At 49.4% G+C, this 58206-nt stretch overlaps 2 protein-coding genes across 6 annotated transcripts; one reads left to right on the top strand and one right to left on the bottom strand.

Moving 5' to 3' along the window:
• Positions 1-7175: 7175 nt before the first annotated feature.
• On the top strand, positions 7176-18176 carry Agt (angiotensinogen). Of its 3 annotated transcripts, none has more exons than XM_006992811.4 (5): positions 7176-7313; positions 12711-13567; positions 15261-15528; positions 16808-16952; positions 17603-18176. In XM_006992811.4, exons 2-5 carry the CDS (start codon positions 12754-12756, stop codon positions 17792-17794), a joined length of 1419 nt encoding a protein of 472 aa, XP_006992873.3. In that variant the 5' UTR covers positions 7176-7313; positions 12711-12753; the 3' UTR covers positions 17795-18176. The 3 variants fall into 3 exon arrangements, with proteins under 3 accessions (XP_006992873.3, XP_006992874.3, XP_015841887.3); XM_006992812.4 differs by lacking the exon at positions 7176-7313 and adding an exon at positions 7404-7540; XM_015986401.3 differs by lacking the exon at positions 7176-7313 and adding an exon at positions 7572-7901.
• A 3019-nt stretch (positions 18177-21195) lies between these two features.
• Positions 21196-52360, bottom strand: Cog2 (component of oligomeric golgi complex 2). 3 transcript variants are annotated; one of them, XM_006992810.4, is made up of 18 exons: positions 52146-52360; positions 47875-48036; positions 46402-46467; positions 44464-44544; positions 43532-43635; positions 40947-41055; positions 40021-40200; positions 38110-38234; positions 36694-36820; positions 33349-33488; positions 29344-29405; positions 27935-28086; positions 26714-26887; positions 25961-26033; positions 25548-25690; positions 24260-24399; positions 22863-23043; positions 21196-21787 (listed from the first exon to the last, which is right to left on the bottom strand). In XM_006992810.4, exons 1-18 carry the CDS (start codon positions 52215-52217, stop codon positions 21686-21688), a joined length of 2193 nt encoding a protein of 730 aa, XP_006992872.2. In that variant the 5' UTR covers positions 52218-52360; the 3' UTR covers positions 21196-21685. The 3 variants fall into 3 exon arrangements, with proteins under 3 accessions (XP_006992872.2, XP_015841886.2, XP_042133784.2); XM_015986400.3 differs by having other exon boundaries at positions 46402-46551; positions 52146-52336; XM_042277850.2 differs by lacking the exon at positions 52146-52360 and adding an exon at positions 50889-51006.
• Positions 52361-58206: the final 5846 nt, after the last annotated feature.

Here is a 58206-nt window from a genome sequence, read left to right as displayed (position 1 = left end):
GAGGGCTGTAGAGATGGCTCAGTGGTTAAGAGTACTGACTGCTCTTCCAGAGGTCCTGAGTTCAATTCCCAGCACCCACACGATAGCTCACAACTGTCTGTGAATCCAGTTCTAGGTAATCCAGTCCCTTCTTCTGGCTTCTGTAAGCACTGCACACACATGATGATATATATATATATATATATACATGCAAGCAAACCACTCGTACAGATAAGGAAATAACAACCACAACAACAAGGTGTATGGCTTCAGAGGAGTACGCACTCTCTCCAAAAGCATGAGGTCCTGGTGGTTTGGCCCCGAGGCAAGTGAGCGCAAAGGATGGCTATAAATCTCCCCTCCAGACCTTACCCTCACAATGTCTCTCATCACATTAAACTCTCCATCAGGAGCTTGCAGGCTCTCAGTGGCTTGAGCAAAGCTTCCAGGCATCTTAGAAGTAGACCCAGGCATTGTCTGGCACAGCCTCTCTTCCCGGAGCAGGAAAAGGGTACCTGAGCAGCTAGCAGAGTCTGTGACAGGGTTTCCAGGTCTATGGCAGCCACTGGGAAATGCCAACTGGGTGGTTGGCTGAGATGAAGATGATCCCCAACTTCATAGTGCCCTCAAGGGACCTCATCAAACTAATTTACAAGACCTAGGGTTGAGACTATGGTTCCACCGACAGTACATGGTTGGCATGCAGGAGGCCCTGCGTTTGATTTTCGACACCATAGAAACAGGCATGGTGGTACATGATTGTAAAGCCAGCACCTGGGTGAAGGGCAGGAGCAGCGGAAGTCCAAAGTTACATAGCCTGGGTTACAGACCCTGGAGAAAGTGGGGAGGGGAGGAAGGAAGGAACGAGGAAAAAGAAATTGTATAATTTCTCCCCACCTGAACTTCAGGGTCAAGTTCCCCAGAACAAGGCCAGTCCCCCAGAAGCTTTGTTTCCACACACCAGCGATGACATTTTGATGTGCCTTAATGAGTTCTAGCAAATGAGACAGGATTCAGGGTGCAGGTAGGTGAAAATATATTGCCGAGCATGAAGATGTGCCTCACAGCCAAGGGTTGTCAGTGGGATTTCCTTCTGTGGGAATACAGTTTCATGCCGTGTGCCAACAGTATCATATGGAAACAGGGTGGTACAATAGGGTGAGGCAGGAGTAGGGCAAGGAGGTGGTCACCGAACTCTCTGCTGGAGCCCAGAGATGTGTAATGACACAGCATATGGGGGTGGCAGCATCCCACTGTGGGGGGGACTGAGCCTTTGGGTTCAGAGGACAGACGTGAGCTCATGGTGTTGGACCGGGGAGATCAGGAGACAGGTATTGTGGCTGTAAAGAGGAGGTGGGTGTCCTGAATGGGATTGCACACTGACTGGGAAAGCAGCCTTGGGAAAGTAGCTCCCTGGGAGGGCTTGAACAGAAGTTTGAACAGAAAAACTCACTTCTGGTGGTGGTGTAGATGTGGGAGTCATGAGAGCAGCCGACCAACAGGGGGCGCTGTTGGAACTAGACTTGAACTCAAGCCCAGCTCCCTGGCTGGAAACTTCCACAGCATTAGGTAAGGCTCTGGTTACCAGGGAACCAGATAATGCAGGAGCCTGGCTGCAAAGAACCACCCAGCAGAAAGGAGCCCATCACTCACAAGACTTCACCCAGAGGCAAGGCAAGCTTCCCATCCTCCTGCTGGAGGCCTTGGTGTCTTGGAGTAGATACTCCCAAAGTCAAGTCTTGCTTCCCACAGAGACCCAGAACTGTGGCCTGTGTCCCTCTATCTGTGTCCCCAGAGATGGTCCAGGACCCTAGCGAACATTCCTGGTTCCTGCAACTGGCTAAGCTTGCCCGGTCCTTGAAGAAAATTTCCATAACCACAGGAGAAAGTCCCCATAATGACAGGCTGCACACGGTCGCCCCCCATGAAAGGGGAAGTGGACTCTTCTTCTGTCTTCAGTAGGATTAAACCTCTCTTTTTACCTAGTACTTGTTAGCATTCACTAGGGGTTAATGTCACTGCCTGGAGCTGGGGGAGGGTGACAGGAGGCTATGGTCCCCAGGCTGTGGTCTGGCTGCCTGTGGATAAAAGCAGAGGTGTGGGGTAGCAAAGGGCACAGTGGAGGAAGGTTACGTCAGGCACAGGATCAGGTCACCTTCACTCTTTAAAACACACACACACACATACACGCACACACACACACTAAAACACACACTTACTTGTTTAGTGTGTGTGCGCGCACACGCATGCATACTCACATGTGCTCACAAGTTTCATAGGACAATTTACGGAAATCAGTTCTCTTTCTACCATGTGGATCCCAGGGACTGAAGTCAGGTTATAAGGTTTGGATCCGGGTGTTTTGTCTGTGGAGCCGTCTAGCTTACCCACCTTTGTCCTCCCACGCGGTGAGCCTAACAGTTATAGACTATGCGGACATGCCTGATGACAGATACATCTCCCATGAGTAAGACAGGCCACATACAGCCAGATTACTCCAAACTCTCCTCTCTATTACCTCTCCTTTTCTTCCAACTCTTTGTGTGTGAGAGGGGGTGCATGTGTGTAGGGTGGTGTGTGTGCACATTTGAGGTCAGGTTGAACTATAATGGTGCCATTTCTTAGCACTATCTTTCATTTATTTATTTATTTTTTGCTTTTGTTTTTGTTTTTTGAGACAGGGTTTCTCTGTGTAACAGCCCTGGCTGTCCTGGAACTCACTTTGTAGACCCTTGAACTCACTGAAATCCACCTGCCTCTGCCTCCCGAGTGCTGGGATTACAGGTGTGCTCCACCACCGCCTGGGGACCACCATCTTTTTTTTTTTTTTTTTCAACAGGGTCTCTCACTGGCCCGCAACTGATAAGAGGGGCCATTCAGTGAGCCCCAGGGATACAACTGTCTCTACCTCCCCAGTATTGGGATGACAAGCATGCATCACCATATTCACTCTTCCTTCTTTCCTTCCTTCCTTCCTTCCTTCTTCCTTTCTTCCTTCCTTCCTTCCTTCCTTCCTTCCTTCCTTCCTTCCTTCCTTCCTTCCTTCCTTCCTTCCCCCCTCTCTCTTTTTCTTTCCCTCCCCCCCCCAAACTCAGGTCCTTATGCTTGTGAGGCACACACCCTTGTTTTAAACACTGTGTATGTTAATCAGGTGGCACTCTCTCTCACCAGGTCCCTCAGTGCAGCATCCCTAGCCACACAGCTGGACCATGTGCCTCGGACTGTGCACAAGGCCACTGTTAATTCTCATCACTCAGATGAGCCCAGTAGCCATTGTGGCTTCTTCTCACATGAATGTCCAGGCAGTGTGAGCTGCCCGGCTCTGTACAGGGGCTGGAATCACGACTTAGTGGCAGCTAAGGATCCCCAGGAACCACCCTGTTCCCTGGCCGTCTTCCAGGGATGCCCTTCGATCCACCTTCTTGGTTTTTGTTTGTTTGTTTTTTTCTTGGACATAGAATCTTACTCTGTAGCCCAGGCTGGCCTTGAACTTGAGGGGATCCTCCTGGCTCTGTTTCCAAGTATTGGAATCGCGGGCTTGTACCACCATGCCCTGCATCCACTCTGCATGCCCCCTCTCTTCCTTGTCTGCAGCGGAAAGACTCTAGTGTTTGTGTTTCCAAATGTCTTTGCTGTGTTTTCCATAGAAGAATTGACCATTAAGTAAATATTATTTCCAGAGCTGAGTTTTCGCAAGAGACAGCCAGGCCCGTAGGACAGATCTTCTCTCATCGCTTGGAGCTCTGGTGGAAAGAGGGTGATGACATTTTTCCGTAGGAAGGGCCACGTCTTATCTGAACTCACTGAGCCGGGGCAGAAGCACCCTCCCATGGGCTTTCCCAGCGTCTGCGCCAATGCAAACATGGAGTTCGGACCAGCAACATGAGGCTGTGGCTGTGGCGCATGAACGCTAGTGAGCCAGCGTGGAGAAAGGGATTAGGAAACAGCACTTTCTGTCTGCTGCTGTGGCCTCATTCTGCTGTGATGGAAACAGTGCTTTGTGTGCCAAAGGACCCATAGTGCACCCCGAGGACACCCCCAGAATCGGCCACTTTAACTATGAAGACTTGGTTTAGATGTATGTGACTGCCGAGACACACTTCCTTTCTACTGGGGTCTGCCTGAGAGCAGCTCAGTGGGTAGAGTACTTGCCTAGCGTACACGAAGCCCTGAGTTCAATCCTCAGTAGCCCATAAACCAGACACAGTGGTGCATTTCTGAACTCCCAGCACTTGGGAAGTGGAGGAAGGAGAATCAGGAGTTCGAGTCGTCCTTGGCTACATAGTGAGTTTGAGGCCAGCCTGGGCTACACGAGATGCTGTCTTAAAAATAAAGAAAGCCACTGAAGTGACTTTATTCCTTAAATCAGTTTATATATTTGAACAGTATTTTTCTAAATTAATAAAGCACTCTCCATTTTTATTTCTCAAGAGCATTTTCTACCAGGATGAATTCTCTTTCATGTCAAGTCTATGGTGGGAGCTGGAAGGCTGGCATAGTGGCATAGAGTTTACCCACATCCACCGCAAACACCATAAACAAACAAACAAACAAAAACAAAAACAGAACAAGCAAGAGAAACAAAGATACAATACAGCCCTGACTCTCAAACTCCTAGTAGCACCTATCCTCACCATATACAAACATGTATGCATGCATAAACCACGCACACGTAAACCACACAGATATACATATATGCACAAACCACAAAAGGTAGGCACAAGCCGCACAGACATGAAAATCACAGAAGTACATGCATGCACCAATCATGCACATGTGCTTGTGGGTACAAACCACATACATATACACACAGGCACACACATACATGCACAGCTTGTCTTGAAGACAAAAAGGCGCATTTGATTCGCTGCTAGTGCAAGTCTCTCAACTGTCCATGCACTGACCTTGGGGTGCGGGAAGCTCCAACACCTGAGAGCAGGAATGTGTGTGATGTGCCCGTGTGTGCTCGGAGAGTGGGCCTGTGGTTTCATGAGCTTTGTAAACCATAGTGAGACCCCGGAGCTGGGAGAACTGCAGTACCTGGCAGGCATGGTGTGCAGCAGATGGCTGACAGCCGCGAGGTGAGAAGTGAGAAACACAGGCCAAGGGATAATGCTATGCCTGGATGCAAGGCTTAGAGAAATTCCTGGTCATGAAGAGGTCTGGGAACACACCATGGAGGGATGGGAGGGACACTTGGTGTGAGCTGGCACGTGCTTCTGTGGTGAGGGAAGCTGAGTGAAACCAGCCATGAAGGTCCTAGGACGCAGACGGGGGCGGGGGGTGGGGGGGCTCTGTACCCTCTTACCCTGTGTCCTAGAGAGTGCAGGAACAGGGGACCATGGGGCCTGCAGGCCACTCAGTAACCCCTCAGAGCAGACAGAAAGTGTCTACACAGCAAGCTTAGCCCAGGAACCCTGCTGTCTAACTTGCCATCCCAGGAGCAGATGCTTCAGCCGGGGTGAAATGCACCTGTTATCTGTGTTAACTGGAGTGGAGGCCCAGAGATGTGTGCCCCGAAGGCCGCTCACTCTCAGAGAGCCTTAGTAGCAAGGGCTGCCGTACAGCTTGGCTGCACATCAGGCTTGTCCCTGACCTCCTCACGCTCCACAGTGGGCTGGAAATGCTCCAGGGACTCACTTTGCCTCTGTTGGCCGGTTTATTATGAGACACACAGAAATAGCCGGATAATGGGGTTCGGAGGGCAAGAGGGAGAACGGTTGATAGCACAGGACCTTGTCACACTGGGAAACATCCTCATTTGTGCTCTTCAGTTTGGAAGTTCTCCAGACCCCAGGGCATAGGGTTTCTTTCCTCTGCATACAGGACTGGTGACATCCTTACCGTCACTGGTCAACTCCATCTCAGCCTCTCTCTCTTTGCAGGGGGCTGAGGCTGGAAATTCCTTTGGATTGCATGGCCAGACTCTCTGGTCACTAGCCCTATCCTGAAGTGATCTTGAGGCTTCCAGCTTCCCAGACATCTCATGAAAAGATGCCCGATGATCTGAAGATCCAGTCTTCTAGGGTCAGGAAGTGAGAAGAAAGATCTTTCCATCCCTACATGGTTCAGGAACTTTACTCTTGTGTTCCCAGCCCAGGTCTCCCTGCTAAGCTCCGAAGCTGCTAAGACATTCATCCACTCCTCAGGAAAATCTGCCTACAGCAGACTCCCTGCATATCCCCCTAGGCTGCTGGAATTTGCTGCTTTAGTCCTGGGACAGCAGGCATTCATGGCAGGTGGTCTGCAACTGAGACCTTCTTGTAGTTACTTTACCTCCATATCTAGCGAAGGTCACACTCCAGCCCCCAGCTCAGACCCTATCAATCCCTGTATTGTGCATCTGTTTCCTTCTGAGCCAAGGACTGCTCCGCTCACCCTCTCTTTCTGCCTTCTCTTTCCTATTTCTCATCTGGGTGGAGGTAGGTTGTGCCTGTGTCCACTCCATGGCCAAGAGATAGCTTGAGGTTCTGAGTTGTTTGGACAATGCAAGCTTGTCACCATCTATGGTGGACTGCATGGAGAGACCTCTGGCAGGCCTCCCCCCGCCCCGGGACTATTATGTCCTCATCTGTCCCCACACTCCCACCTTCCTTGGTGTCCCACCAGCCTCATCCTCTAAAACCTCGTCTTCAAAACCATGCTCTACACTCACCAAGAGCAACACTCCCAAACCTCCACCCTCCCAAACAGGCAGCTCCTGTCCACAAGCCCAGAGCATTTTGTTTCAATATGGCTGCACCATAGCTGGCATTTCCCAGCCTTCTCAGATGTGCTAGAAGTTTCTAGAAAGTACTTCCTACTGGTGGTGTGCATCCACAGCCCATTAGAAGCCCTTGTGCAGAACAGGCAACTAACGCAATTACAGCTGTTCAAGGTTGTACCTCCTGAGAGCAGCTGGTGACGTGAGGCTCATTCCCCGGCAGGAAGGCCCCTTCCTGGCAGGTCCTGAGAGGTTTACCAGTGTATCACGAGGGGCTTGAGTCCCAAGGCCTGTATGGTTGGCTTCAGGCTGTCACAACCCAGCCAGTCCTGTGACTATAGCCCCGACTCCAGGGGACTGGGGTAAATGTGTAACTGGACTCAACGCCAGCCCATTTTGCATGGCGCTCATCTGTCACCAGGGCTTCCTGGAAGGGGCCCAGAGGAACATCGCCCTGGCCTTGGTCCATCTTGGCTAAGCCTGGATTCCCATGGCCTCCCGACCTGGATCCTCCCCCAGCCTCTCTCTGTACAGAGTAGCCTGGGAATAGATCCACCTCCACCCCTCCAGTATAAATAAGCCTGTGCAGCTCACCAGGGAATAGCTGTGCTTGTTTGGGCTGAAGTTAAAGGTAAGTGGAGCCCTCTTGTTTCCTTTCTGGTCCTTCATGGCGTCCTGCTGGGCAGTCGCTGAGCTGTGGGTGGGAAGAGGAGGCAGGACTTGGGCAGAGACACTGAAAAGGGCTGGCTGGCATTCGTTCTGGAGTGAGGAGCCAGAGGTCTGTGGTGGCGGGTGCTTCAGGAGACATGACCACTGACCATTGACCACTTCTCCTCTCCTGAAGGGCTCGATATCCAGGTAGGCTGTCCTCTGTTGCTCACCACTCTGGGCTCACTGGGAATAGCTTGTCTTCAGTCAGGCAGGATAGCCAGGCTGCCTGCCTCCTGTGAGCCCAGCTGGGTCCTCAAAGGCAGAGGGATTTGCACAGGATCAGCACTGGGGTGGCCAAGTCCATGGGACCCAGTCCAGCTTGAGGGGAGAACAAGACTTCATTGTTCAGGCTGCAAGGAGGGGCAAGTCCCACGGCCATCTCCAGTGGCGTTGCTATCCAGGCTCACTGCGGAGGTCTGTGTCATCTGGTTCCTCGCCATGTCCTGTGGAGCCTCAACTTGCCCTCTGTAACAGGCTGCCCCATGGCTCAAAGGTTCTCTGAGGCTGGGTATGTTAGCAGGGCCCAGTAATGTGGAAATACTTTGATAATGTCAGACTAAGCAAAAAGGTAGCTCCTTTATTTTTAGTGTGTGGTGCATGTGTGTGTGTGTGTGTGTGTGTGTGTGTGTGTGTGTGTGTATTTGTGTGTGTGTGATATGTGTATGTATGTGTGGTGTGCATGTATTTATGTGTATATATGTGTGTGTATTTGTGTGTATATATGTGTGTGTGTGTGTGTGATGTATGTGTATGTATGTGTGGTGTGCATGTATTTATGTGGTGTGTGTGTATATTTGTGTGTATATATGTGTGTGTGATGAATGTGTATGTATGTGTGGTGTGCATGTATTTATGTGGTGTGTGTGTGTGTGTGTTTGTGTGTGTACTGTGTAGTGTATGTGTATTTTGTTTTATTTTTTGAGACAGGTTCTCACTCTGTAGTTCTGGCTATCCTGGAACTCAGAGTTCTGTCTGCCTCTGCATCCTGAGTGCATCACCACACCCAGCCCAATGTATGTATTTATGTGTATGTGGCATATGTGTATATGTATGCATGTGGGGTGTCAAAATCACATTTCAGTACAATTAGATTACCACCACAGTGGGGTGTATGTATGTATGCATGCATGTATGTATGTGTATATCCGAATGAATGCATATGTTGTGGGCGGGGGAGGGATGGGTTCAGGAGCCCATGAACACAGATGGAGACCAGAGGAGGACATTGGGTGTCCTGACTCTTACTCTCCTCCTTATTCCCTTGAGACAGGGTCCCTTGCTGAAGCTGGGGATAGGCTGGCAGCCCCAGATCACCCTGTCTCCATCCTCCACAGCCCTGGAGTTAGAGGTGTATGTGGTCATGATTGCTTTTTTTTTTTTAAAAAAACAAGGGTTGGGGGGGGGACTTGAACTCAGATCTTCATATTTGTGCAACAAAGTGCTCTTACTTGCTGAACACCTCTCTAGCCTTGTCATTTCCTTATTATTATTATTATTTTTTACAAGGCAATGCGCATTGTACCTAAATGCCACTCATGGAATCAAGGTTCATGTCTGAGTCCTGTCTGTGACCTGGTGCAGGTCACCAGACTTGTCTGTTCCTCCATAAAATGGCGTTAGGGACTCTACCTGACAGCTGCTTATCGGGGATCCCTGTCCCAGGACGACCTTGGGAAGGTGGGCTAGCCTGTGGACCAAAGAGCTCTAGCAGCACTCAGGTTCACGTGGGAGGCAGACCAGTGGGGTATACAGTGGTGTATATAGTAAACACACAGCTGCGGGATATGGGGCACTTCTGGTGGTAAGGAGGTAAGGAGGAGGTGAGGGAGGAGTCAAGGAGCCTGGGGCAGGCGTTGAGTGCTGAAGATGAGCTGCTGAAAACACACCCTGTCAATGCCAGGACAGGAAGCATAGCCCTGAGAAGCCACAGGACAGGGACACAGAGAGGTGGCTGACTGGGAGGGAATAGAAAGGGGTCTAGAACTCCTCTGTCCTCAGGACCCGCTGCAACCTGACTTAAAAATGAACTTGAATGGCAGCAGGTTATAGCTGAGAGCAAACAGCCAGCTTTGCCCGAGAACAGCAGTAACGTGCTTCCTGGGACAGCGGCCATGACACAGCACCCATTCACAGGAACAGTAATATCACAAGGACTGAATCTACCCGCATGGCCCATCCTACCACATGGGCACCTGAGGCAGGTCCCGGCCCTACTGTGCCTTGGTTTATGATAGCCGGGTGGGCATAGTCACGTCTCTACATAGGAAGGGCTAGTGGGCACAGGCAGAGGTTTCCACTCTGCTTTTCCAAACCACGAGACTTTCCTTGAGAATGGTGGGTGGAACCAGATGTGTACGCCAGGAGGAGGAGGGACTGGAGGGTCAGAAGCCAAAGGTCCTCTGACCAAGCAGAGTGACTCGAACAGAGCACCTTGCCTGTCTGTGGAAGATTATTATGTGCAGCCCAGGCAGGTGCCACGACCCAAGTGTGGGAGGCCAGGGTGACCTCGTGGCTTTGCAACACCATAGTGGAGTTCTGAGAACATTAACTTAAGAAGGGAAAGGTTTGTTTTGGCTCATGGTGCTGGAGTTACAGGCCAGGTTCGGACAACCCCATTGCTCTGGACCTGCTGGGGGTGTCAGGTAGCAATGGCGGGAGCCTTTGGCCAAACAAGCCACTCCTCACATAGGTAGGAAGAAAAAGCAAGAAAGAGGGAAAAGCATATACAGAGGTCCTGCAACCCCTCTTAATGGCACACCCCTGCTGACCTCAGACCCTCCCGGTAGGCCCTGCACCCTGTCTACAGCACCTTCAACAGAACAATGCTGGGCATTAAGATTTTCACATAGGGACCTTGGGGGTGGTTTGTTGAGCATCGTGGAAGATGGAAAGTGGAAGATTGCATGCGTGAAGGCAAAGTAGGGGAAATGAAGGCTTCAAGGTGACCTCCGGTCAGGGCTGAGGCACCAAGGCCCAGCAGCGGTGGCCATGGGCAAGTGAGGTAAGAGGTGGGAAGTCACGCGGCAGGATGGTTCCATCTACAGAAACAAGCGCACGTGGTCCACATGGTCGGAACTGAATGGTGGATAGAATTCACTCCCAGGGATTAGAGAAGAAAGATGTAGGTTTTGCAGAGTCAGCTCAGGAACCTCCCTCTGGGAGCCCAGGCTAACTCTAGGTACCGTGTGTGACAGCTGAGGCTAGAGCAGGATCAAGGTTCAAGGGAAAAGGGAATCCAGCTCACTGGGTGTCCCCACCCCTGGCCCATGGCTAGGCAGGGCCCCAGGCACTGTCTGTGCCTCACAGCCATCTGGGCAGTTGACAAATCAATGTCTGGCCTACCATAGACCACTGAGGCCAACCCTGGGTGAGCAGGCTGGGCAGGCAGGCCAGTTATGGATCTTCTTTGGGCACTGCCGGACCAGCCTGCCTGGAGCATATGACTGGTATGAAAGGCAGACCTGGGCTTGGGCAAGGCTTTGGCACCTAATTCTGGCTACATGCTAGAACCTATGGACACTTAAGCCAATCTTAGGGCACACCCATGTGGGTGTGAGGGCTCCACAAAGACAGCTGACTGTCCACATGTAGGTCTCCAGGGATAAAGTCATAGCCATTGTCACCTGCGTGTCTGTTTTTACCAGGACTGTGCCACAGCCTAGTATGATAACAAAAGGAACTCCAGAAGCCCAAGGCCAAGTCATGGTCAGAGCTGAGTCCTCCTGAGGCCTCTGTCATTGGCTTGCAGGTTCACGCTCTCTCTGTGTCTATCAGTTACCTGAGTTCCTGTATCCTGACGTCCTTGTGCGTGTGCGTGTGCGTGTGCGCGTGTGCGTGTGCGTGTGCGCGTGTGCGTGTGTGTGTGTGTGTGTGTGTGTGTGTGTGTGTGTGTGTGTATGCACGTGTGTGCGTGTGCACATGTGCTAGTGTGCTCACACATATATAGAGGCTGGATGACAACCTTGTCCACCATTCTGAGATGACACCCAAGGTTGTCATCCAGCCTCTATATATGTGTGAGCCAATGACAGAGGCCCCAGGAATCTACCTGTCTCCACTGCCTGAGTGCAAGATTACATGCATATGTCACCACACCTCCTATTTTTTTTTTTTTTTTTTTTTTTTTTTTTTGGTTTTTCGAGACAGGGTTTCTCTGTGTAGCTTTGCGCCTTTCCTGGAACTCACTTGGTAGCCCAGGCTGGCCTCGAACTCACAGAGATCCGCCTGCCTCTGCCTCCCGAGTGCTGGGATTAAAGGCGTGCGCCACCACCGCCCGGCCACACCTCCTATTTTTACGTGGGTTCTGGGGATCCAACTCAGGTCCTCATGCTCGCAATAGAAGTACTTCACCACCGGATCTACACCCCTGTTCCTAGATGCCTTCTTCATATAGGAACATCAGTCAGTTTACATCAGGACCTATTGTAAGGACCTCACTTTACCTTGGTCATGTCTTTAAAGGCCCTATCTCTAAATATAGTCACATTCTGATGAGTGTGGTGGAGCAGGCCTGTAATCCCAGCCACTAGGGAGGCTGAAGCAGGAGGGTCAGAAGTTCAAGGCTGCCCAGAATATTGAGTGATTTCAGAGTTAGCCAGGGCAACTTAAGAAAGGTCAAAAGAGGGCCAGAGATGTAGCTCCTTTGGTAGAATGCTTTTCTAGCATGCATGGGAGCCCGGGGTGGCTCTCTAGCCCTCTTATAAACTAAGAGTGGTGGGGTATGCCTGGAATGCAAGCACTTTGGGGGTGGAGGCAGGAGGATCAGAACTTCAGAGTCATCCTTATCTATACAGAGTGAGTTCAAGACCAGCTGGGGCTACATGAAACCCTGGGGATGGAACACAATGGTACAGCACTTAGCTAGCACACAGAGGCCCTGGATCCTATCCCCACACAGTCACTCTCCGGGGCCCTGGAGGTGGGAATGTTAATATGGAAATCTGGGGAGCAATTCCTCAGATGACAGTGTGTTTTCCACGTGAATCATCCCGAGTTTTCCATGGATCTGTGATGACATTCCTTCGTCTTCCTGACCCCAGCTGTGGGTGGGTTCTCCTGGGCCATCTATAATAGCCATGCTTTTGGTTTTAAGTGAGTGAGTTATTAAGTATATAGCAAACAAAAGTACAAATGAATTGCAGCTGGTGGGTGGAAGCCAGCAGATAGATGGCAAAACATCATGAGATCATGCTCTCAAAACACCCAGCAGAAATAAGTGATACAAACACAATTGGGTCTGAAATGGGGATGAACAACTAAAGGTTTGGCTTCAGGGCCCCAAATAACCGCTTGCCACCCTCACATAATGTCATTCTAGGACACACAGAAGCGAGCTCAGATCAGCGACGATTCCCACCGAGATGGGCCTGAAGGCCATCGTCTTCTGCATCCTGACCTGGGTCAGCCTGACAGCTGGGGACCGGGTATACATCCACCCCTTCCACCTGCTCTTCTACAGCAAGAGCAGCTGTGCCCAGCTGGAGAACCCCAATGCAGAGACACCCCCAGAGCCGACATTTGCGCCTGTGCCCATTCAGGCCAAGACCTCCCCTGTGGATGAGAAGACCCTGCACGACCAGCTTGTGCTGGCCACTGAGAAGCTAGCGTCTGAGGATCGGCAGCGGGCCTCCCAGGTTGCAATGATAGCCAATTTCATGGGCTTCCGCATGTACAAGATGCTGAGGGAGGCAGGAGGTGTGGCTAGTGGAGCCCTCCTCTCCCCTCCAGCTCTCTTTGGCACCCTGGTCTCTTTCTACCTTGGGTCTCTGGACCCCACGGCCAGCCAGCTGCAGGCGCTGCTGGGTGTTCCTGTGAAGGACAGAGACTGTACCTCCCGGCTGGATGGGCACAAGGTCCTCGTTGCCCTGCAGGCCATTCAGGGCCTGCTGGTCACCCAGGGTGGGACTAACAGCCAGGCACATCTGCTGCAGTCCACTGTCGTGGGCCTCTTCACAGCCCCAGGCCTCCGCCTGAAGCAGCCGTTTGTTCAGGGCCTGGCCCCCTTCGCCCCTGCGGTCTTCCCACGCTCTCTGGACTTCTCCACCAACCCAGGTCTTGCCACTGAGAAAATCAACAGGTTCATAAAGGCCGTGACAGGGTGGAAGATGAATTTGCCCCTGGAGGGCGTCAGCACAGACAGCACCCTGCTTTTCAACACCTACGTTCACTTCCAAGGTGAGGCAAACCCTTGGGTCAGCCCGGGGGCCCCGGCTTATACCCGAGGTGGCGCCTGGGTTTCCATGGCGTCCCCATGGTCCATGCGTGAAATGGGCTGGGGTGACCTCTGTGTTGCTGGCAAAGCCCTAGAGGCTCAGGAAGCAAGCCTGGCTTAGGATGACACAGCCCCACCTCCCTACCCACAGCCCTTCTGTGCTGGGTCATGCGCCTGTGTCTTGAGAAGCCTGGGACTGGAGTGGCTGGAATACCCAGCTTACTCGCTCACATAGGGAATTACCCATATATCCCTGTCTGGGAAGCTGTTTATTCATTCACCGAACTCTTACTACTTGTAAGACTGGACAGGAGTCTCAGAGGGGCAGGAGATTCTGACTCCCCCCCCCCCCCAGGTTTCTTATTTTAACATCATCAAGTATGGAGACCCCAAAGGCCTGAGACAACATTACAGGGAACAGTGCTAACTGTGAGGTGGAAGGGAGCGAGTGGTCACAGGCTGGTGAGGGCCACGGGCAAGCATCCTCGCAAAGCCTCAGGAGATCAGGGAGGGGGCGAGGGCGGAGGGCTGGGCTGGGCTCAAAGACAGAACACTCTCTGAGGAGTGCTTCCTCTCCAGTGGGCTGATCAGGACAGTTTGATTCACAGGATGTCAGCCTTGTGGCCTGTGACAGCACTGGGGGGTGGGGATGGGGGGGAGGTGCCATCCAGAGGCAAGCAATGGTCCGAGTACAGTGTCCTGGGGACAACATGTGCATGGGGGCCGGATCTTCAATCGATGGTTACTGGGGGAGGGGCAGACCGATGGGAGCCCCGCAGGAAGACACGCCAGCCTGGAGAGGAGGTAGAGAGCTCTGTGCACCCGATGACTCGGCCACTGTGATAACGTTTGCAGTCTATAAATTCACATGGGGAAAGACCTTGGCCTGCCTGCCTTTGAGACCGAGAAAGGAAGACGTCAGAACGTTAGAGGAAAGAGGCAGCCCTGAGGCTGCTGAAGGGTGGCTAAACTCTGTAAACTGAAAAAGACCCTCGAGCTGAGCCACAGTCCGTGTGAGGACACCGGAGAAGACTGCCACTGAGAAAGGAACGCTTCCAAAGGGCAAAGGTGTCAGCCATGGCTTAGTTTTTGAGACAGTGTCTTACCAAACCTGGGCCTTGTCGTTTCAGCTAGACTGGCCAGCGAGCTCCAGGGGTCCTCACATCTCTCCATCCCCAGGGCTGGCATTATAGACCTGCACTGCCTTTCCCGGCTATCACTGGGGTTTGGGGCTCAAGGCACAGGTCATGATGCTTATAGAGCAAGTAGTTTATCTGTGGAGCCATCTCCCTAGACTATGATCTCTAAGTTTGTAAAAAGTGACCTGGCAAGCAGAATGGATCTGGGCTGCACCTGCCTGGTCAGGCAGGAGCGGACTGAGTCCCTGCAGGGGACAGGTGTGAGACTTCAGACTCCACACCAGCATGCGCTGCTGTGTTTTCTGCTTCTGTCAGGGCCTCTGTGGGGAGCTCCAGTGGCTGGGATTGGCAAAAGAGTGTCAGAGAGCACCTGAGGGTGAAGTCTCCAGGCCAGGCCAGTGCAGCCTCCTGGCAGGGCCAATAAGTGAGGCAGGCAGGAGCAGGGGTGGGAGAGTCCCTCCCTAGCTCTCCCATCCCACCCCCACTGAGCCTTTCTCCTGGTCTCTGTGGCTTTCAGGGAAGATGAAAGGCTTCTCCCAGCTGGCGGGACCCCAGGAGTTCTGGGTGGACAACATCACCTCCGTGTCTGTCCCCATGCTCTCGGGCACGGGTGCCTTCCAGCACTGGAGCGACTCCCAGAACAACTTCTCGATGACGCGCGTGCCCCTGGGTGAGAGCGCCACCCTGTTGCTGATCCAGCCCCACTGCGCCTCAGATCTAGACAAGGTGGAGGCCCTCATCTTCCAGCATGACTTCCTGACTTGGATAAAGAATCCGCCTCCTCGGTAGGAAGTGTGGGACCCTTGGAAAATAGAGTTGAATGAATGGAATCCATTGCGTGCTCACCTGTCAGTCTGTCCGTGTCTGTCCACACACACACAGTGTGTCCTGTTGCTGCCCCCCCGACCCTCATCGTTCTATCATGAGCAGTGTAGCTGTGGATGTGGCTCGTTATCTGTGACTCTACAGACACTCCCTGCACAAAACCGGGGCTGTCTTAGGCTTACTACTGTTGTGATGACACACGAGGCCCAGAAGCAACTTGGTGAGGGAAGGGTTTATTTGACTTACGTATCCTGAATCACAGTCCACTGAGGGAAGCCAAGGCCGAAGCTCAAGCTGGCAGGAGCCTAGAGGCAGGAGCTGATGCACAGGCCCTGGGGGATGCTGCTTACACGCTTCCTCTCCTCATGGCTTGCTCAGCCTGCTTTCTTCTAGAGCACAGGACCACCAGCCCAGGGGTGGCCCCACCCACGATGGGCTGGGCCCTTGCACATCAACACTGATTAAGAAAATGCTTTACAGGTTTGCATGCCTACAGCCTCATCTTAGGGAAGCATTTTCTCAACTGAGTTTCCTTCCTCTCAGAAGACTACAGCTTGTGCCAAGTTGACATAAAACTAGCCAGCCCGGGGGCCATTATCTTATTAGTATTTTGGTTTTTAGAGAGGGTCTAGAATTTGTGGTAATTCCTCTGCCTCAGCTATGTGGCTAGGGTGAGAACAGAGGGCAGACAGCTGCCCACCATCAGCAAGCTCTCCACAGGAGCTGTTCCAGGTCCTCCTGTTTCAGGCCACGGGGAGGTTTATGTTGTTTGTTTCTGAGAATTTCCTTGGGGTGAGGATGTCCTGGATTGGGTGACCCTTCCTGGGGAGACATAAGTAAACATCTCTTCACCCCAGATGGGGCATTGGCTACAGACCAAAGAACCAATTCCCTCCAAGTCCAATTTGGTCATTCAGCGCATTTATTGGGTTTATTTTCCCGAGTGTGAGTGCATCACCAAAGAGCCCACCACAGCATGGGTGACCACTCATGCAAGCTGCATCCCTGGAGGCCCCTGCACAGCCTGGAGGCAGCTCCACAGGTCTCTTCCCCCCAGCAATTGCTTCCTGTCTACACGACACTGGGGAGGGGCTTTCTGAGGCTTATGCACCTCTTTCCAGAAGGGACTGTCTCCACTTAGGACACAGCTACACAACACTGACTGGGTGAGGGCTCAGGACCTCCTCCTTCCTAAGTGGGTGGGGGCTCCCCAGCCTCCTAACGGCATTACCTCCACAGAACCATCCGCCTGACCCTACCCCAGCTGGAAATCCAAGGATCCTACAACCTGCAGGACCTGCTGGCTCAGGCCAAGCTGTCCACCCTTTTGGGTGCTGAGGCAAATCTGGGCAAGATCAGTGACACCAACCCCAGAGTGGGAGAGGTGAGTGCTGCTCCGGCTGTGCCCCGGGGAGGGAGGGAGGGTGGGTGCGATATGGAGGAAGCTGTGGACAAGGCCAGCAGGGCAGGAAGAAAGCACAGGTACCGTAGGCATTGCCAGCACTCTCTGGCATCCCAGTAACATGCGGAACAGCAGTCTCCCACTCAGCTCTCTTGCTGCCTCTAGCTCCAGGTCCATCTCTGTCCCTGCTTAGTCCAGCCTTGCATCCTCCAAGACGCTGTAGTAGATTAGGATGGGGAGAATGACCCCGATACCCTGATCTGTAGTTCCTGCGGGGAGCAGCTCAGCAGTAGACAGAGAACTATGTAAGACAGAGGGTGTGTCTGCATACTATCGGCATTGTGCTAGATGCCCGGAAACAAAGAGGGATTACTGTAGAAGACAGGGTCCCACTGTGCCATCTGTCCAAATATTGGGGAGCAATATCAAGATGGCAGTGGAGATGAGATGTGGACATGGGGCATGCTGAGCAGGAGCCTCTATGGGAGCTGGGTGCTGATGCTCAGTGCCCACTTAGAGGACTGGTGTGTACACACTTCCTCCTGGCAGGCTGGACAGTGTCCACCCTCGGGGCTGTCCAGCAGTCTCTAGCCTGCAAGTCCTCCTTAAGGAGAGATGTCTCTGCTTTACAGGTTCTCAACAGCATTCTCTTTGAACTCAAAGCGAGTGAGGAAGAGCAGCCAACGGAGTCTGCCCAGCAGCCTGGCTCACCTGAGGCACTGGATGTGACCCTGAGCAGCCCGTTCCTGTTCGCCATCTATGAGCAGGACTCAGGTGCCCTGCACTTTCTGGGCAGAGTGGGTAACCCTCAGAGTGTGCTGTGAGCCCCGGTGCCCTAGGGGCCCATCAAGGCCTCATGTGCAGCCCTGGAAACAAGGCTGGCTTCAGAGAGCTATCCTGGGCAAAAGTCAGTGCTGCCACCCCTGGCTTTCCGTCACTTCTTCTAGCAAGGCAGCGGCCATCTCCATGGAGACTGTGCACTGCCTGAGAATAAACAGTGAGCACCAGAGCTGGCCTCCTGGGCTGTGGGTTTGTTCGGAGACCGGGGTAAGAGCCAGGAGCTGGTACACAGCACAGACCACTGCTCTGTACAGGACTACCATTCTGGAAAGAATTTGGACCAAACAACTGTGAAACCAAAAAGCATTCCTTTTTTATTCAAGAACAAAAATTGGGTTTTAACATTAAAATACACATTGTCCCCTTGCTTTGGGCTTGTATTTAGCTCACCGAGTGTGAGACCATGACCTTCAGAGTCCCTACACCACCCTACGTTTTCTTACCCATGGCACGTTTTTGAAACACTGAATTCATACCAGAGTAACACACCGTATCACTTTGCTGAGAAACAGACATGGTTAGTTTAGCTGACAGGTTGAGCAAACAAAAGTTCCTGAAGCTCTTGGCAGAGAGGCCAATGTGTGACAGCTGGGTGGGGAAGGAGAGCCCTGTCCCCAAGTTGCACTGAGAGAGGACCTGGGCAGAGGGTACATCCTTTACCCCAAAGACACAGGGTTGCTACTTGCTTCTCTGTCTCCTTGAGATTATACCCACAACTTCTGTGTGTGTGTGTGTGTGTATGCGTGTGCGTGTAGCAGGCTGCCTCTTCCCTGAACAAAGAGGAAGTCAGGTGAACAATGTAGCATGTTAGCCACAGGAAAAGGCCAGAGAGCACCTATGGGCAGCAGGAGAAACCATGTGCATACAGTGGATACATTCTGTGTTAGCACATGGAATGGCCTCTCTGGCCTAAGCTGGAGTTTTTGACCCTGCATGAGCCTAACCTAACCTCTTAGACAGGGCTTGGGTCCTGAGCTGGGACTGCAGGGTCCTGAAAGGACAGGTGGATTTTGTTCCTGTGGCCGAGGGCCATCCTGACAGAAGAGCTGCTATGTCCCTTGAGTCTCGGCTTTCCTCACCCTAGTCTTGTTCCCTCCTGAATACTCCTATCCGGCTTCCAATACCACGATGGCAGCTTGTCTGTTTTACAAGGCGGATGTGGTCAACCCAATCAGGCCATCCACAGGCAAATGGGGAGGGACCTAGGTACCATGATGTGACTGGCAGCCAGTTCCTTATCCTCCCTGGCCCGGTGTGCAAACAGGAAATGCTAAGGTGAATAGATTAACTCTCATTCTAGAAGGCCCTGTTCCCAGAGGGAGGTGGAGAAAACTTCTCACTATGGTGATAAAATACCAGACTGAGGGTTTATTTCAGCTCATGTTTGAGTGTTGGGGAGAGTGCGGCAGGAGCGCAATTCAGCTGCTCCCTTCCTGTTGGGACACACAGGGACTCAATCTGGTGCTCACTTCACTTTCTTGCCCATGGGATGCTACGTCCACTTTTAGGGTGGGTCTTCCCACATCCATTAACCCAACCCAGGAACTCCCTCACAGGCCGATGATTCTAAATTCAATCAGGCCGGGGGCGGTGGTGGTGCACGCCTTTAATCCCAGCACTTGGAGGCAGAGGCAGGCGGATCTCTGTGAGTTCGAGGCCAGCCTGGGCTACAGAGTAAGTTCCAGGAAAGGCGCAAAGCTACACAAAGAAACCCTGTCTTGAAAAACTAAAAAAAAAAAAAAAGAAAGAAAGAAAGAAAGAAAATTCAATCAGGCTGACAAGATGAAGCATCGCAGGAGTTGATGGGAGACAATAGAGGTGAACTGATATCCAGGCTGACACTTGTCCCTTATGGAGCAAAAACTAAGTTAGTCCTTGAAGGCCACCCTCCCCTACAGCAGCCCAGGCTCTTCAGGAGTAGATATGAAGTTGTCCCTGACTCCCTGTCATGGGAACCCCGGACAAGGCAATCATGGGGCTGGCATAAGGCTGAGAGGTGCCAGGGCCATGCAGGCTGCCTCAGAGGTTCAGGCTGTCCCATACCTACCTGCTCTGTGGTTGGGGTCCCAACATGCCACCTCCTCCAGTCCTTGTTAGTCCGCCACACCAGGACCCTGGGCTGGCACAGATGACACTCCACACGTATGTGCTTTAGCAGAGGAGCTGAGCTTGGCCTGTGCCATCCTGCTAGCTGACCTGGTGTCAGCACCTGGCGGGACACGGCACAAGTGAGCTCTGCCTTGGGACAAGCCACAAGCTGAAGGAGGAGCCAGCTGCTCAGAGACCCGGAGTCCTCGGCAGGAGCTTTGCTGGCTCACTCCAATTCCGCCCTCAGCGCTCCCTGGGCCAGAATGTGGTATATACAGCATAGGATCCTCCCAACGGGACGGCTTGAGCCACGGGCCCTCAGAGGGAGGCAGCCACACAGATTTAGACTTCTGCCTCCAGAACACAATCATTTCTTTGATTCAACTACCATATCTGTGGTCACTGAAGGCAGCCTGAGAAAAGGATGCATGCTCTTTGACTGCACGGGAGGGAGGCGGTGGGCTGCGGGTGGGTCCCTGAGTGACAGACAGGCCTTCTCCTCACAGTCCTCTTTTTATACCTGAAGGCAGTGAAGTGCATCGGGGATGGATTTTCAGTGTAAATGTTGAAGTTGGAAAAATGTATCACTTGAACTTTAAACCCAACTGAATAAAACTGAATCTTAACAGGGAAACTAAGGAAAAATAACAAGAGAGTGGTTTTGGGGGAGCCAGATGTAAGTCTGAAACTGTTAGCTCTGGCCTGAACGTCCTGCTCTCAAGTGCAGAAACATGACAGGGATGCTGGAATGCAATGGCCCAGAGTCAGAGCCAACAGGGTAAGAGATTAGTCCTCAAGGCCCACTGCGAACCTCTGACTCTGGGCTGAGGCTGGTGTCTATGTGTCACTACACAGACTGGCAATGTGAGTTTGGAGCTATTTATTCTGCCTTTAAATCCCACCTGTCGGTCATTTCAATGACAGGTTTGTGTTACCTCTCTGCAGAATGGAAATAGCAATACTGGAGTTGGGCTGGGGATTGTGCTCTCTCCTTTCTGGGATCAAGGGACAGACATCAGGGGACACCGATAGGCAGGAGTCCTTGGGTATGGAAGCATATGAGTTCAAGGTGCAGCAATGACCTCTAGTGACTATCTCGTGACAGCACAGCTCCTTGGTAGAAGCCCATTCCATGCACCTGTAGCAGCCGCCAAGCAGACAGCGCTGACTAGCCTGTGTGAACAGAATTCTGTGCTAGATCTACACAGACAGGACCCTTCTATCTGTGTCAGAGGGAATCATGTCACTGAAGGCACGTATGATGAGAGCTACTTGGACTGAATTCATAACTTACACATTTGCAGCAGATACTTCTTTTATTTAGGAAAGGAATCTTTGCTGTCGGCTCTGGCTCCTGACAGACAAGATTAGAGGTGCTATTCTTAAGTGCCAAGATGGGATGGCCACCCTGTAGCCTCTGAGGAGGCCCAGGATTGACAGTATCTCCCAGGTTAGAGACAGTGTTTCTATACTGTGTTGGTGCCATGATGCTCAGGGCTTCCTCTGCCGAGTCCAGTCAGCCCACTAGCCACACCTGTATATTTAACAATACTGTAGAAATCAGCTTGTCTACACTAAGATCAACAATAAAAATAAAACAATTTGTTCAGTAAACTATAGTAAAAAGCTTCAAATGTCATAAAAACTATCTTCCATACAATGGAAAGGCTTTTAGTTCTTTCTGGGTGAAAGATGGCCCACTTCACTGGGCGGGGGTACAGGCTGTTGCTGGGTGACTTCGAGGACAAGGGTTGCTTTCTTCCCCACTCCAGGTCCTGTTAGGATGCCTAGGGCTGTTCTGCAGTTGCTTGGTCCCTGGCAGCAAGGACAAGCTCTGCGAGGGCTGGGAAGCTCTTGATGTCACTGGTCTGCAAGCCCATCTTTTGTATCTGCAAAGGCCATGAGAATGAATTGTCACTGTGAGGATAGCTGAGTGGGAAAAGAGGCCCCATTAAAATCAGGACAACTTCATTTACCCTGCCCTCATTAAGGTAGAAAGAGTTCCCAAAGGAAGGAGGAGAAAGTCTTCTGCTACAGCCAAGGACTGGCTTATTGCAAAACTGCATGTTTTGGGTCAAATGCTTTGTATTCTAAGAAGCTAGCATGTTCGAATCCCTCAGTCCACCACATTAGAATGGCCAGGGTGGGAGTCTCTTCTGTGGGCTTCAGAAAATGCTAGGAGAGAAAGGCCCTTGTGCAGAGAATAGAAAAAAAGATTCTTTAGCTAGAGAGAGTTCCATCAAGCGCCAGCCGAGCTCTCCTTTTCCTCAGCACCCTGCTCAGAGTGGACTGGAGACACACAGCACCTGAACAGCAGCAGAGACCACCCAGCCTCCCTTCCTTCTGCTTCTCCCTCTGCCCATGTCTGGAGCAAGCTGTGTGCTTTTGAGAAGACTGTAGATTCCTTATGAAATAAGCATGGCAGCTGATGCTTGCAGGCTGTCTGTCTCTTTATTTTTAAGACAGTCTCCCAATCTAACTCATGGCGATCCTCCTGCCTAAGCATCCCAAATGCTGGGGTAACAAGCTATGTGTAAACCCAGACTGTAAAGGAGCAGTTTCCGACATCTGTAAATTTGGTGGTACTGAGGATATCACTGCAGCCGCCCCCCCCACCCCCATGGGAGGTCTACATGCTGCCATCAGCCATCGACCATGACCATGACTTGAAAATCAGTGTTTTATAGGACACACAGCAAGAGGCTGCAGGCCCCGCCACTGGCTCAGGACTGGGCAGCAAGGGCAGGTATGCTGGCAGCCTGAGCAAACGCTGAGGCACCAGGGCCAAGCTTGCTGCTGGGAGGGATGCTCTGTACCCTCTACCTTTTCTATCCTCCACTTCCTGGCAGGCATTCTCCCCTTAGCAAGTCGGGCCTGACTCTTTTCTATCACTAGCCCTAGGGAGGTGACACCCCAGCCCTGGCCCCAGCCAGGCCCTCAGAGCCAGGCTCAAGGTGCTGGTACCTGTTCTCCCAGGAACTCCACATCCAGGGCCAGCTGCAACCGGATCTTGTCGTCATCACTCATGCCACCGCTGGAGCTGACAGGGTTGGTGGCTGGGGCTCTCCTGGCCTGTTTGAGGCGCTTCAGGCTTTCCTCCATCTTCTTCACGGAGTTCAGCACATCGGACACAGTCTCAAAGTACCTTGGGCACAAGACAGCAATGAAGGGCTGGTAACTAAGTAGATACTGGTGACACCAAGCAGGGATTTGCTCTGCAAGCAAGACAGTCCTGAGATGGCAATGACAGGCACAACAGCTCAACTGGAAACGTGCTGTCGTGTTTCCTAGGTCTCCAGCACGAGGTACCCTGAGCACTTAAGAAAGGAGTGTACAGGGGCTGGAGAGACGGCAGAGACAGGGGAGTCACAGTTTTCTGATCAGCCAGCACAGCTCAACTGGTGAGCTCGAGGTCTCAACAAGGTAGAGAATGATGGAAGACGACACTGGTAACTGACCCCTGGCCTCCCGTGTACATACAAATAGAAACACCAGTCCTAAACCCAAGCGCCCGAGGGCGGCGCCTTTCCAGGTGGAGGACCCTCTGCAGAACGTCCCAAGCCCTGTCAAGCAGTCTGCCTCTTAAAGTACAAACCTATCTCAGGACTTTCAAAGACGTTCACTTACCCCCAAACTCTCATTATAACATTAAAATCAGTCACTTTCTCGCCTGGTTAGCAAGCTGGCTGTTTGGCACTGGGGCTTTATTTGCCCACAAAACCACAAGATTAGCACTATTGGCTCTAAACTGACCCACAACAAAGTGGGAGTTGGGGGCTGAACTCGGAAAAAAAAAACAACTCTACTGCAAATGGTGACTAATAATTAAATCAATAGCAAAATGAAGCAATAAACTTCCTCCCTGTTTTGTGGTGTTGGGACAGAACCCAGAATTTTAAAAATGTTAGGCAAACACTCTTTACCAAAGGGCCAAGAGGTGATTCCATTAGCCATAAGTTAGCTAGAAGAGATTCAATGAACTGTTCCTGACTGGGGCCTTCTGCTGTGATTACAGTTTACATGCAGACTTCCTCTTCTCACCAGAAGCCATCCCATCATTTAGTGGGACCAGCTGGAGTGACAGCTGAGGAGAGGAAGGACTGGCTGGGCTGAGCAGGGAGGGCAGTAAAGGTGCCCCTGGAATTCAGGGTTGGGGACTCACAGAACCCAGGTCAGCCTGACTGTAGTGCAGGTGGAGGAGGGGTGGGTAGGGAGGGACTGGACCAAGAGACTGCTCACAGCTTGCCCACGGGCAGTTCTGTGATATCTTGCTGATCTATCGATGTGCGACCCAAGGCTCCAGGGAGCCCTGCCCTGCCCTGCCCAGGGTGTGCAGGCAGCCTCCAGCACCGTTAGCTTACTTGTGTGTGCTCTCAGACAGGGCTTCCTGCAGCCACTGCTGCATCACTGCGGCCTTCACCTTGTTCCCATGTGCACGCTGAAGCTGGTAAAATGGCTTCAGTGCGCTGTCCACGTAAGAAGAGGCTGTGCTGGGGACCTCCTGGAATTGTCAGCAGGGGAAGGACACAAGGAAACAAAAACAGAGTCACCATACCATCACTGTTCAGCAAACAGCTTCATCCCTCCCAGAAAGTAACCAGAGGGCCACAGGGGTCATCTGGTGACAGCAGTGTACCAAGGAACAGCCCCCTGGCCCACATCTGCTCCAGGTCAGGCTTGCCTCTGGGGCAGGATGCACAGGGCTGAGTGCTGACTCCTCCACTGGGAGATGCCCAGGGCTGGTTTTACATCCTGCTGAAGCAGCAAGGACGACACAGGGGACTTGGTTCCTTACTCTACAGGTGAAGACTGCCCCGGTGCCCAGTGGAGACTGATGTGCTCTTCAAACTCACATACGATGACACCCACAGAATAGAAGGAAATGGAAGGCCCCTGGCAATGTGCCCAAGCCCCTCCCATCCAAGTGGGGGCTTCAGGCTCAACGACAAACAGTAAAACGAGATACTTCTGTTACATGATAATTCTACTGCACAACTAGATCTGCTTCATTTGTTTTTTGTGTCAGAGTCTGACTTTGTAGCTCAGGATGGAATCAAATTTGTGATCCTCCTCTTAGCCTCCCAAGTGCCGGGATTACATGTGTAAAATAAATCTAAAATAAAAATTTTAATAGTTTTCTTTTCTTTTCTTTCTTTTTTAAAGATTTATTTATTATGTATACAGCATGTATGTCTGCAGGCCAGAAGAGGGCGCCAGATCTTATTACAGATGGTTGTGAGCCACCATGTGGTTGCTGGGAATTGAACTCAGGACCTCTGGAAGAGCAGTCAGTGCTCTTAACCTCTGAGCCATCTCTCTAGGCCCCAGTTTTCTTTTTTTAAAGAAAGTAATTTTCTAGCCAGCTGTGGTACTGCATGCCTTTAGTTCCAGCACTCCAGAGACAGAGGCAAACCAATCTCTGTGGAGCTGAGGCCACCCTGGTTTATATAGTGAGTTCCAAGCTAGTTAGGACTCACATGTACAAAAAAGTACTTTTCCTTAAGACCCAAAACCCACACTGTGGGCTGTGGTGGCAGCTAGCTCCTGACCCTTGGGAGTCCCTTACCTCAGTCCACCCTGATACTTGCCTGTGGCCCACATCTCCCTGACTACACATACCACAGAGCTCTCTCCAGAAGTGACACTGACCTTATTGGTCCTGCGGTAAAGCCTGGGGACCTCCAGGGCACTCTTCAGATAACTGAAGCAAGACTCACTCAGGTCCTGGACAATCCTGCTGCTCAGAGCTGGTACGTGGGCAGACAAGGAACTCTGAGAGTCTTCCAGGGCCTCTGTGGACACAGGGCAGCTAGACTGAGTCACTGGTCCAGCCTAGGGTAAGCTCCATTAAAGTGTGACCACTGCATTTAGAGTGCACTAATAAATCATGTCACTGTATAAATGAAGGATCTCATTTACAGAAGTTAAAGAATAAAACATAGAAATAACCAAGGATTTCCAACTGGAGCTTGGATGTTAATTGAAACATTCCCTGCAGTCTATGGCATTTTACTTGATGTTATTTCTTATTCAAAGATTCTGAGTCTGAGTTAATTTTTTACCTGAGATAGATGAAAAATTCTTAAAGCCGATCATTTCAAGTTTTGGCTTGACTATCTCCAGGAGTTCTGGAAGCTGAAACACACATTTTGGACACTAGTTTCTTCTTTCAATCAGAACAAGCGGCTTTTCACCCACATACTCAGACATGATTAACAAGTGCTGAAACCTAAGCCAGAACTCGTAGGTCAAAGTTCCCATCTCCGGGAGTCATGCTCTCGGCACAGAAGCACTCAGCACGGGACACTGCCTGCATGGCCACTGAGGGCGGAGGAAAAGCAGAAACTCATTCTGCAGCTCTCCACCACACAGAAACTGCTCTTAGTAAACAGACCATGTTTTCTCAGAAAACACAATGCATTTATTCAACCACACAAAATATAAACGGTGGGAAGCAAAATCTACCCGAAGGCATAAACTCTATGTGTGTCCCATAAAGTTCTCTAAAGAGAGCTAAACACGAGCTCAACACAGAAACCAGATGGGGAACTTCTCAAACACTTGGGGCAGTGAACTTCAATTACAACCCAGTCCACCACAGGCCATGCCCCAGCAGAGCTGAGCCGAGGAGGGAAAAGTAGAGCCTGACTGCTCAGTGGTTAGGTTACTCGCCAGGAAGTGAAGATATGGCACACTCAGAGGTTAACTGTGGAGAGGACAAGTAGGGAAATGTCCTCTAGGGCAGAAAGTCCTTGCCGGGTCCCGTGATCCCACAATTTACAGATCCATATATCTACCAGTGCAGTGACGCTCACCCATTCCTGAAGTCTGTCCAGGTCTGCAACCACATACACCAGCTGAGTGCTGGAAATGGATGCTGCCTGTACTTCTGAAGGATGGCTTCCTTGGTCTTCGGAAGGGTCTTTGCTGCCAGCCAAAGGTTTTTTAGTTTCCTTGGTGCTTTCATTAGAAATAGGCCTGACAGAAAGCTGGGAAAAGATTTCAAGGATCACTCATTGACTCTGAGACACAGGGCATTTGTATATGCTCGGGAGCTCTGCACACACACTAGCTGTTGCGGAGTTTAATGCACAAACACCAAGAGAAGGCTAGCACGTTATCCCAGGCAGGTTTTGGCCCTACTCTTCTTGGAATTGCTGTTCTTCGCTGTCTTCTGAGACAGCCAGTGGGGCAGGGCAGTCTGAGGAAGTCTTTGAGCAGATGGGAGGAAGGAGACAGAGAGGCCCTGACTTTCACAGAGCACCCATCCCACCTGGCACCTCGGCTTAGAAATAAACCCTCACCACAGCCACATACAAAAGCCATTTTGCCAAATTACAGAACAGAGATTCAAAGTGCTTAACGTTGCGAGCCCCAGGGTAACAGCTGGCAGAACTGTGCTAGGCCCCGCTGCTCCAAGCCTGCGCTCCGCTCCAGAGTAGGGTGTGTCTGTTGTGCACTGCCCTCTTTGTGGTGGACTTCTTTTTAAAGACTACCCAATTTATAGATCGTGCACCATGAGCACTGGCTTGTGTGTCTGTCACTAAGGGTGTCCCTGAGGTGCCTCTCAAGACTGAGGTCTGCAAGGACCTAAAGCTGGTGCCCAGTTCTTAGTAGTACTGACCTCCTGGGGACAAGAGCCCTGGGCATCACTGATTTTCAATAACTGAGCAGTGCCTGGAGAGCTAATACATTTGACTGACTGAAGAAGATAAGGAGATCCTAAAGTGGAGAGCAACTACTTTTATTTTGATGATCATATGACTGTTTAAAACTTAAACCTATTTACTTTCATTTCTAATAGTTTTCATTAAAATGAACATTTTATTTCCAAGATGCTTTAGGGAGTCTGATTTTGAGAAGAGAAACAAACTTATTAGGTAGGAATTCTCAATAACTAATCCTGATCATGTGGCCAGGTGCCCACAGCTGGATCTAATACCATGGGACACTTTGAATATCCTGTGGGTGTTTAGCCACAAGCCACTTCAAGTCCTACGAGGGCTGACTGTAGAGAGGGGCTGCATGCTACTCACCTCACTGACGAACACAGAGAATCGGGCCAGAATCTGTAGTGTGAGCCTCCACAGACGGTGTGCCAACAAAGGCAGGAACATCTCATCAGACCAGCATTTCTCCAGACTGCTCCATGTTCTGTGAGAAGCCAATAGGCAATATGGACTTCCATCTGGAGAAAAACCATAGACCCAGGGCATACCATTGGGTTATAGCTGCCACTGGCATACAACTCAAAGTAAAGCACAGGCATGCTGTGGCCTCATGGCCACAGAGATGCTGGACCAGCACAAGACCATGTGTCTTCGGTGTGAGGTGTTTAATAACTCACCTGACATTGTTTCCCAGGCATGGGGATTAGCATCAAACACAGCACTGAACTATCTTTAACGGGTACTTTATACACACAATGGCGTGTGGCAGCTTGCAAGGCTTACATTTCAGTTTTTACCCTCTCTTCCCCACCTCAACATGGCTACTACCCACACAGAGGAGGTCAATCCCTTACGGCTACTTTTGCAGAGATGGACAGAAACAACTCCACAACTCGGTAAGAGTAGGCCTGGGATGGACCTGGCTGTGTTAGAGCAGGCGCTTTAGTAGGAGAACCAGGAGCTTGTGTGGCACAGAAATACTAAGTGTCTCAATGGCTACCAAGAAAGGTGTGTCATGAGCATGAACACCTGCAGCTGCCATCTGCCCCGAATCCCAGGACGCCTAGCTGTGCTCCAACTGAGTCTTTCCCAGCAAGGGACAGGAACACGCAGACCCACGTTCAGCCTTCACATAGCTGAGTTGGGGGCAGGAAAGAAGGTGGACTGCCAAAGCCTACAGACAGCTGACTGGATCTATAGCATTCTACACTGGCTGTGCCTAATCTCAACAGTGCTGGCCATAGGGTCTGGAGTGTAGTGAGCACACACACAGGGTCTGGAGTGTAGTGAGCACACACACAGGGTCTGGAGTGTAGTGAGCACACACACAGGGTCTGGAGTGTAGTGAGCACACACACAGGGTCTGGAGTGTAGTGACCACACACACGGGGTCTGGAGTGTAGTGAGCACACAAACAGGTCAGCCCTGACATGCTGCAGTCAGGACAGAAAAGGTCAACTTTGAACTCTGTAAAGCATCCCTTTCTATCATCTCTCCAAAGCAAGAAATTCAAGGAGCCAAAAGACTCTTGTCTTTTTGCTGCATAAGAAGAGAAATTTCTGAGAACTTAGCTTACTAGTAGAGCGCTTGCCCAGCATGTTATGGGAGCCTGGGTTCAGCAGTACATTTTTTAAAAGAGGTTAAGCCAGTGTCCTTACAGCACAACTTACTGTATGGTGAGAAAAGGCAGGAGCACTCTCGGGACCAGGGTTGAGCTGGCTGGTGAGCTCAGCTAACCCCTTTAGAGACACCCGCTGTTTCCATTCTAAGGTTACCTGGGGCGTCTTCTAGCCCGTCTGTGAGTGAAGCTTCTAAGGATCCTGCCACTTCTCTAAACCTGAGAAAGAAGGACATGGATCAGTGTTGGCGGTTCTGCAATGCTGTTCCTTGCTTGGTCTCCTTTCCTGCCCACTGACACTCGATATTCAAGGATGTCCAAGATGCCCTTTCTTCTTTTTATTGGGTAAGAAATAAACTCCTCAATTAAGCCACTTTTCTGCAGAGTTCTGTGCTATTTGCGCTAGTCTCAAATACACACCATCCAAGCCTTATTAAGAGGATTCCCTTAAGTTCCACTTTATAGTAACACTTCAAGGCCACATAGTGCATCTCTAAATCCCTACATCAGCAATACCACAGCCTAGAAACGTCCCAAACTAAGACACAGGAAAGCTGGCTTTGCACCTGCATCTGTCACTTGAGAGAGACTTCTAAGGTCCCTGTAACCCTGGGATCACTGAACATGCCCTTCAGCCTCTGCTGACCTTCCAGCTGCTCCAACATCCTGACGACAGCCAGATAGATCCCAGCATCCAAACACCCATCTGATCTGATTTCACTAACAGAGACAGCATATTTTCCTGACTGCAGAATGAAGGTGTTCTACTTATCTGACAACTGGCTGCTTCCATGGACATTGTTTCCAACCACACCTTTGCACATTCTTGTACTTGCTAACTCCTAACAGGGAATTCTGACTCATGCTCAAGACGAGCTATCTAAGTGACCCTTTTACAGTCACTCCATGGAAATGAACTGTGCCGATGCTAGGGAAGCCTACACTAGGCTGGCCTTGGCAGAGGAAAGGCACAGAGCAGAGAGAGAAGTGATGAGAGCTGCAGGAAGCAGCCCCCAAGTGCAAGGACTAGAGAAAGGGCTGCAGGCAGCAGCAGGACACAGCAGCTCCCAGAACTCTGCCTCAGCTCCACAGCATCTTCCAAAATCTACACAAAACACAGGAAAGGGGCCTGATGCAGAGGCCTAGGGCCTGGCTCCACTGTCCACAATGGAAAGATGGAGTCTACGAGGCCCAAGGTGAGATGTGTCATGTCACGGTTGGGGTACTCAGTGAAGAATATCGTACCAAACACAGAGCATGATACTAGAAAGGAAAACAGGTTTAGTTTAGCAAACTAGGTAAAGGCACAGGCCGCCAAGTTATGTGAACATTTATGACAACTCACAGAAATGATGGAAAGGGAGCCCTGACAGCTAGCACTCCACATAGCAATGGTACATCTGCTGGTGAGCCAAGAAACACAACTTGCTGGGCAGTGGTGGCACACGTCTTTAATCCCAACACCTGGGAGGCACCGCCAGGCGAATCTCTGTGAGTTCGAGGCCAGCCTGGGCTACAGAGTGAGTTCCAGGAAAGGCACAAAGCTACACTGAGAAACCCTGTCTTGAAAAATCAAAAAAAAAAAAAAAAAAAAAAAAGGAAACACAACTCAGAAAGAAAGGCCAAGACAGCAGGCATATGACTGCTGTAGGGAGGCCAGTGCCTTGCAAAGCTGCTGACCACGATGGTGAACCCTGAGCACCCATGCTGTGGCCTTCAGATGCATTAGAGTGTCACTGTCCATGGGATCTCAGTAGGAGAGGAAAGACATCTAAACACTAACATTTGGGTTTGGGGAAAGACTCCACCCACACTCCTCCCTGAGCATCATGGTCTACAGGAAAGAAAAGCACTCTTACAAAATGACACCTGGGGCAGCCTAGAGTAGAGGGTGCTGCTTTCTCTCTGCTCTAAGTACCAGACAGCATGAAAGCATATATGATGCGTGGACATGCAGCTCTAAGAATGGGGACTAGGGAAATGGGGTGATACCTAAACTTTCATATCATGGATTCCACATCATAGAAGGAGCTACAAATCATACACTCACTAGAATGTTTTGGGAGTACATTCCAGAAACTTCAGTTTGAAGGCCAGCACCCCTCTGTACAATCTGAAGCTGTCTGGGTCATGTGTGCTTTTACTCTATCCACTAGGGACTGAATGTAGATCTACTTTCCAACATGACTGAAAGGGCCAACGTCAAGCAGACAGATCAAGGTCTCTGGAATGAACAGACCTAAGATGTGCTCATGAGAAAGGCCATGGGCTGGGCTGCCTTTTCCTGAGGGTGGGCATGCAGTGCATGTCAGGTGCAGCAGTTCACACTGATCCCGAGAGCACATTAGTGTATCTTAGGAAAATGTCCGAATCCCAGAATCCTATCCGAGGGCTTCCCTTTTGTGTTTTAGGTTTTTTGAGACAGGGTCTCCCAGAGTAGTCCAGTCTGGAATCTTCTCACCCTGCATCACAAATGCTAAGTGACAGGTATATGCATGCCACCATATCCTGGCTCAGGTTTTTTTTTTTTTTCCCGAGACAGGGTTTCTCCGTGTTGCTTTGCGCCTTTCCTGGATCTCACTCTGTAGACCAGGCTGGTCTCGAACTCACAAAGATCTGCCTGGCTCTGCCTCCCAAGTGCTGGGATTAAAGGTGTGCACCACCACCGCCCAGCCTCAGGTTTGTTTTAAATGATCCTGAGGTATTTGTGGTGATTGTGTCATTCTGACCTCAGCCATGTTGGCAGAACTGCCATTCCTTAGGATAAACACCCAGTGCAAAGTCTTTACTTGCATTATTTCTCAGATGAAAAAACAACGGAACTGAAAAGAGCTGCACTTTATAATGCAAGCATAATCTTAAAATTGCAAATGAGACAGTATATGAGCTAATTCTTCAAATGCCTGGGCAAATCTGGGGACAACAGGAGTTTCTGCAGAGACTGGCTGAGTTTCAGTATGGTTTTAGCTGTCCACTGGAGCAATGTGTAGGACTCCTCAGCAGTAGGCAGGCTTGGGTGACTGGAATGTGGTATGCTAGGTGGCTTAGACCTAAAGCAGTCTAAGTAGAACCCAGGCCACAGGAGCACTGTGGACCCAGCGCCGACTCTGTTACAGTCCTGTTCACAGGAACAGTGCTGTGCTGCTTTAGATGCTACACCTGGACCCTGAGCTGTCCCACCCTGGCTCCACTGATGCTCATGGACAACTGTCTGAGGAAGTGACCGTGGGAAATGACAAGCAGGCTCAGGGCAGTGTAACTCTGCTGTTCAGCAGTGACCAGGTGAGCAGCTCTTCCCATTAGGGTAGCTGCCTCCTGAAGTTGTTCCACTCAGCAATCCTCTTCAGAGCTCCCCGTCATAATCTGTGAAGCACCTGGCCACCGAACAAGAAAGACTGCGCTCTTCATGGAACACTCAACTCACGAGCTTCAGCACTGCTCCTGGACAGGACCTGCCCCACCTCCCCCGGGACACTGCAGAAACGGCAGCTCCGCTCTGTTTGCTTCTTGGGGCAACAAGCTGCTGAGGACTTGTCTGAATCTCTCAGCACTCTACAGACTTGCTTGTTGACACAGGCGACAGATCACGAGATCTGGGAGGGAAGTGTCACTGTCTTCCAGGTCGGGGAACAAAGGTCATAAAGGTCACAGGGGAGAGAAAATAACCACCCGCTCTTCCCAAGCTGAAGGGGGGACACAGAGCCAAACACAGGGCCAGGACTGGAGGCAGACGGTGACTGGACAGGACGGAGTGCCTGCCATCCATCACCTTCAGTACTCTTCACAAAACCACAGGGGCTGTGGCAACGAAGCCAGGCCTGGAGTCCAGCTTACTTCAAGTTCACTTTCTCTCCCACTACAGCAGACACACGCTTTCTTGGTAGTTCAGCACTCATGACATAGGGTCATCCTCACTTTAACTCTGTTCCCCACGGAGAACTGCTGACTGGAGTAACATCCCCTCCCCAAATTGAAAAACCTTAGTAATAATCTTAAGATGTTAATTAACTAGCAAATGCTTGTCAGTTGAGTGTGGTGACAAGCACCTTTAATCCTAGTAATTGGGAGGCTGAGGCTAGAGGATCATGATTTTAAGGCCAGCCTGAGTCACATAGCAAGACTATGCCTCCACCATGAAAACGTCTATTTAGAAGTGACTGACCTTATCTGAAAATAAACAGGTAAGTTCCACTTATTGCTGAAGCTGTGATAGGCAGGGTGTGCTCGAAGTCGCTTCACACTGGCCTGGGATCCACACTGCCGTTCAAACCTCTGTACAAAATCCATGCTTACAGTGTATTTCTAGAACAAGAACAAACGGTGGGGTTTTCTCCATCAGCAGCGACAGTCAGGAGCATTTGCTGACAACTGCAGCCGAGACAGTAAAGCTCCAGAATCAGGCTGGAGCCAACTGACCTCAGGGCAGCTTAACTCCCCAGCTTCCCACCTCATTAGGGCTTCAGCCATGCCCAGAGTGGCTCTGGGATACTCTCCAGGGCTCTAGGGAAAAGCCCACACGGAGCCCAGGTGTCACACTACAAGTCCAGGGCTTTCTAAATGACACACTCCGGTTCCAGGGCAGCCCTGACCTCCACATGGGATCACAGACAGGAGATTAGACAGCATAATTCATCAGCACCTCCCTACATCCACAAGTCATTTAAAAGGGGGTGAGGAAAGAGAGGATCCATCAGATGAGCCATCCTATCGTTCCTGGGGTGAGAGGTGAGAGGGCTGGCCGACAGCACTGAGTGAAATGACCATCAGCACGGACTTAAGCTCACAACCGTCCACAAGGGAATCACGACAACCATTCCTCCTCCTCCTCCAGACACAGCTAGGAAACACAGTAAGAGCGCACTTGCCTTCTGTGGGGTCTCCATCTCCTAAGTCCCAGGCTCCCTGCAAACCCTGCTGGACTTTTAGCTCTTTCTGTTAGAAAGGGCAATACCCTGTCACTAGATCCCTAAACTTAAAAGTTCCTGCAGATAGGGTTTCACTGCAGTCAGAGCCACAGGTCTGACAGTTCTTTCAGCTAGTTTGGGGTAGCTCTTACCCTCTGGGGGAGCCTACGGGGAACGCACTGACTCTGAAAACAGGAAAGACTAAGAGTCCAAAGGCCCACGCCCTTCAGAAGTGTGGCATGGGCTTCCGGCTGGAGGCATCTACTGAAAGGAGTGACAGAGACCCACAGAGACTGCAGCCACCAGCACTGGCCCTGAAGGCCTGCTCGGCCCTGGTCTGGAGTTCTGGAGTTCAGGTTCTCCCAGAAAGATTCCCTTCTGACCCCAAACCTCTGCCGAGTCACCTAAGGAGTCTCTAAAGAAGAGCAAAACAGAAAGCTCTCTGATCAGCTAGAGTCCATACGGCACTTTCACCCTACTTATGGTGTCCAATCTAAAAAACACAATAGTTTTTAAAATTATAAAACCTGGTTACAAACCTTATCAAAACACAAGTCACCACATTACTCAACATTTTACATGCAGGACAAACAGCACAGTGGGGTTCTCTGGCACGAGGAAGCTCCAGACTCGTCTGAACTAAAGTCCACCAGTTAAGTTACCTGTGCCTCGAGACAGTTGAAAGTCCTAACAGATTAAACAGGCAGATTAGAAAAAGCAAAGAGAACTACAAGTGACCGTGATGGCAATTAACACCGAGCTCTGAACACTCAGGAGAGACAGTTCAGATAGAACTGAAGAAAAAGTTCTGTCCCAAGAAGAAAGGCCCCGAGCATCATCTGGGGTCTGCAAAGGGCCAGGGCAGGATGAAAGAAGATGACAGCTGAAGAGACAGCACCCAGGACACTGCAGAATGAACGGAATACTAGTCCTCAGTGCAGGACACCCAACAGAGCCCAAGGGTAGTAAGAAAGAAGTTCCCACGACACACCAGGGTCAGACCTTGAGAGCAACCCGAGGACAGGGCAGTACCTGACTGGCTACTGGGCCAAAGAGAACTCCACCTCCGGCCAACTACCTTCCTCAAAGAAAAGCAGGGTCACCATCTGCAGACAAATGTAAACTGAGTACTTATTGTAAAGACACAAGTGTGCTATCAATGAGCCTTACTACAAAGCCTTCCAAGGGGAGAGATGTAGGAAGACATCTTCAGTAAGCAACAGTGAACAGCAGAAAGGATAAACCCAGGGAGTCCTTTACAGAGCGATGATTACTAAAACCAGGAAATGCCGAATTTCAAACATATCAAACCAGAGTGCAGGAGCAGCATGTCCAATGGGAAGAGGCCACAGAACATGACTTCACCTCTAACTCTGCTAAGTGGAGAGGGGAGGACATCCATGTCTCTGTGACTTCACCTCTAACTCTGCTAAGTGGAGAGGGGAGGACATCCATGTCTCTGTGACTTCACAGAATCAATAAAAAGAGTGGAAGGAAAACACAGTTCAAGGAGAAAATCCCCCAAAGCCTAAATCACCAAAGGGCAGGAAAAGAAGGGGGAAGGGCAGGGGAGAGGAAAAAGAGGGAGCAAACCAGGGCAGAGGAGAACAGAGTAAACCTGCACTGCACCTGTAAAGCCACACGGTTAAAGTACTGTTGATGAGGAAGAGCGCACTAAAGCAGCTCCAGAAGCAGGAGCCAGGGCAGGACCGCCATGTTCGTGCTCAAGGCATCAAAGACAGCCTCGGGCAGTTAGCACCGGAGTGCCTCCTGCACACGTGTGGGAGGTGCTGGGAATCAGAACTCAGGTTCTCGTGCTTTCCCACACCAAGAGCTCTTACCTAGCTCACACGTGAATTTTCATGGAAAACAACTGCATGGATACTGGCTTAATGAGGGTCGTAGGACTTTTTAAAGGAATGTAGAAATTGCTGCATATATCTATGCACAACTGCCTCTAGATTAAATTATGATCACAATCTAAGATGAGAATGTGGTCTGGAGAGACAGTTCAGTACTTAAATGAATGTGCAGATTGTTTTTTTCTTTTCTTTCCTTTTTTTTTAAATGTGCTTGAGTGTATATCTATGCCACGTGCATGCCTGGTGCCTGTGGAGGTCAGAGGCTTTGGGTCCCTGGAACTGGGAGTTGTAAGCTACTGTGTGGTGCTGGGAATCTAATCTGAGTCCTCTCGAAGAGCAGCCAGTGCTCTTAACCACCGAGCCATCTTTCCAGCCCCCTGCATACTGTTCTTGTAGAGAACCCGAGTTCGGTTCCTAGTACTACATCATGAGGCTTACAATCAACTGTTACTCCAACTCTGGGGGTTCTGATGCCTTCTTCTGGATACTGCACTCAAGTGCATATACCTAGCTACTCATACATACACATAAGTAGAAATAAAATCTTAAAATAAGAGCATTCTCATTTCTCCAAGTATCATATCCACACTTGAAAGAAGCAGCTTGTGTTCAATTAAAAACTCACTCAACAATCATAGTTCTGTTTTTCACTAACCCAAAGACTAGAACTATGTCAATGAAAATGTGACTTTCCCTAGGCTAGAGAACATTTTTTTAAGAACCAAGGTGACAAGGCTTTACCTCGTGAAAGGCGTCAGGATCCCCAGGATTGAAGAGCGAGGGTAGCTTTTCCTCTAGTCCGCGAACTATTTCTGGCCACACAGAATTCACCAAGAAATCATAACCAGGAACGATAGTGCCTTTTTCACTGTAGGACAAGAGCCAAGATTAGTCAGCTTACCCTACACTCTACTTAGTGCACTGTGCTTAAATAAAGGCCCTCAGCCTAGATCTTAGCTACCCGCTTCAATTTCACTTCTGGGTCTCAGTGTCACACTGACCCTGACTCCCCCACCACCTCCTCCAAAATCCTGTCAGGGAGAAGGCCAAGCCACTGCACAAAGTTAATACAGCTCTCCCACTCCCAGGCCACCATCCAGACTCAGCTTGGGAAACAGCAGCCTAAAGCCAAGCATAGTGGCACAGGGTGCTTTCTCAGTCCTCAGGAGGCTGACACAGAAGAATTATGAGTTCCAGCCCAGCCTGGGCTACATAACAAGACTTGGCATAAAAAAACAGTAGCCTCCTACCACAGGAAAAGCAGCCTTTGCATTCAAGACACTTACTTGTAAGGCATGCAAGTTTACTAACCTATCCGTTCCTAAAGCACTGTGCTTCCAGGCTCTAAGAATGTATTCAGTTCTAAAATTCTATGACATTTCATGTAAAACCTTGGTCACAGATCTGGATATAAGAGGACACTAAGCTAATGTGTGTGTGCTTTGTTCTGTAGTGTCTGGAACTACACTGGATTTCTAATCTGCAAATTTAGCACTGAGATAAGAGCACAGACTTCAGCTCACAAAGAGGTTTCTGTACGATAGAGGCCAGCTGGCAGTGCGGGACCAGACAGTGAAGGGCCTCCTCCACTGTGCCAAGGAGGCTGCACCCTCCTCACAAGCCCTGAGAAGCCCTGAGAACAGGGGAGAAGGTTCAGCATGCAGATCTGAGAACTGGAAGCCTGCTCGGGTCCTGAGTTGACAACAGATGAATGGTCAGATGGCAATGGTTAAAGCAAACGGGTATTTATTGAAGAACAGAAACTGACCAAAGGAGATCTAAAGAGAGCCTCAGGATCAGTATAAAACTTGCCAACTTGAACGCTAGACACTCGGGAGTAGCTGATTGATAGCTGATTGATGTATGCCTTGCCTGTACAAGGCCCTGGGTTTAAGCCCAGCATCACAAAACCAGAAAACACTTGTTTTGTATAGGAATGAGATTTGGCCCATGGAAAGAATCCACTTTCAGTTTAAACTGGACTTGGGAAGAAGGCAGCTCAGAAAAGGAAAACGGCGGAGTCTTGGCTCCCCCGCGGCCCTTGCATTCAGACCTGCCTTCCAGCAGCAGAGAGGAGCAGTAACACACTAGACCCACAATGGACCTGCTCACTAAGCCGGCCTTGGGGAGCCGCTCAGGCTGAAGCCTTGAACTTACCTTGACACAGCTCCCCCTGTGACTTCCCGGAGAAGGCGGCAGTGGTGAGGGACGAACTCCAGGAGCTTGTTATACATGAGCTGAAGGCCACTGGGATGAGACTCAACAAACTGTTCAACGATCACCTACAGAAGAGTGGAAACTATTTGAAAATGTCATTTAAAGGAAAAACATGAACTAGATACTACAAAGGTGAGGGGAAACTTGGGCCACTCTTCTGTTCAGCTGTTATTTTTGTTTTTCTGAGTCAGGGTTTCATTGTATATAGCTTGACTCAAACTCACAGAGATCGCCTGCCTCTGCCTCCCCAGTGCTGGGATTAAAGGCATGTGTCATCACACCCAAGTCAGCCATATATTTTCTAAATAGTAAAGCCAAGCTGGTCACATTCAGAAGCAGTTGCTATGTTTAGCTATAGCTCTGACTTGATGTGGGGAAGGAGGAGGCTAGGTGGCAGAGACTAGCCTGAGACTGAAGTACCTGCTTCCTCCAGAAGAGGTCTAGATTAGAGTGAGGGGCCCATTCCAGCTTCTCACAGCCCAACCCTTGGCCTCTTCTATCACTACTAGGCTTAGGGTAAAGTATGAAGCAGACAAATGAAAATATAGTTCACTTCAATATTTTGTTTTTGGTTATAGGGTTGAAACTCAAAATATCATATAACGGAAACTGTGAGTTGTAAAAGTCAGGGGGCTATAATTCACTTAATACTATCTTTAAGTGAGAAATGTCTTCCATAGGCTCATATCTGAATACTTAGCTCCCAGGGGTAGAGCCTTGTGGAGGAAGTGCTTCACTATGGATGGGCTTTGAGGGTCTACACCCTACTTCCTGCTCCTGCCCTCTGCTACCTGCATGTGGGTAAAAGTGTGCTCACCCAGCTTTCTGCTCTTGCCAGCATGCTAAGCCTTCTCTGCCATTATTAACTCTATCCCTCTGGAACTGTAAGCTAAAATACACCCTCTTCCTTAAGTTGGTTTTGGTCATGGTGTTTACCACACAACAGAAAGCAAGCTAACACACTCGATGGACCCGTGGACTTCAATGCTCCTTCACTTCAGCACTGCGGACACACTTCGGTGAAAGGCACAGGCTGTATCTGTAACTGAGCTAGCCCAGTGGCTGGTAAATGCCAGTACAGCTTGTTCTCTTCCCTCCACAGACAGCTACAGAGTGTAACAAGATAAAAATGTGGGAAACCGAAAACTTACTTCAGCAATTCTAAGCTTGTCCAGGACTAAAATTAATCCCTATACTTAATCTCAAAGACGTACAGTAGCAGAATGAAGGTCAGCCCCTGAGAGATTGGCCAAACGTGCCATCACAAATGCTGACAGTTCCCAACAGAACGCATAACTCCTACCTGAACATTAATCCAGCGGGTGAAGGACACCTGTCTAAGTGTCCCACTGTCAGGTTGAAGTGAAGTCCTTCATCTCCGATTCCCACCTTCCTAGCCCTGGCAATCCCTCCCTGTTTCTTAAGTCTTGACCAGTGTCTTGCATCCCCTAAAGAGCTGTGGACATACAGTCTGCCTTCCCTTCCACAGGCCTCACTGCTCTGGACTCCGTGGTGCCGTACCAGCTGCTTGCTTGTCAAGTTCACCGAGAAGACCAGTGGTTGTTTTCTAGTGACTTAACTGGGTATGACTCATCACTTTAACAGAGCTCATGTTCTGTCTGACCCATGCCTTCTTCTCTTAACCCCACATAAGAAGACATATCCAAGCTGCATCATGAACACCCATCAGAATGCACTTAGTTCCAGTACCAACTGTGCAGCAGGACCCTTCCTAGCTAGCGTGTAGAAACAAGCTCCTTGCATCTCTGGTGTCTGTCTCTACCCCACACAAAGCAAAGGCAGCACAGCATGCATGGCTCTGTATGAGCTCCCCACACCAGAAGCACATACCTCATCAACGTATGGCTTCACCAGGACTTGGCCAACCAGAGCTTCCGCGTCCCGTGTCTTGTCAATGGTGGCATAGGTCCGTAGGCAGTGCCGGATGATGTCCACATTTGAGGTCTGCAAGCCTTCCAGCAGGAGGCCTTCTAGGGATTGCTGCAACATTGCTGTGATGCCAGCTATGCGCTGTGGGGAGCCATCAGAAAGCTCACATCACAATGGTTTCCAAACTTCAAATGGCTGTACACACATTGGTACCTGACCCCACAGAAAGCAGTGTGTGGACATTTAAAAGGGGGGGGGGGACCCTGCCTGGAGTAACAGCCTATCTCCTTCCATGAACTTTCTCCAAGTAGAACACAGACTCAGCCAAGAGTTTACAGAGAGACAGACAGAACGAGAAAATGTCATTTCTCTATAGCTACAAGGTAAAATTGGTTTCTGATAGACATTATAGATTTAAAGCTCAGCCAAGGGGCTGGTGAAATGGCTCAGCCATTAAGAGTACTTGCTGCTCTTGTAGAGGACCTGAGTTCAGTTCCTAGCACCCACACCAATGACTTACAGCCACCCTCTTCCGACCTCTATGGACAGCTGTAAACACATACACACTCAGGCATGCACACAGAGGCTAAATGGTTTAACATTTAACAAAACAAAACAAAAACAAAAAAACTCAGTCTAGGGATTTGGGAAAATTCAACATTATTTGTATCATATGGTGTCAAATTTAGAACGGTACTCTTACAACTTAGAGAATGTGAGTTAGTCTTTCCACAAAATCTATAGTGAATGACACTTGGAAAAAAAGGAGTCAAAAACCAAACTCAGCCTAGGATCAACATCCTGTAATTCACAATCAGTGCCAGGCATGCTGCTAACCACTGAATAAGATTCTCTGCACCCAGAGCCCAACCCCAACCCACACTTACGGGTCTCACTTTGTCCAAAAGGGGCATGCCCTTGCTTTGCACAGCATGAAACTGAAGCTGGTTAAATTCTGTGGCAATTCTCTCCAAAACCTGTCCAGTTAAGAGTGGGCTGAGAAAGACAACAAGCAGAGAATTTAATTGCGAGGCTGTTGACTTCCCAGAGAACATGGCACCTGACTGCCCATATAGGTCCAAACCACAGTGTTCAGCTTCCAGACAAGTGGTGCTTGGCTTTAGGACAGTGGCCGCCTTGCCACAGGTCAAAATCCATCTTTGTGCCATTTGCCTGTCTCCTCCAAATGGCCCATTCCAGCTGCAGTGGGCCACGGGTAAAGTGAATGTGACTACTGCTGCTAGGCTATCTGCCTCAGGACCCCAGGATCCAGGGTGCCATGTGCCCCCACCTTCTCTAAGCCCTGCTCCCAACTGCCCTCACCGTCCCTGCTTTGACTGTATGTCTCTCTTTCCTGAACCTTCTCTCCTTCTTCACTTGCTCGTCTCTCTTCTTCTGATATACCTGACCTTCCTTCTTAAACACCAAATGCTTTTGTTGCTTTAATGAAGTTGGCCCAATAGAAATAACTAAAATCTCTTAAATACCTTCCTATTTTAACAATAGCTTAAAGTTAAGTTACCAGTACTGAAAGAGCACTCTCAGTGTGCTGTAGGTCCCAGAGAGAAGGCATGCAGTGTGTAGCTACCACAAAATACAGTGCAAGCACCTATCCCCTACAACATGCTATAAAGTACCAATGACACTCGAGGAGGAGGAAAACAGCAAAGGAGAAATGTATTATTTTACGGGCGGAAGGGTGAGCTAGGGAAATGTCCCTAGCATAAGGACACGGGAAACATCACAGCGAGGCCACTGGACTGCCTGGGCCCAGACTGTCAAATCAAAACTAGTTCAGAGTGGAGGCGAAAGGCTGCCCAGTAGATGCTCCCGTCTTTAGTGTCTGCAGCTCTTCTCCTGGAGCCTGGGGCTGTTTGTGTCTAGTGTGTAAACACCCTCCGCCTAACTACTCACTGATCTGCCCTTGTCGTCCCTTTGCTGCAGGGACAAGGGCTGACCTGAGCTAAGCAAAGCTCTCAGAGGTGATCCAGAGCAGAGCAGGCAGGGTCACAGTGAAGCTCATCCCCAGGGCAGCAGGAAACCCACTCTTCCCTAGGGCCCTGCCCACACCTTTGCTGGGAGCCTACCAGCAACCGAGACTGGCAGTGAGGACTGGCCCCTGATGCCAGGGCCTTACAGTCCAACAGGGAAAGCACTCAAGTCCACCAACAGCTTCTGTTCCTGGTGGGTGTCTGCTACCCCAACGGCAGTAGGGAGGTGAGGGCAGGGGAGGCTTCCTGTGGTAACTTCTGTGTGTACTGTCTGCACATTCTGATGCAGAATTGCATGGAACTTTCAAGAGCAGGAGAGACCAACAGTATCCAAGACAACAGAACATGGCACAACAGAACAAGCCCCCCACATTTTCACCTTTTAGTTCCACTGAGCACAGTGTCACACCATCTTTCCATACCTTGTGCATGTTTCGGGTGAATTTGCAAACATGTTAAGTGAACTGGGCAGTCAAAGGAAGGTGACCAGGAGAGAAAGGCCCTCAGGAAGATGGACAGGGATCTAGACACTGGGCTCAAGCCTGGATCCTGCTGTAGTCAGGGAAACACAGCTCTGGAGAACGCAGAAGTGATGAAGGGAGGCTGGGGGATTTGGATTCCCAGAATGACTAAGCACAGGAGAATCTTTAGGATCATATGGCAGAGTCCTATGCTGAGAGGGTGGGAGGCCAGGCCTGAATTTAGCAGAGAAAGAAAGAGAGAGGAAGCAGATGCAGCCATGACAAGCCCCAGCCTGCAGCTCCAGCCCAGTGCACAATGGAGATGAGCAAACCCTGAGAACGGCTCCACCAAGTCCAAGCTGGCACCAGGGTAAAGGAGGCGTGGGTTCTAGAGATGAGGAAGGGAAGGAGCGGGAAAAGAGAGCAGTTCCACCACAGAGAGCAGGAGAAAGAACACAACACTTATTTCCTGAGCTAAGGGAGAAGAGGAGGGTGGGGCTCTTCTGCCTTGGAGAGAGTCAATTTCTCACTCAATGAGTGCATGTGTCTAAAGAACGGCTGGAGGGGCTTTGGTGGGGTCAGACCAATCCCAACCCAAGACTGGTAAAGCTCATGTGCAGCTAACAGTCAGCATCCTGGTAAGGTTCCAGGAGGCTTCCTGGGATGTGTGGTGGGGTGGAGTCCTGAGACTGCACCCTGGATTGAGCAGGAATGAGAGGAAGGGCAGAACAACAGGTGTCCAGGGAAGAAGCTGGGGGTGGGGTCAGGTGCCGACTGAGGACAGGCTGAGAAGGACTGGTGTGGTCACGGTGTGGTGCAGAGCAGGCAAAGCAAAGTCAACACCACCGGCCCTTCAGCATTCATCTTCCAAATGCTGGGATTATAGGCAGGTGCCAGCACACCTGGCCGAGTCACTTTTAAAAACAGTACACCAGACTCAGATATTCTTTGTTTTCCAGAAATGAGTCTCACTCAAAGAAGTCTTAGCCCGGATGTGAAGTACCTCGTGAAAATACTTACCTGCTTGCTTCTAGTGAAGATGCATCTTTAGAACTTTGAGAGTTTAAGATTTTTTCAATTTTCTCAACTGATCGAATAACTTGAATAAGTCTCAACACACTCATCTATAAAGTGGATGACAAAAACAAACAAAAAAGCAGTTATCAGGATGTTGAAAGGCAAAGATCAACATTATACATTTTAAATATTCTTATGTAATCCTGAATTCCCAAGAATGTAAACTCAATTCTGGCTTTCCTACAGTGAAATTTCAAAATTCTATCCTAAGATTACATTAAGTAACACAAAATAAGATGGCAAGCTATTTTGCCAGCCCTTATACTTATTTTCTCAAGATCTATTTTCATGTTTTCATTTCCAATAAACTCATCTTCTTTAGCTGCATGAGCACAGCACACCTACACACCCAAGTGTCAGTTCATTAAAGACACTTATGACAAAAGTCCACAGGGACAACGGGAGACACATGGTACAATAAGATGACGTCCAGGCTCCCCAGAACACGGAGCTGCTAGCAGATACTGAGCTCCTGTCTCTCACAGTGCACAAGAACACCCTCTGTGATGGGGACAAATGGCATGCTTGCTAAGCTTCCCTGTGGGGTGCTGCTCTTTAATTTATTTAATCTAGTGACCACTCAGGCATGCCTCCAATTTTGTCTTCCTTCAGTAAGTCCTGATGATGAACATAAAAAGCCTGGGAGGGGTGTTTGTAGCATGTAGCATATCACTTTAAAACATTAATGCTACTCCTCTCTCCTTATTCACAGACCAGGCATAAGAACACCTAGGTACTGCCCTTAATGGCTGCACAAAGACACTGATGCCATCACGCTCCTCTCAGTAGAGTACCCAGAGAGAAACCACACGCCCTACAGCAGTGATAATGCACTAGGACTGAACCAATGTTTAGGGGTAGACATCACAGCATACCTTTTTCTTCCTAATGTCTTCTTGCTTAGACATTCGTTCATCTACTGCAAGAATTCCTTCACTGACAGATGACCTAAGACTCTTGAAAATAATAAAGAAAATGTTTTGCAAAAATGAAGTATAACATCATAAAACTGACACATTCAATTCTATTTCATAAGACTTGGTATACCCAGGCCAGTATTCAGACATGAACAAAGATTACAAAGCATGAGACAGAATTACTGTGAGACACCCAGGATATGGAGGCACAGTGATATACAAAGCCAAGGTCATGGCAGACTAAGTGCCAAAAAAGGGAGCATAGAGGAGACACCACAGAAGCTGGAGTGGAGAAAGGACAACCAAAGCCTGTGTATGGGAGCATCTGGGATTTAAAGATATGATGTAGACCCTGAAAATCTGCAAACGAGCCCAGGGAAGAGTCTTAGAAGGCCAAAGAAATGAGGACAGCCTCGCTCAGGGTAGGTGAGGCACATCCTGGTATCGCAGGCTTCCCTTTCAAGAGAAGGAGAAATTGGGGATGGGTGTTGGCTTCTTTTTGGGTAGACGGGAATCTACACAAGAAATATGGATAAAGCATCTTAAGAATGGGGAAATTGAGGAACCAAGAAGCCAGGAGCAGGAGGCCAGAAGAACAGAGAAACACAAAAAATTCAGAAGCCACTGAATTAGGTCAACTAGGAGATAATCAGGAATGAAGGCAGTGAAAACTAGAATAAAGCGGGTAAATCACAAAAATTCTACAGAAAAGTCATTATGAACTACTGCAACACTGGCTACTGACAAGCTAGACAACGGCAACCTCCACCCCATCTCAGGCTCTCAAAGGCCTGCTTCAGGGCTGAGGATCAAACAATCAGCAGTGTTTGGCTAAGGTGATGGCATACGGTGGAGGGGCGGCAGACGGTAAAACAGAGGGGAGGTCTGAGGTGAGGAAGGAAGGAAGAACAAGCCGGCATGAGAGCTGGCCTCAGGCAGAGAACAGTTAGCTGCCAGTCAGCTCCACAGAAGGCTGAGAGATGGGGCTCTGGGAGCTCCAGGTGGAGTCATAAGGATGTGGAATCCAGCAGCGGACCACAGAATCATTCCCCTTCATTCTGTGGAGAGTGACTCAGAAGAGCTTCAGAAAAACAACCAAGACATCAGCATCCACACTGCTTGTGAGTTCAAAGCCCAGCTCAGGAGGTAACACCACAGGCCTCCTTCCTTGAGACTCCTGACACTGACAAAATTTTCCCAACACTAAATAATGAAGTCCACCTGTCACATGTTCAAATATGGTCTATGGTTTTTCAAGCTCATGGTGACATACATAGGCCACCTTGGGACAGAATACCAAGTACACTGCAGCTCCACAGTGCCAGAGGGCTTGGCAGTCAGGGGGCCTGAGACAATTGTGGGGTGGACCAGGAGGCAAAAGACGGGGTGGCGGCACAGTGACCTACTGACATGACACCAAACTCCTCGCACTGCAGAGTGCGTCAGAGAAACATTACAACTCTTGTGCAAGGGTTCGCCGCTAACCTGCTATCATCTTTCAGTGGCTTCGGGGTCTAGAGCTCTGTGGGCAGTCTGGGAACCTAACCACATATCAATTCTCACTTGGAAAACACTTATAAAATAGCAAAGGCTTAGGACACACACCAGCTCTGACCCAGTGACTGGTCACTAACAGGCTGGACCTCCACCTTGGCCTCCTCCAGCCACCCTGAAGCCGTATACTCGAAGACTCTGTCGCCTTTATACCAATCATGCTGCAGACTGTAATATCACATGCTAAAAACAGAATCGTTTATCTGCAACTTTCTGAGATGTAGACTATAACTACTGACCACTGAAAAACAACAAACCAAGGGATCAGGAGTTCTTGGATCCCTAAGTGGTCAGGGTATCATGCTTTATGCTATACTGTTTACTACGAGTGGGGGAACTTACCAGAACCTCTTCTCGTAGTTGTCCCAAAGGCACAGAAAGCTGGTTGAGGGCTCTGTCCATGCCGACCTAGAGGCAAAATCATGATAGCTCAAAATCATCAGTCCTAATCCAGTGTAACGATCTGTGTAACGATCGAAGTGTCCATGATCACTGTTGGCAGAGTACAGAAACGATTGTGGCTATACATGCAGACCATGAGAATAAGGAAGTCAGAGTACATAAAAGTCTCTTTACATACAACTTATCTCTGGGTGATTTAGGGTTTTCTGCGATGCCAAGGTGAACTGAGTGCAAGTGCTCACCACTGAGTTCTGGACCTCAGGGCAAGTTTAATGACTAAAGGTTTCAACCAGAAGTGACTGTTATTTTCAACTGGCTTGGTGCCAAGGTCTGATGAAGGACATCTCACTTAAATCCTTTAACTCTTGGGGGAAATCCAAATTAAACACAATGAAAATAAAACTTTCTAAGTTTCTAATTCTACTGGAACAGTCAGTCATCTTAGTAACTATAGCAACACAAACAGTTCATTCATTTTCATGTTCCTTAAAATTCCCAGAGGGTGTACTTTCTATATTTCTTTGGACAAACATTTAAAAGCAAAATAAAATATGAACAAGATTTAAAAAAAAAAAAAAAAAAACCTCAAAGAACTGTTTGAAAGTTTTAAAGTGAGCATTCCTATGCTGCTCTGATAAGTACCTGCATGGTCCTCACCATTCACGAAGGCTGGCCTTCTGGAGATCAATGCTGGCCCTGCTTCCTTACTAGCATGTGCATACATATGTGTCATGCCAGTGAGCAGGCTCCCACTAAGAGTGACTGCCATGTGCTCAGGCAGAAGAGGCTAACCAATGGGATTCCTGTGAACCTGTCAGCACCCAACAAAAATGGCCTCTTGCTGCCCTCCCTTTACTACACTCACAGTTAATAGTCAATACCCACTCAAAAATAATCAGGCCACTTCGGGCATGGTGATGCACACCTCCAATCCAGCACCCCGGAGACAGAGGACTGCTGCAAGGTTGTGGCCAATCTAGGCTGCACAGTTAAGTTCCAAGACAGCCAGGTCGACAGATTAAGACCTCATTTCAAAAGTTAGGCACGGGAGCACACACCTTTAATCCAGCACTTGGGAGGTAGAGGCAGGTGCACCTCTTCAGGCCAGCCTGGGCTACATACAGAATGTCAGAAGAGCCACAGCTATAGAGAGAGACTGTCTCAAAAACAACAACAGGCTTTCTCAGGAAAACCAAAAATACAAAGAGAATAACAAGGTCACAGCAGTTTTATGTGAGCAAGAACTAAACTAAAAAACACCATTCCAGTTTTGTTCTTCTGTGACCGACATTAATGAGTGCCTGAACCCTGAAACTTTGATTTCTAAAATACTGCACCACTTTTAGGAACCAACCCACACAAATGAGGACCTGCATATCACACCAGTGGTAGGAACTATGGAGGGAAGCTCACCAGGTTTGTTGAGAGGTTGACAAAGTCCGCATAGTCCTTGTTGATGAGCTCCACCATGGCTGTTTTAAGCAGCTTGTAATACAACTCCAGGTCATCTCTCAACTCTTCCAGCTGCACCCGCTTCCTGCAGTCAGACACAAAATGATCCACGTCGAAATCCTCCTGGAAAGAGCAGGAGAGCCAAGTTACTGGTACATGAAAACAGGAGGAGGAAAGGGCCATTCTACCACTCACGAGGCCAGTCTGTCCCAAGCCCTTTCTGGTGACATGCTGTGACAGAGGTGCCTGTCCACTCACGCAGGTGCCCAGAAGGGCTAAGGGCAGTCTCCTTGTGGTCTCAGGCAACAGGGAATTTAAGTTTCAAAAATGATAAAATTCAGTTAAGGCTCTTCTAAAAACAGAAACAGCTTTCCTCCCTAACTTTCTAAGTATTAACTATTCAGTGTAATATTTTTAATAGACTATGAAAAACAGCAAAGAAAGAGAAAAGAAAACAAAATCCTCATGCTTTATAAGATATACACCACTGAGCTATTTTTCACTATTTAACATTGTGCTTCACACGTTCTAGACCTTTTTTTATGCACACATACACCGGCACACATGCACCTAACACTTTCCTCCCCAGACAACATCTCCGGTGTTATTTCACAGCACACTTGAGTGGGCACTGACATGTCCACAGCAAGGGCTTCCGTGGACCAGGTATGGAGGCAGCACTTCCCACTGTGGCCCCTCAGGCTAGCCACACTCTTAGCTTCTCCTCCCAGCATCAGAAGCTCCTGGTGAGCTGATGCACTTACAGTGGGCAGGTTCCTACCTACTTCGCCTGCGACTGAGCCTCCCGCTAGTGGAGCTGCTCCATCACCAAGATTCAGGTGTAATGGTTCCCAAACATGTTAAGGCCCCAGATTATATTATTAAAGATCACATAATTTCACTACACACTATAAATCAAAACATTATGACTGAAAAGAGGTGACCATTTTCATGAAAAAGAAAGCAGGTGCTTTGGAAAGACTGGAAACAGGCAATTTGCTAAGCCAAATCTTATTGAATCCCATACGGGTGGCATAAACCCAGCAGGGCAGGGGGTGGGGAAATCACGAACCCAGAAGACGCTGTAGCAGATCCTTTGCAAATGCCCACAGGTTCTCACTCCACCGAGAGAAACAAAGTGAATACAAAAAAGACCACACTGAAATGGAACCAGCAGATGGACTGCAGAGTCCTATCAGTGTAGAACAAATGATTACATCACTATCTTAAAATAAAATACTAAGGTCTGTATACACCATTTCTTCAGGTACCAGTTAAAACTTCCAGGTGTGGTGGTCTGAATGAAAATGACTCTATATGCCCATAGGGTGTGGCACCATTATCAAGTGTGGCCTTGTTGGAGGAAATGGTGGAGGCGAGCTTTAGGTTATATATGCTCAAGCTAGGCCTGGTACACAGACTCCTTTTGCTGCCCGTGGATCAAGACGTAGACCTCTCAGCAGCTTTTCCAGCACCATGTCTGCCTGCACACCACCACATCCTGCCAAGATAATGGACTAAACCTCTGAAACTGTAAGCGACCCCTAATTAAATGTTTTCCTTTATAAGAGTTGCTGTGATCATGGTGTCTCTTCACAACAACAGAAACCCTAAGACACCAAATAAGAATAGTCATCAGAGAGGCTTCATCCAGCAACTGGTGGAAACTGATGCAGAGACCCACAGTCAAGCATTAGGTCGAGCTTGGGGAACCCTGCTGAAGAGAGGGAGGAAGGATTGTAAGAACCAGAGGAGTCAAGGACATCACAAGAAAACCCACAGAACCAACTAACCTGGGCTCATAGGAGTTCACAGAGACTGAACTGACAACCAGGATCCTGCATGACACTGACCCAAGCCCTCTGCATATATATTCCACTTCTGCAGCTTGATCTTCTTGTGGGTCTCCTAACAGTGGGTGCAGGGGCTGCTGTTTCTTTTACTGGCTTTTGGGACCCTATTCCTCATGCTGGGTTGCCTTGCCCAGCCTTAATATCAAGTTGCTTAGTCTTTCTGCAACTTGATATGCCATGTTTTGTCAATATCCATGGGAGGCCTGCCCTTTTCTGGATAGAAACGGAGGAGGAATGGATGGGGCAAGGGAGGTAGAAGGGAGGTAGGGGAGGGACTGGAAGGAGAGGAGGCTGGGAAAACAGTGGTCAGGATTAAAATAAATAAATAAATCCATAGATAGATAAATAAATCCGGGGGGGGGGGGGCAGCAGGTAAGTCCAAAAGCAACCACTGACCAAGTACAGTTTCTGAACATTTTTTCCTCTTACCATGCTCAACAGCCACACCACACCTTTCTGTCCTTGTCTCTTCAAACCTAGATGTGCAGTTGCCACATAGTAGGTGGTCAATGAATGCCTGTGGGTGAGTAGACAATCGCTGCCATGGCCTTAGCAGGTTGTCATCATGGCAATCTAATAACAGTTTTCAAACAAATGACTGTACTTCATGCAGTCTCAACTCTCCTAATGTGTATCTGATAACCTTGTAAAAAATATATGCCACTGCAAAATATGCCGAACAAGATACAAATGTCTACGTACAACCTGCATAGCAGACACTCCTCCCGCCCTTTCTGCCACCAAACCAACTCATAAAATGTTTCTTTAAAGGAAATGCAAATAACAAAGGACCTTAACTTCTGGCTCCACCTAGAAAACCAACATCACACACAGAAAGGCTGTTCTATGTAGTTTCCTCTACAATCGAACAGGTCACGTTAACAGAACTGCAAATTGCTTGGCATACTCAGAGGTTTGATAGCATGAACCAGCATGGACGTGCCAGCAGCCACTCATTCCCCCAGCTGGCTGTATGTTGTTTCACTGCTTGCATTTCGTGCCATCTACTTTCTGATGCTGCATTTAACAGAGGCACCATGTCAGTGTGAGAAAGACACAGTAGGTAACGAGGCAGAAAGGCGGAACGCGCTAGGCATGCAGGAGGCATTTAAGTTTTCTCACCTAAGGTCAAAACAGGCCATGATCCCTGGGTGAGCTTTCTTCCTCCAGACACCTTTCCCATCATGCACCTTTGGCTCTTTCTATCCTCGGTAGCTCTTAGTCATGGGACGGAACAGAGGCTTTCTGAATCATTCTTTCAGGCATCCATCCGACTTGAACTCATTTACTGGGGCTGGTGAGATGGCACAGCAGGTAAGGGTGCTTACTGCTCTTGTAGAGGGGACCAGAGCTTGGCTCCCAGCACTCAGAACCCACATGGCAGCTCACGAGCACCTGTAACTCTGACTCCAGCTAATCCAACAGTCTTCTGGCCTCTGAGGACTTCTGCACACACTGTGCACATAAACCCAGGAAGGCAAACACACATACACATAAAATAATAAACCTGCAAATTACACTTAGTACTGTCCTAAATAAGAGTGCTTCATCCCTGGCTCTAGACACGCCTCTCACACATGAAAAAGTATGTGGGCATGGTAAAGAAGACACATATAAATTAAAACCAAAAATCCAGAGCTTTGCTCATGTAAACTGAATGCAAACATCAAAACAGAGCTAGGCCAATTAAGTCAAGAGGGAAAAATTACCACGAGAAAGGAGAATCATGATCGCCCGCGCGCACGCACTCGCGAACACACACACACACACACACACACACACACACACACACACACACACACACTATACTGTAAGATTTACACTTATTTGCTCAATATTTTAGGTGCCAAAGAGACAAAATTTCTAACTCCCTAACCCTGAAAACAGCTTTGAAGTGGTCCTTCAACACTCAACTTTTAACACATTAAACGGCACAACCTGTAGGCTCTCAGCCCTTGGGAAGCTCGAGACAAGAAGATCGAGACCCGCCTGGGTTACAACTCAAAACTCTGTCTCAAAAAAGAAATTGAGTGTAAACATGTTTTGGGGGGATATTTTAAGTGACAACAGCGGAGGGATACAACTAACTGGGCAAACTCCTTCAGTTTCGGCTCAAAGCCTGCATCTTTTCTAGGCTGTGCCTGCCGGGTGAAATCCCATCAGCGAAGTGGTTTCCATTTGGATTTGTAAGCAGGGCCGCCGCTGGGCTGCTGGGTGACGAGGCTGTCAAGCTCCCATTCCTTAATGTCAGAGTGAAGTTGAGCCTGGACACCCCCGCTCCCTTCTTCCCCGCGTCCCTACGACCCGCCGGAGCCTCCGGGAACCGCTGGGCCTCGGCGTTAGGGCCTCCTCGGCGGCGGACCTGCCGGTGTCCCTCACCTTCATGAACTCGTCCTTATCGAAGCACAGCGTGTCCGGCCCGGTGGGCAGGTTCATTCTGCGCCTCTCCATCACGCCGGCCGCCGCCCCTCAGCTCCAGGACTCCGTGGCGGGGAGGGCGCAGGCGACACCGCAGCGGACGCGGCAGGCCAGGTCCTGCACCGCGCTGGCCCTGCTTCCGCCAGTATGGAGGTGACGCGCGGCAGCCAATAGACGAGCGTCGCGGGCGCCTGCGCACAGTTGGCAGTAGGAGAGGCGCAGGAGAGGCCGACCCTCGCAGGCGGGCGCTACTGCCTCCGGTGGTCGAGAGCGGCACTGCAGCCTCACGTACTCGCCTAAGCGGCAGGCCAGAGAGAAATGTCAAGGACCGGAACGAGCCTTGTTCTTTTCCCCTGGGGGAGAGTCCCAGAGCTGCCTCCTCCGTGGAGAAAACGTCACCGCCCTTAAAGAGGGTCCTTAAAAACCGGTCAGAGGAGCCGGGCGGTGGTGGCACACTCCTTTAATCCTAGTACTCGGGAGGCAGAGGCAGGAGGATCTCTGTGAGTTCGAGGCCATCTGGCCTGCAGAGCGAGATCCAGGACAACCAGGAGACACACGGGGAAAAAAAAAGTGTCTTGGGGGAAAAATGCTATCGCTCTGCATTTCGGGTTACCCCAAACATAAAACCATCCCTCTAACTGAATGTAGGAGTAAAATTTAAAGACCTTATTGCCGGAGCCTGCCCTGGATTGGCAGGCCCCCTTAAAGTGACTCCCCAAAGTGTCTAGAGAAGTCACGATACATAAAGTTGCACAAAGCAGACGGCACTCCATGCTCCTAATATGCTTGTGTGTGATGGTGGTGGGGAGGGGCAAAGAAATCCTTGTTTTCTTTTTAACGTTTTATTCTTATTAGGAAGTCTTCCACTCATACAAGTCTAGGCAATGTGAACTGATCACGCTCCAGTAACTCCAGCCTGTCCCCAGGTTCTCTTTACTCAGGGCACCACCACCACCATGGCTGTCATTGGGAGCTATTGCTAGAATAATCCCCAGACATCCTGGTTATCAATTCACCGGGTGAAAGAACAAATCAACCATCAAAACTATTCTTACCAACTGAAAATACCATCCTCGCACCTAATACAATGAATAGTTCTCTGCTGACATTGGATTGAGAGATCCGGCCTTCAGCCCCTGGCTATAATTCCAGAGTGACAAGTTGGAAGCACCAAGGGAGGGGCCCAGGTGCTGGCAGGGAAAGAAACAAAGACTTCTGGGAAACCCATCTGGTCCCTAGCAGGTGGAATAGAACTCGCCATTCCCTTCTGACACTGTTCTCCACCCTTTATCAAAAAAGTAATCTGTGGAAGGAAGGGACTGGACCTGCCTGGACTGAGTCTATCAGGTTGATCACAGTCCTCGGGGGAGGCTTTGCCCTGGAGGAGGTGGGAATGGGGGGTAAGCTAGGGGGCAGGGGAGGGGGTGGGAGGGGGGAGATTAGGGGAACCCGTGGCTGATATGTAGAACTGAATGGTATTGTAAAATAAAATAAAATAAATTAAAAAAAGTAACCTGAACACGTGTGGCCTAGTGTGCCATTCTTGGGGCTGCTAAAGGGTCCAGTGGCATAGAAGAATGGACAAGGGTCCTGGTGCCTATTTGCTTTCCCAGGATTTGTTAGGGAGCAGCCTGGAGTCTATCGTAAGGACTGCCATTCTGTCCCAGCACACCCCAGCCAGGGCAGCAGATGAACTTTGGTGCTAATGGAGCCCCCCCCCCCCCCCCCCCGTGGCAGTGGGAGAGGGTGGAGACCAGACCTGCCCAGAGGGCATGGTCTTGATATCTAACCCAGAGCTGACACTCAACTGGCCTGACCATTTTCTGCTGTGTTACACAGTGCAAATGGCAGCTCCTCAGGCGTCGGTGAACAGTCTGTCTGTGGAGCTGGCTGCACACCTGCTGTTTGTACTTATTCCTTTGCTGGTGAGCAGTCATTCGGGGGTCAGGCCAGCTTCCCACTGCCTGGTGCCTATGCTTTAGGTGTGCATCTCCTGCTGCATATTTAAGCACATAGTTAATTCTTCATTGTCAGCTTGGCTGGATTTGGAATTACCTACAAGGCATACCTCCAGGCATGTTTGTGACCGTCTTTCCAGAGACATTTGAGGAAGGAAGACCTGCCCTGAATGTGAGCAGCACCATTCCTCAGGCTAGTGCAGACTGACTACAAAGGAGAGAGCAAGCTGAGGGCCGGCATTCATCTCTCTCTCCTTCCTGACTGCAGATATCACGTGACCAGTTGCCTGTGCTCCAGCCTCCAGGTCGTCCCTGCCAAGATGGACTGAATACTGAAACTTCCTTCTTTAGTTACTTATTATGCCATATTTGGCCACAGCAACAAGAAAACTAATGACTACAAATACCGTCTCTAGTAATGATGCCTCTCTCACGGCACTTGAAGGAAGAGTAATGAGGACAGGAATATGAAACCGAGTATTGCCAGACTCAATAAGGGGTCAATTTGCCTAGTGTCCTGTCCATCTCTGAGCTACATCTTTCCTCAGGAGACTTTACGTGGACACATTTTTTTTTTTGTCTTGTTAAAGCTCTCCTGTTCTTTGATCTCTTCCTATCTTAGGAAGCACGCACCTGCTGCTTCATTTCCAAGCAAGCAGTCACCCTGCTTCGACTTGCCATCTCTGGAAAATTCTTAGTTCCCTACTTGCAGTGGCATTGTGACAAGTCCTATTTCTCTCTTCCCACTCTGCCCTATTTATAGGTTTCCCGTTTTTGGCAGGTTTGCAACTGAACACTCAAATTGCAAAGAGAAATATCACATTCAGGAAACTCATGTGGGCATTTTCTTTAGACATCACCACACAGAACAAGAGGCCTGTTATTGCTGATGACCAAGGATTTTCCAGTTTTATAGGATTGTATACTTACCCTGAAGACTGAGTGTGTGGTTCTGACCTCAGTGTCCCTAGGAAAAAAACAGGCAAAGTGGAGTCATTAGGGAGAGGAAGGATCACCCTCGGCTCCCAGGTCTACAAAGACTTGGGAAGCTCATGAGGATGCATCCAATCAATATTTTAAAGCCCTTCTTTGATTCTACCAGGTCTTCCCCCATTCCAGCACTGGGAATTGAACTCAAGGCCCTCATAAATTTGTGTGCCCTATCACTGAACTGTATCTATATCCTCAGTCTTAGCTTTGCTTTTTATATATATATTATTTTATTTTACAATACCATTCAGTTCTACATATCAGCCATGGGTTCCCATATTCTCCCCCCTCCCACCCCCTCCCCTTTCCCCCAGCCTACCCCCCATTCCCACCTCCTCCAGGACAAGTCCTCCCCGAGGACTGCGATCAACCTGGTAGACTCAGTCCAGTCAGGTCCAGTCCCTTCCTCCCAGACTGAGCCAAGTGTCTTAGCTTTGCTTTTTTTAAAAAAGGACTTTATTTTCAATTTTTTAATGTGTGTGTACATGAGTACAGGTACCTGCTGAGGCTAGAGGGAGACTAGAGGGAGGCTAGAAGGAGACAGAGGGAGGCTAGAGGCATTAGATCCCCTTGGAGCTGGAGTAACAGGCAGTTGTGAGCTGTCTGACGTGGGCATTAGTAATTGAACTCAGGTCCTCTGGAAGAGAAGTGTGCATTCTAACTACTGATCCACCTGTCCAACTCCTCCAAACACCTTTGACTTTTTATTTTGAGACAAAATTTCACTAAGTTCCCAAGGTTGACCCTGAACTCACTATGTAGCACAGCTAGACCTTGAACTTGTGATCTTCCTGTCCCAGCCTCCCAAGTAGCCGGGGTTGCAGGCTGTCCTCATTAGACTTGGCTTGACCCTATGCGTTTCTCCAGTAACTCCTGCATTTCTCTCTGCCCCCCTTTACTCCCAGGACACCTGATAAAATGCATATCTAGGCTGTAGTTGCCAAGCTGGGCTATCCCTGAAAGCTCCCTGAAGAACCATGTGCACAGATAAATTGAGTGAGTCCCACTTCAGAGTTCCTGATTCCGTGTATTGTCAAGAAAACTGACAGAGATGAAGCTGGGTGTGTGGGGGTACACACTTGCCATCCTGGTACTCAGAAGGTGAGGCAGGAAAATGAGGAGTTCCAGACTGACTTGAGTTACATAGTGAGTCTGAGGTCAGCCTAGACTGCAGAGAAAGATCTTGTCTCAAAAGAAGCAAGCAAACAAGCAACAAAAAAAGCAGAAAACACAAAGTGATTTGCCAGAGAACAAGCAGTGACCATGGACTGTAGCTGAAGTTTTCTCCGGCAATAGAAAGTCAATGTAGAGCTAGAGGTGTGGAAATTTCCCAGGATCAGCTTCTTGGAGAAGGTCAATATGCTGAAATACAAAGAAATGGTTAGGAAAAGGGCTAAACAAAGGAGAGTAGATTTAAGGTTCTTTGAAGAAAAAAAGATATATAGAAATTATAGAATAGAGGGTAGATTATTGAATCTACTCTGAAAAGATAAAGAAAAGAGAGGAGATGCCAGGCTGCCATCCAGGGAGCAGCATGTAATGGCACACAGGTAAAGCCAAGGAACATGTGGCAACATAGGGATTAACAGAAATGGGCTGAGTTTAAATGGCCGAACAGTTTTAATTAATATAAGCTTCTGAGTGATTATTTTAAAAGCGGCTGTGGGGTCCGTGGAGCTGGGCAGGACCGGAGAAAACTTCAGCTACAATGTACTTCCCCCCACTTTGCAGAATCACTGTTTTCTCAGCTCATGCCTTGGGCTGATATCAAAGGATGGATTGAGGTTGCATTTCAGGTAAACGCCCCTAGAGGACGATATCGGTACTGGCAACCTTTAATTCTGCATCTCTTACTTGTTCAGGTTGAAAGTTATTAATCAATTTGGGAAAGAAAAAAGAAAAAAAAGTTTGGTGGCAAATGTTGAAATCCTCTGATTTGGGTCAGAGACAGTAGTAGCCTTTTAAAATTAATTTTTTTGTTTTGTTTTGAACGATTGCCAAGTTATTGTATTTTCATATACAATAGAAAAACCCCACAAATAGAAATTTTGATTTATATTTTTCACAGTCAGTGTGGTGTAGTAAATGAAATAATTGAAATATAGATTGTTAGTGTCTTAAAAAAATCAAATTATGTTAGGAACATTTTCTTCCAGTGAAGTCAATTTTTCCCTATATCATCTTGCTAAAATAATGTTTTCAATCTTGTGTTAGTTAACACTGATTATCCACTTGACAGGATCTCAAATCACCTAGGAGACAAAGCCCTGGACATGTGAGGGCCTTTCTAGACTGGGTTAACTGAGGTGGGAAAGCCCACCCCGAATGTGGTGGCACCATCCCATGGGCTGGAATCCTAGACTGAATGAAAAGGAGAGAGCAAGCTGAGCAGCAGCATTCAACTCTCTGCTTCCTGACTGTGATGCACTGTGAGCGGGCGCCTCATGCTCCCGTTGCCATGCCCACCCCCACGATGCTCTGCTATACCTTGGAACAGAACCCCCTCCCCACTTGGGTTGCTTTTGTCTGGTATTCCGTTACAACAAAGGGCAAGCAAGCAGCTAACACACTTCTTTTAGTAAGTGGCAACTCACTCACCTTGTGGTGAAAGCACGCCCTTGAAACGACTTCTTCCTTTCTCCGTCCCTGTGTCTAGACTGTTAGTGAGTCTTGTTAAATTTTACCACCCAGCAGGATCCAGCTTCAGGTGCCTCGTGTTTGCTGAATCTAAACCTATGTGTGCTGCTGAGGGTTGAACCCAAGGCCTTGGGCTGCACGCCGGTGGAGCTTTGGCCTCAGCCAAGACCTGTCTTTTTTTTTTTTTTAAACCTAGGCACAGTTATCAGGCTTCTGTTTGGTGCTGTACCTCATCAGCTGTTGTCTAACATGACTGATGAGCAAGGTGTGGCCAAATCCAGGCTTGAGTTCCAGACTTTAAATCATCTGTCCTAAGGATAAGGGCACAAGAGGTGTGGATGGGAACACTTTTATATTCTGTGCTAGTAGAGGACATTTGCTCTTCTTATTGTGGGACAGACTCGCACGTAGACAGTGTAAATAGTTCAGCATGTGCA

This window comes from Peromyscus maniculatus, chromosome 5 (assembly GCF_049852395.1).
Source record: "Peromyscus maniculatus bairdii isolate BWxNUB_F1_BW_parent chromosome 5, HU_Pman_BW_mat_3.1, whole genome shotgun sequence".
NCBI classification, from domain to species: Eukaryota; Metazoa; Chordata; class Mammalia; order Rodentia; family Cricetidae; genus Peromyscus; species Peromyscus maniculatus.
Note: the sequence above shows the minus strand (reverse complement) of the source record. Positions and strands in the feature narration are given on the sequence as shown.

What these genes read in the sequence shown, in the direction of transcription:
- Agt (XM_015986401.3), top strand. Translation starts at nt 7,876, where the DNA reads ATGGCTCAAAGGTTCTCTGAGGCTGG. An exon ending in CACCTACGTTCACTTCCAAG is followed by an intron (nt 13,568 to 15,260) that starts GTGAGGCAAACC and finishes TGTGGCTTTCAG; the next exon opens with GGAAGATGAAAGGCTTCTCC. An exon ending in ATAAAGAATCCGCCTCCTCG is followed by an intron (nt 15,529 to 16,807) that starts GTAGGAAGTGTG and finishes TTACCTCCACAG; the next exon opens with AACCATCCGCCTGACCCTAC.
- Cog2 (XM_006992810.4), bottom strand. Translation starts at nt 52,217, where the DNA reads ATGGAGAGGCGCAGAATGAACCTGCCCACCGGGCCGGACACGCTGTGC. An exon ending in TCAACCTCTCAACAAACCTG is followed by an intron (nt 46,468 to 47,874) that starts GTGAGCTTCCCT and finishes TTTTGCCTCTAG; the next exon opens with GTCGGCATGGACAGAGCCCT. An exon ending in GAATTTTTCATCTATCTCAG is followed by an intron (nt 25,691 to 25,960) that starts GTAAAAAATTAA and finishes CTGTGTCCACAG; the next exon opens with AGGCCCTGGAAGACTCTCAG.